The 72,089-nt window shown below is 49.0% G+C and overlaps 1 protein-coding gene across 3 annotated transcripts; it reads right to left on the reverse strand.

The window, feature by feature from the left end:
• Positions 1-2,200: 2,200 nt before the first annotated feature.
• CLNS1A (chloride nucleotide-sensitive channel 1A) lies at positions 2,201-40,988 on the reverse strand. Of its 3 annotated transcripts, none has more exons than XM_063951286.1 (7): positions 40,770-40,988; positions 37,547-37,683; positions 34,225-34,344; positions 33,723-33,833; positions 31,789-31,962; positions 31,030-31,113; positions 2,201-2,730 (listed from the first exon to the last, which is right to left on the reverse strand). In XM_063951286.1, the coding sequence occupies exons 1-6, from the start codon at positions 40,895-40,897 to the stop codon at positions 31,046-31,048; spliced, it is 738 nt and encodes a 245-aa protein (XP_063807356.1). In that variant the 5' UTR covers positions 40,898-40,988; the 3' UTR covers positions 2,201-2,730; positions 31,030-31,045. The 3 variants fall into 3 exon arrangements, with proteins under 3 accessions (XP_063807356.1, XP_063807355.1, XP_063807357.1); XM_063951285.1 differs by having other exon boundaries at positions 37,538-37,683; positions 40,770-40,987; XM_063951287.1 differs by lacking the exon at positions 31,030-31,113 and having other exon boundaries at positions 37,538-37,683.
• Between the last annotated feature and the right edge of the window lie 31,101 nt (positions 40,989-72,089).

Below are 72,089 nucleotides of genomic sequence, written 5' to 3' on the forward strand. Positions count from 1 at the left end.
GTTGTTCTATTTCGCCCTCCTCGTACTCCTGTTCAGTGAGGTCTAGTATCCCAGAGACAGGAAAATTAGTAGGAAAAGGAAACTTATCTTTTCCACTCAAGGTGGACTTATGACCAGTTTGAGACTCCCCAGGTAACTCAAATGGTCTCATCTTAAACTCAGATCTTGCCGCCTCTCTTTCTTCACGAGAGGCGGCCAGTTCTGATTGTAAACCAACTAATACATCTGCAAGTAAAGCCCATGGCGGGTCCTGAGATGCCTTTACTTCTGGAATGGAAATCGTATTTATGGCTGTATTAACAACACATGCTGTACATGTGGTGGATCCATCAGGCAACACACTCTTACAGACATGACATGACAAATGTTTCTTAGATTTTGCTGGTGTCTTACTCATTATGAAGACAGACAATACAAACTCCACACAGACAGACTGCACGACTCAGTAATAACACCAAAGTTCCTGGTATATATCTAGGCAAGTGCAGTGCCTGCCAGAAATACGAAAACTGACCCCAAAATTCCTCTAGTACCACTCTTAGCCGAGATGTAAAAATAGGAAACCTGGAACAGACAGGAGAACATTTAAACATATTAAGCATTTCTTGCACTGCCAAATACTGTTAAAGTCTCCCCCCCCCCACTCCCACGACCTCCGTGTACAGCACCGGGTCTGGGCCTGTGGAAGTTTTGCAAAGGGCCGTGTGAGCGGCCTGTCTATAGACCCCGGACAACGGAACTCCTCGGCTGCTGCGGGCGGATGGCGGAAGCAGAGAGCGTGCTGCATGGAGCCGTGGAGCGGCCCATGCACACGTGCTCCCGCCCGCCACACACAGCATAACGGCGTGTCTGTGTAGCCAAGCAGCGCTGCTGCTGCGCAGGGAGCAGCGGTCTTTTAGGATGCTGGGAGCCGGAGAGTGAGAGCGCGCCGCATGGACCGTGAAGCGGCCCATGTACACGCGCTCCGGGCAGCGGTGAGTACCCAACAATCCCCAACAGTGGAGCGGCAGCAAGCGCTGACCGCCCCAACCCAACATACCTGGACCGTGACAAAAGTCTATGACGGGGCCTTCATCCAAGCTCCGTCCAGCTTTCCTGCAGGCAGCCTGCAAGTGGAGTGAGGGAGCTCTTTACAGAGAGGTCCGACACTCACGGCTACTCAGCCGCTTCCACTGTCCCTGACCCACGCCTGTTAGAAGGGGGGAAAGGACGTGGAAATTGAAGAAAAAAAAAAACTTAGAAAAAAATCCAATACTTTGTGGATGAGCTCCACTATGCCTTCTAACTGTGTCGAGCACAGAAAAAACACTGAAGTGCTGCAGGATATGGAGGGGAGGAGTAGTCTCAAAAATTAATTTATTCAGTGCCTTCTTCCGGTGGAAGCCGTCCATATCCCAAGAGTACTCCAGTGACCCCTAGTGGATGAAAAAGAAATATTCTTATAAATGCAAATACACCCCAAGGCCAAAAATCTCAGGGGGCAAGTCGCAGGCTATGACATGCTGGGCTGGGGACACCATAAAAGGAGAGGTCACAAACAGGGTTACCTATGCATCAGTGCCACTCTGCCTTACCTTGTTTTGCCCAATGCTGACTTCACTTGAGGTACTGGGACCTCAAACTAAGCTTTCACTTCACAAAAAAGTTGGTTGATTTTTTTTTCTTCAAAATTGGCAGGCAATCTCTCTCCCTTATATGTAATTCTATAGGAAGCTGGCGCATAACACGACATTAACCCCTTTACAGCTGCAAGCGTCAGACTGGGTCATGAAGGGCCCTCCGGGGAATGCAGTGGTAGGGCCCCAAGCTTAAGAGGTTCTTGGCCAACCATTAGAGACTACATGCACAAAACAGGGCACCTTTATAAAAGAAGTGGACAGGGCTGCCAAACAAAATTGGAAGAAGGGCTAATCTTGGTGTAGTTTCCATAATAAACCAAGCATCTAAGTTACTCCATGATCCTGCTCCACCAACTTATTTAAACCCCAGAGGAGGTTTCTAGCAGGGATTTCCCCTGTGGACCTGTTGGCCAGTCTGACACAAATTTACGCTTAATAACCCTGACAGATACTTCTCGTCCACAAAAACAAGCCTACCATTTCCCAGTGTAGATCATGAAGAACTCCAGGAGAAACCGCACCGGTCATAAGTGCGATATGACACACATCCCGGTCATGAAGGACTTAATCACATAACACAGTAAGATACAAAAACCTAGATTTTATTAAACAAACAGGAGCTTATACAAATATTGTCCAGTTCTACTATGAAGTGCCGGAGGTTCCCAAATCCATATTATTACCCTATTAAACACACAACTAACAGTATTGTTGTTTACTGTAGATGCTCCAAGACAATAAGAGTTTGATGTTTGGCTAAATAAAACTAGATAACCTATTGCAACAAGTGAAGCAATGATACTGTAAACAGAACATTCTAGCATAATCTAGAACTTCTAATCGGATGAGTAGTCCCCACAGGGATGTATATCGCCAAAGAATTAATACCGCACCAGTATATGGTCGCCTATAAATGGCAGCCGTTAGAACAGTTCTTAGCCGGGCTTTAAAAAAGAAAGTTACTTTCTCCCAGGCCGTTTCCACGACGCACAATTCTCCTTGGAATGAGTAGCAGGAATGGTTTGGGTAAGCAAAACAAGTCTAAAGTAAATAGGATACCGGAAGAGTCACACTTGCTGGGACTAACACGCGTCAGTGTTAACGGCTGCACCTGAGGAGAGAGAGGAGGTGGTTATACAATATACTAGTGACAATATACAGGAACAGGTCTTGCACTTCTCCTACATGCCCTTTCCCATCTTTCCTGTCTTGTGTTGCCTCTATTATTCAAAAATGTTCTCATCTTAGAGCAGGGGTGGGCAATTATTTCAGCTGGGGGGCCGCTTAACACTTCCAACGAATATTCGAGGGCCACACACAAAATACTCAAAAAGAGTCCCCTTTTTACACATTACGGCAGACATCGTCCCCCTTTTTACACATTACAGCAGACAGCGCCCCCGTTTTTACACATTACGGCAGACATTGTTCCCCTTTTTACACATTACGGCAGACTGCGTCCACTTTTTACACATTACGGCAGACATCATCCCCCTTTTTACACATTACAGCAGACAGCGCCCCCGTTTTTACACATTACGGCACCCTTTTTACACATTACAGCAGACTGCGTCCACTTTTTACACATTACGGCAGACATCATCCCCCTTTTTACACATTACAGCGGCCCCGTTTTTACACATTACGGCAGACATTGTCCCCCTTTTTACACATTACGGCAGACTGCGTCCACTTTTTACACATTACGGCAGACATTGTCCCCCTTTTTACACATTACGGCAGACATTGTCCCCCTTTTTACACATTACGGCAGACTGCGTCCACTTTTTACACATTACGGCAGACTGCGTCCCCTTTTTACACATTACGGCAGACATTGTCCCCCTTTTTACACATTACGGCAGACATCGTCCCCCTTTTTACACATTACAGCAGACAGTGCCTCCGTTTTTACACATTATGGCAGACATCATCCCCCTTTTTACACATTACGGCAGACAGCATCACCCTTTTTTACACATTACGGCAGACAGTCCCTACCCCCCTATCCCCTCCCTCCCCTAAACCCATATTGTAGTTTTTAACTCAGCTGCCTCCCCACCCCTAAACCTATATGGCAGCTTAAGCAGTGATCCAGGGGCTGGCAGGACAGGGGGTTTACCTGTTCGTCACAGTGGCAGACGATCCCCGCTGTCCGATGATGCCGCCTGGAGTCACTGCTTATGTGGCCTCTTGCTCCCGCTCGCTGGCCGCTGCTTCTTCTCCTCACTCAGCTGCCAAGCGCAGTGCCCGCCCCCCGTGCCGCCCAGCGCGCTTGGTAACAGAGGAAATCCCGGTCAGCTGACCTTGTGACGTGACCGGGATTTCCTCAGCGGCGCCTCGTCGGGCCGCTTGTCATTGCACTCTAATGGGGCACAGCGGGCCAGGCACGATCGGTCCGCGGGCCGCATCCGGCCCGCGGCCCGCCTGTTGCCCACCCCTATCTTAGAGATTCCATGTTTGTTATGTTCTTAATGGTTCATAGAAAAATGGAGACTGCATTAGTACAAAATTAAAAGGGATCGCTGTAGCAGCTGGTTACTAACATACCAGTCTTCCAAGGGGTGTGGTATGGAAGGTAGATAGTAACTAGGTTGACAGTGTCTAGGTCGACCACTACTGGTCGATAAGTCAAAAGGTTGACATGAGTTTTTAATGGGGGGTTTTGTGTCGTTTTCTACGTAGAGTGACCGGGAAGCCCAATTAGTGCACCGTGTCCCCTCGCATGGCTCGCGGCTTCTGGCAAGGTGCCTCGCTCCACTACCGCTGCGCCCTGCACAGGTTACCGTTCCCAACTGCAGTCTACGTGGATCGTTAAGTATGAAAAGGTTCAAAAAAAGAAAAGAAGAAAAAAAATCATGAAAAACTCATGTCGACCTTTTGACCCGTCAACCTAGTTACTGTTGACCAATAGTGGTCGACCTAGATAGTGTTGACCTAGTTACTGTCAACCTAGAGACTGGATCCCCTTCCAAGACCAGTACAATAATACACAGCCTCGACAAATAAGTATATCCGACACAGATTACTCCATGCAGAGTCCATGTTACACATGTTACCCAAAAAGTAGGCTTTTAGCCAGCTGCAGCAGTCGGCAGCTGTGTACATGCGAGGGAACATGTGTTTTGTAGACATGTCAGCAAGCATGGTGTGGACCCTGGAACGCAACAAATGCTACTACACAGGAGATGGCAGTAGAACTGTAAACATTATGGGTCACTATGACTAACACCTGCGGCTCCTCCTAACCGCTTGGGGTACGATCCAGTTTTTATGAACATTTTAGAGTGCTACCTTTCATTTTTATATGTTTTACTATGCTTTTTATTGCCTATATATGCAAAATATATCTAAATTTCTCTGACGTCCTAGTGGATGCTGGGAACTCCGTAAGGACCATGGGGAATAGCGGCTCCGCAGGAGACTGGGCAAAAAAGTAAAGCTTTAGGACTACCTGGTGTGCACTGGCTCCTCCCCCTATGACCCTCCTCCAAGCCTCAGTTAGATTTTTGTGCCCGACCGAGCAGGGTGCAATCTAGGGGGCTCTCCTGAGCTTCTTAGAAAAAGTTAGTTTTAGGTTTCTTATTTTCAGTGAGACCTGCTGGCAACAGGCTCACTGCATCGAGGGACTAAGGGGAGAAGAAGCGAACCTGCCTGCTTGCAGCCAGCTTGGGCTTCTTAGGCTACTGGACACCATTAGCTCCAGAGGGACCGAACACAGGCCCAGCCTCGGAGTCCGGTCCCAGAGCCGCGCCGCCGGCCCCCTTACAGAGCCAGAAGCAAGAAGAGGTCCGGAAAATCGGCGGCAGAAGACATCAGTCTTCACCAAGGTAGCGCACAGCACTGTAGCTGTGCGCCATTGCTCCTCAGCACACTTCACACTCCGGTCACTGAGGGTGCAGGGCGCTAGGGGGGGGCGCCCTGAGCAGCAATAAAAACACCTTGGCTGGCGAAAATACATCACATATAACCCCCAGGGCTATATGGATGTATTTTAACCCCTGCCAGAATACAGCAAAACGCGGGAGAAAAGTCCGCCGAGAAGGGGGCGGAGCCTATCTCCTCAGCACACGGGCGCCATTTTCCCTTACAGCTCCGCTGGAAGGAAGTCTCCCTGACTCTCCCCTGCAGTCCTGCACTACAGAAAAGGGTAAAACAAGAGGGGGGGCACTAATTTGGCGCAGTAATAATATAAACAGCAGCTATAAGGGAAAAACACTCTTTATAGTGTTATCCCAGTATATATATATATATAGCGCTCTGGTGTGTGCTGGCATACTCTCCCTCTGTCTCCCCAAAGGGCTAGTGGGGTCCTGTCCTCTATCAGAGCATTCCCTGTGTGTGTGCTGTGTGTCGGTACGATTGTGTCGACATGTATGAGGAGGAAAATGATGTGGAGGCGGAGCAATTGCCTGTAGTAGAGATGTCACCCCCTAGGGAGTCGACACCTGAGTGGATGGGCTTATGGAAGGAATTACGTGACAGTGTCAGCTCTTTACAAAAGACGGTTGATGACATGAGACAGCCGGCTACTCAGCTTGTGCCTGTCCAGGCGTCTCAAAGGCCATCAGGGGCTCTAAAACGCCCGTTACCTCAGATGGCAGATACAGACGCCGACACGGATACTGACTCCAGTGTCGACGATGAAGAGACGAATGTGACTTCCAGTAGGGCCACACGTTACATGATTGAGGCAATGAAAAATGTTTTACATATTTCTGATAATACAAGTACCACTAAAAAGGGTATTATGTTTGGTGAGAAAAAACTGCCTGTAGTTTTTCCTGCATCTGAGGAATTAAATGAAGTGTGTGATGAAACGTGGGTTTCCCCCGATAAAAAACTGATAATCCCTAAAAGGTTATTGGCATCATACCCCTTCCCGCCAGAGGATAGGGCACGTTGGGAAACACCCCCTAGGGTGGATAAAGCGCTCACACGCTTGTCTAAACAGGTGGCACTACAGTCTCCTGATACGGCCGCCCTTAAGGAACCTGCTGACAGAAAGCAGGAGAATATCCTAAAATGTATATACACTCACACGGGAGTTATACTGCGACCAGCAATCGCCTCAGCCTGGATGTGCAGTGCTGGGGTGGCTTGGTCGGAATCCCTGACGGACAATATTGATACCCTAGATAGGGACAGTATATTACTGACTATAGAGCATTTAAAAGATGCATTTCTATATATGCGTGATGCAGAGGGATATCTGCCGACTGGCATCAAGAGTAAGTGCGCTGTCCATTTCTGCCAGAAGAGGGTTATGGACGCAGCAGTGGTCAGGTGATGCCGATTCCAAAAGGCATATGGAAGTATTGCCTTATAAAGGGGAGGAGATATTTGGGGTAGGTCTATCAGACCTGGTAGCCACGGCAACTTCTGGGAAATCCACATTTTTACCCCAGGTAGCCTCTCAACATAAGAAGACGCCGTATTATCAGGCGCAGTCCTTTCAGCCCCATAAGGGCAAGCGGGCAAAAGGCTCCTCATTTCTGCCCCGTGGCAGAGGGAGAGGGAAAAGGCTGCAGCAAACAGCCAGTTCCCAGGAACAGAAGCCCTCTCCCGCCTCTGCCAAGTCCTCAGCATGACGCTGGGGCTTTACAAGCGGACTCAGGCATGGTGGGGGCCCGTCTCAAGAATTTCAGCACGCAGTGGGCTCACTCACAAGTGGACCCCTGGATCCTTCAGGTGGTATCTCAGGGGTACAAATTGGAATTCAAGACGTCTCCCCCTCGCCGTTTCCTAAAGTCTGCTTTACCGACGTCTCCCTCCGACAGGGAGGACGGTATTGGAAGCCATTCACAAGCTGTATTCCCAGCAGGTGATAATCAAGGTACCCCTCCTACAACAGGGAAAGGGGTATTATTCCACGCTGTTTGTGGTACCGAAGCCGGACGGCTCGGTGAGACCTATTTTAAATCTAAAATCCTTGAACACTTACATACAGAGGTTCAAATTCAAGATGGAGTCACTCAGAGCGGTGATTGCGAACCTGGAAGAAGGGGATTATATGGTGTCTCTGGACATCAAGGATGCTTACCTCCATGTCCCAATTTACCCTTCTCACCAAGGGTACCTCAGGTTTGTGGTACAGAACTGTCACTATCAGTTTCAGACGCTGCCGTTTGGATTGTCCACGGCACCCCGGGTCTTTACCAAGGTAATGGCCGAAATGATGATACTCCTTCGAAGGAAGGGAGTTTTGATTATCCCTTACTTGGACGATCTCCTGATAAGGGCAAGTTCCAGGGAACAGTTGGTAGTCGGGGTAGCACTATCTCAAGTAGTGTTGCGGCAGCACGGTTGGATTCTCAATATTCCAAATCGCAGCTGATCCCGACGACACGTCTTCTATTCCTAGGGATGATCCTGGACACAGTCCAGAAAAAGGTGTTTCTCCCGGAGGAGAAAGCCAGGGAGTTATCCGAGCTAGTCAGAAACCTCCTAAAACCAGGCCAAGTGTCAGTGCATCAATGCACAAGGGTCCTGGGAAAAATGGTGGCTTCCTACGAAGCAATCCCATTCGGCAGATTCCACGCAAGAACTTTCCAGTGGGACCTGCTGGACAAATGGTCCGGATCGCATCTTCAGATGCATCAGCGGATAACCCTGTCACCAAAGACAAGGGTGTCTCTCCTGTGGTGGTTGCAGAGTGCTCATCTTCTAGAGGGCCGCAGATTCGGCATTCAGGACTGGGTCCTGGTGACCACGGATGCCAGCCTGCGAGGCTGGGGAGCAGTCACACAGGGAAGAAATTTCCAGGGCTTGTGGTCAAGCCTGGAGACATCACTTCACATAAATATCCTGGAGCTAAGGGCCATTTACAATGCTCTAAGCCTAGCAAGACCTCTGCTTCAAGGTCAGCCGGTGCTGATCCAGTCAGACAACATCACGGCAGTCGCCCAAGTAAACAGACAGGGCGGCACAAGAAGCAGGAGGGCAATGGCAGAAGCTGCAAGGATTCTTCGCTGGGCGGAAAATCATGTGATAGCACTGTCAGCAGTGTTCATTCCGGGAGTGGACAACTGGGAAGCAGACTTCCTCAGCAGGCACGACCTCCACCCGGGAGAGTGGGGACTTCACCCAGAAGTCTTCCACATGATTGTAATCCGTTGGGAAAAGCCAAAGGTGGACATGATGGCGTCCCGCCTCAACAAAAAATTGGACAGGTATTGCGCCAGGTCAAGGGACCCTCAGGCAATAGCTGTGGACGCTCTGGTAACACCGTGGGTGTACCAGTCAGTGTATGTGTTCCCTCCTCTGCCTCTCATACCCAAGGTACTGAGAATTATAAGACGGAGAGGAGTAAGAACTATACTCGTGGCTCCGGATTGGCCAAGAAGGACTTGGTACCCGGAACTTCTAGAGATGCTCACAGAGGACCCGTGGCCTCTACCTCTAAGAAGGGACCTGCTCCAGCAGGGACCCTGTCTGTTCCAAGACTTACCGCGGCTGCGTTTGACGGCATGGCGGTTGAACGCCGGATCCTGAAGGAAAAAGGCATTCCGGATGAAGTCATTCCTACCCTGATCAAGGCCAGGAAGGATGTAACCGCAAAGCATTATCACCGCATTTGGCGGAAATATGAGGCCAGGAAGGCCCCTACGGAGGAATTTCAACTGGGTCGATTCCTGCAAACAGGAGTGTCTATGGGCCTAAAATTGGGGTCCATTAAGGTTCAAATTTCGGCCCTGTCGATTTTCTTCCAGAAAGAACTGGCTTCAGTTCCTGAAGTTCAGACGTTTGTCAAGGGGGTGCTGCATATACAGCCTCCTTTTGTGCCTCCAGTGGCACCTTGGGATCTCAATGTAGTTTTGGGGTTCCTAAAATCACATTGGTTTGAACCACTCACCACTGTGGACTTAAAATATCTCACATGGAAAGTGGTAATGCTGTTGGCCCTGGCTTCGGCCAGGCGTGTGTCAGAATTGGCGGCTTTATCCTATAAAAGCCCTTACCTGATTTTTCATACGGACAGGGCAGAATTGAGGACTCGTCCTCAATTTCTCCCTAAGGTGGTTTCAGCGTTTCACCTGAACCAGCCTATTGTGGTACCTGCGGCTACTAGGGACTTGGAGGATTCCAAGTTGCTGGACGTAGTCAGGGCCCTGAAAATATATGTTTCCAGGACGGCTGGAGTCAGAAAATCTGACTCGCTGTTTATCCTGTATGCACCCAACAAGCTGGGTGCTCCTGCTTCTAAGCAGACTATTGCTCGTTGGATTTGTAGTACAATTCAGCTTGCACATTCTGTGGCAGGCCTGCCACAGCCAAAATCTGTAAAAGCCCATTCCACAAGGAAGGTGGGCTCATCTTGGGCGGCTGCCCGAGGGGTCTCGGCTTTGCAACTTTGCCGAGCAGCTACTTGGTCAGGGGCAAACACGTTTGCTAAATTCTACAAATTTGATACCCTGGCTGAGGAGGACCTGGAGTTCTCTCATTCGGTGCTGCAGAGTCATCCGCACTCTCCCGCCCGTTTGGGAGCTTTGGTATAATCCCCATGGTCCTTACGGGGTTCCCAGCATCCACTAGGACGTCAGAGAAAATAAGAATTTACTTACCGATAATTCTATTTCTCGTAGTCTGTAGTGGATGCTGGGCGCCCATCCCAAGTGCGGATTGTCTGCAATACTTGTACATAGTTATTGTTAACTAAATCGGGTTATTGTTGTTGTGAGCCATCTTTCCAGAGGCTCCTCTGTTGTCATGCTGTTAACTGGGTTCAGATCACAAGTTGTACAGTGTGATTGGTGTGGCTGGTATGAGTCTTACCCGGGATTCAAAATCCTTCCTTATTGTGTACGCTCGTCCGGGCACAGTATCCTAACTGAGGCTTGGAGGAGGGTCATAGGGGGAGGAGCCAGTGCACACCAGGTAGTCCTAAAGCTTTACTTTTGTGCCCAGTCTCCTGCGGAGCCGCTATTCCCCATGGTCCTTACGGAGTTCCCAGCATCCACTACGGACTACGAGAAATAGAATTATCAGTAAGTAAATTCTTATTTTCTGTGCTAATCCAGTATTCCCACCTTGTGGGTATTAAGACTATCCCGAGCACACCAGCTCTTCACTTGTACCTTTTGTTTTTGTACATAGACATCCTGTGGGCACTAAGTGAGCTTTTTCATCAATAAATGTATTGCATTACCTCCGTAATTGCGTATATGAACTGACTTTTTTCCTTGTTACCAATTACCTTACGACTACATGTCATATGCACACACCACTTACGTAGTGACCAACACTGAACAGCGCCATATGTATGACATACAAACTTTCATGATGGTTATGTTTAGAGTTGTACTGCTACAGCAGGTGCTTTTCTCCAACTGACGGTGTTTTGTGGTCTAACTATGAAGGTCCACGTGACCACTACATACCAATGTGTGAAACCGAATTTAAAAAAAAAAACAAAAAAAAAAAAAAAAACACACTGGGGGGAGGAGGACACGCTGACAAACAGTATTTCTTCAAAATAGTTAAACATAGGAATTTAAATTGTAAAAAAAATAAGAATTTACTCACCGGTAATTCTATTTCTCGTAGTCGGTAGTGGATGCTGGGAACTCCGTAAGGACCATGGGGAATAGCGGGCTCCGAAGGAGGCTGGGCACTCTAGAAAGATTTCAGACTACCTGGTGTGCACTGGCTCCTCCCACTATGACCCTCCTCCAAGCCTCAGTTAGGATACTGTGCCCGGACGAGCGTACACAATAAGGAAGGATTTTGAATCCTGGGTAAGACTCATACCAGCCACACCAATCACACCGTACAACTCGTGATATGAAACCCAGTTAACAGTATGAAACAACTGAGCCTCTCAACAGATGGCTCAACAATAACCCGATTTAGTTAACAATAACTATGTACAAGTATTGCAGATAAACCGCACTTGGGATGGGCGCCCAGCATCCACTACGGACTACGAGAAATAGAATTACCGGTGAGTAAATTCTTATTTTCTCTTGACGTCCTAGTGGATGCTGGGAACTCCGTAAGGACCATGGGGATTATACCAAAGCTCCCAAACGGGCGGGAGAGTGCGGATGACTCTGCAACACCGAATGAGAGAACTCCAGGTCCTCCTCAGCCAGGGTATCAAATTTATAGAATTTTGCAAACGTGTTTGCCCCTGACCAAGTAGCAGCTCGGCAAAGTTGTAAAGCCGAGACCCCTCGGGCAGCCGCCCAAGATGAGCCCGTCTTCCTTGTGGAATGGGCATTGACAGATTTTGGCTGTGGCAGGCCTGCCACAGAATGTGCAAGTTGAATTGTACTACAAATCCAACGAGCAATAGTCTGCTTAGAAGCAGGAGCACCCAGCTTGTTGGGTGCATATAGGATAAACAGCGAGTCAGATTTTCTGACTCCAGCCGTCCTGGAAACATATATTTTCAGGGCCCTGACCACGTCTAACAACTTGGAGTCCTCCAAGTCCCTAGTGGCCGCAGGCACCACAATAAGCTGGTTCAAATGAAACGCTGACACCACCTTAGGGAGAAACTGGGGACGAGTCCTCAATTCTGCCCTATCCATATGGAAAATCAGATAAGGGCTTTTATAAGACAAAGCCGCCAATTCTGATACTCGCCTGGCAGAAGCCAAGGCCAATAACATGACCACCTTCCACGTGAGATATTTCAGATCCACGGTTTTTAGTGGTTCAAACCAATGTGATTTTAAGAAACTCAACACCACGTTGAGATCCCAAGGTGCCACAGGAGGCACATATGGGGGCTGAATATGCAGCACTCCCTTTACAAATGTCTGAACTTCAGGTACTGAAGCTAGTTCTTTCTGAAAGAAAATCGATAGAGCCGAGATCTGTACCTTAATGGAACCCAGTTTTAGGCCCATATTCACTCCTGCTTGCAGGAAATGCAGAAATCGACCTAGTTGAAATTCCTCAGTTGGGGCCTTTTCGGCCTCACACCATGCAACATATTTCCGCCATATGCGGTGATAATGATTTGCTGTAACCTCTTTCCTGGCTTTAATAAGCGTAGGAATGACTTCCTCCGGAATGCCCTTTTCTTTCAGGATCCGGCGTTCAACCGCCATGCCGTCAAACGCAGCCGCGGTAAGTCTTGGAACAGACAGGGCCCCTGCTGTAGCAGGTCTTGTCTTAGCGGCAGAGGCCACGGGTCCTCAGAGATCATCTCTTGAAGTTCCGGGTACCATGTTCTTCTTGGCCAATCCGGAACCACGAGAATTGTGTTTACTCCTCGCTTTTTTATTATTCTCAATACCTTTGGTATGAGAGGCAGCGGAGGGAACACATAAACTGACTGGTACACCCACGGTGTCACCAGAGTGTCCACAGCTATCGCTTGAGGGTCTCTTGACCTGGCGCAATACCTCTCTAGTTTTTTTGTTTAGGCGGGACGCCATCATGTCCACCTGTGGACGACCCCACTGATGTACAATCATTTGGAAGACTTCTGGATGAAGTCCCCACTCTCCCGGGTGGAGGTCGTGTCTGCTGAGGAAGTCTGCTTCCCAGTTGTCCACTCCCGGAATGAACACTGCTGACAGTGCTAGTACATGATTTTCCGCCCATCGGAGAATTCTTGTGGCTTCTGTCATTGCCATCCTGCTTCTTGTGCCGCCCTGTCGATTCACATGGGCGACTGCCGTGATGTTGTCTGACTGGATCAGCACCGGCTGGTGTAGGAGCAGGGATTTTGCTTGACTTAGGGCATTGTAGATGGCCCTTAGTTCCAGAATATTTATGTGAAGGGAAGTCTCCTGACTTGTCCATAGTCCTTGGAAGTTTCTTCCCTTTGTGACTGCCCCCCAGCCTCGCAGGCTGGCATCCGTGGTCACCAGGACCCAGTCCTGAATGCCGAATCTGCGACCCTCCAGAAGATGAGCACTCTGCAGCCACCACAGAAGAGACACCCTGGTTCTTGCAGACAGGGTTATCAAGCGATGCATCTGAAGATGCGATCCGGACCACTTGTCCAACAGGTCCCACTGAAAGATTCTGGCATGGAACCTGCCGAATGGAATTGCTTCGTAAGAAGCTACCATCTTTCCCAAGACCCGCGTGCAGTGATGCACCGATACCTGTTTTGGTTTCAGGAGGTCTCTGACTAGAGAAGACAACTCCCTGGCTTTCTCCTCCGGGAGAAACACTTTTTTCTGGACTGTGTCCAGAATCATCCCCAGGAACAGTAGACGTGTCGTCGGGACCAGCTGTGACTTTGGGATATTCAGAATCCAGCCGTGCTGGTTCAGCACTTCCTGAGATAGTGCTACTCCCACCAACAACTGTTCTTTGGACCTCGCCTTTATTAGGAGATCGTCCAAGTACGGGATAATTAAAACTCCCTTTCTTCGAAGGAGTATCATCATTTCCGCCATAACCTTGGTAAATACCCTTGGTGCCGTGAAGAGATCAAACGGCAGCGTCTGGAATTGGTAATGGCAATCCTGTACCACAAATCTGAGGTACTCCTGGTGAGGATGGTAAATGGGGACATGCAGGTAAGCATCCTTGATGTCCAGGGAAACCATGTAATCCCCCTCGTCCAGGCTTGCAATAACCGCCCTGAGCGATTCCATCTTGAACTTGAATTTTTTTATGTACATGTTCAAGGATTTCAAATTTAAAATGGGTCTCACCGAACCGTCAGGCTTCGGTACCACAAATAGTGTGGAATAGTAACCCCCGGCCTTGTTGAAGTAGGGGTACCTTGATTATCACCTGCTGGGAATACAGCTTGTGAATTGCCGCTAGCACCGCCTCCCTGTCTGAGGGAGCAATCGGCAAGGCAGATTTTAGGAACCGGTGGGGTGGAGCCGCCTCGAATTCCAGCATGTATCCCTGAGATACTACTTGAAGGATCCAGGGATCCACCTGTGAGCGAGCCCACTGATCGCTGAAATTTCTGAGGCGGGCCCCCACCGTACCTGGCTCCACCTGTGGAGCCCCACCGTCATGCGGCGGACTTGGAAGAGGAAGCGGGGGAGGACTTTTGTTCCTGGGAACCTGCTGTCTGTTGCAGCCTTTTTCCCCTACCTCTGCCTCTAGACAGAAAAGACCCTCCTTTTCCACGCCCGAAAGGACTGAACCTGATAAAATGGCGCCTTCTTAGGCTGTGAGGGAACATGGGGTAAAAATGCTGACTTCCCAGACGTTGCTGTGGAAACTAGGTCGGAGAGACCATCCCCAAATAATTCCTCCCCTTTATAAGGCAAAACTTCCATGTGCCTCTTGGAATCTGCATCTCCCGTCCACTGACGAGTCCATAAGCATCTCCTAGCAGAGATAGACAATGCACTTACTTTAGATGCCAGCCGACAAATTTCCCTCTGTGCATCTCTCATATATAAGACTGAATCTTTTATATGGTCAATCGTTAGCAGAATAGAATATTTTCTGACAGTTTTTCTGACCATGCAGCGGCAGCGCTGCACATCCAAGCTGACGCAATAGCTGGTCTAAGTATAATGCCTGAGTGTGTGTATACAGACTTCAGGATTGCCTCCCTCTTTCTATCAGCAGGCTCCTTAAGGGTGGCCGTATCCTGAGAGGGTAGTGCCACATTTTTTGACAAACGTGTGAGCGCTTTATCCACCCTAGGTGGTGTTTCCCAACGTGACCTATCCTCTGGCGGGAAAGGGAACGCCATTAGTACCTTCTTAGGAATTACAAATTTTTTATCAGGGAAAAGCCACGCTTCTTCACACACTTCATTTAGTTCATCTGATGGGGGAAAAAATAAGAATTTACTTACCGATAATTCTATTTCTCATAGTCCGTAGTGGATGCTGGGGACTCCGTAAGGACCATGGGGAATAGCGGCTCCGCAGGAGACTGGGCACATCTAAAGAAAGCTTTAGGACTATCTGGTGTGCACTGGCTCCTCCCCCTATGACCCTCCTCCAAGCCTCAGGATACTGTGCCCGGACGAGCGTACACAATAAGGAAGGATTTTGAATCCCGGGTAAGACTCATACCAACCACACCAATCACACCGTATAACCTGTGATCTGAACCCAGTTAACAGCATGATAACAGAGGAGCCTCTGAAAGATGGCTCACAACAATAATAACCCGATTTTTGTAACAATAACTATGTACAAGTATTGCAGACAATCCGCACTTGGGATGGGCGCCCAGCATCCACTACGGACTATGAGAAATAGAATTATCGGTAAGTAAATTCTTATTTTCTCTAACGTCCTAAGTGGATGCTGGGGACTCCGTAAGGACCATGGGGATTATACCAAAGCTCCCAAACGGGCGGGAGAGTGCGGATGACTCTGCAGCACCAAATGAGAGAACTCCAGGTCCTCCTCAGCCAGGATATCAATTTTGTAGAATTTTACAAACGTATTTGCTCCTGACCAAGTAGCTGCTCGGCAAAGTTGTAAAGCCGAGACCCCTCGGGCAGCCGCCCAAGATGAGCCCACCTTCCTTGTGGAGTGGGCATTTACAGATTTTTGGCTGTGGCAGGCCTGCCACAGAATGTGCAAGCTGAATTGTACTACAAGTCCAATGAGCAATAGTCTGCTTAGAAGCAGGAGCACCCAGCTTGTTGGGTGCACACAGGATAAACAGCGAGTCAGATTTCCTGACTCCAGCCGTCCTGGAAACATATTTTCAAGGCACTGACAACGTCTAGCAACTTGGAGGCCTCCAAGTCCCTAGTAGCCGCAGGCACCACCAATAGGTTGGTTCAGGGGAGACGCTGAAACCACCTTGGGGAGAAACTGAGGACGAGTCCTCAATTCCGCCCTGTCCGAATGGAAAATCAGATAAGGGCTTTTTCAGGATAAAGCCGCCAATTCTGACACGCGCCTGGCCCAGGCCAGGGCCAACAGCATGACCACTTTCCATGTGAGATATTTTAACTCCACAGATTTAAGTGGTTCAAACCAATGTGACTTTTGGAACCCAAAACTACATTGAGATCCCAAAGTGCCACTGGAGGCACAAAAGGAGGCTGTATATGCAGTACCCCTTTTACAACGTCTGAACTTCAGGGACTGAAGCTAGTTCTTTTTGGAAGAAAATTGACAGGGCCGAAATTTGAACCTTAATGGACCCCAATTTCAGGCCCATAGACACTCCTGTTTGCAGGAAATGTAGGAATCGACCCAGTTGAATTTCCTCCGTTGGGCCTTACTGGCCTCGCACCACGCAACATATTTACGCCAATTGCGGTGATAATGTTTTTGCGGTTACATCCTTCCTGGCTTTGATCAGGATAGGGATGACTTCATCCGGAATGCCTTTTTTCCTTCAGGATCCGGCGTTCAACCGCCATGCCGTCAAACGCAGCCGCGGTAAGTCTTGGAACAGACAGGGTCCTTGCTGGAGCAGGTCCCTTCTTAGAGGTAGAGGCCACGGATCCTCCGTGAGCATCTCTTGAAGTTCCGGTTACCAAGTCCTTCTTGGCCAATCCGGAGCCACGAATATAGTGCTTACTCCTCTCCATCTTATCAATCTCAGTACCTTGGGTATGAGAGGCAGAGGAGGGAACACATACACTGACTGGTACACCCACGGTGTTACCAGAGCGTCTACAGCTTATTGCCTGAGGGTCCCTGGACCTGGCGCAATACCTGTCGAGTTTTTAATCATGTGGAAGACTTCTGGGTGAAGTCCCCACTCTCCCGGGTGGAGGTCGTGCTGAGGAAGTCTGCTTCCCAGTTGTCCACTCCCGGAATGAATACTGCTGACAGTGCTATCACATGATTTTCCGCCCAGCGAAGAATCCTTGCAGCTTCTGCCATTGCCCTCCTGCTTCTTGTGCCACCCTGTCTGTGTACGTGGGTGACTGCCGTGATGTTGTCCGACTGGATCAACACCGGCTGACCTTGAAGCAGAGGTCTTGCTAAGCTTAGAGCATTGTAAATGTCCCTTAGCTTCAGGATATTTATGTGAAGTGATGTCTCCAGGCTTGACCATAAGCCCTGGATATTCCTTCCCTGTGTGACTGCTCCCCAGCCTCGCAGGCTGGCATCCGTGGTCACCAGGACCCAGTCCTGAATGCCTAATCTGCGGCCCTCTAGAAGATGAGCACTCTGCAACCACCACAGGAGGGACACCCTTGTCCTTGGTGACAGGGTTATCCACTGATGCATCTGAAGATGCGATCCGGACCATTTGTCCAGCAGGTCCCACTGGAAAGTTCTTGCGTGGAATCTGCCGAATGGGATTGCTTCGTAGGAAGCCACCATTTTACCCAGAACCCTTGTGCATTGATGCACTGAGACTTGGCTCGGTTTTAGGAGGTTCCTGACTAGCTCGGATAACTCCCTGGCTTTCTCCTCCGGGAGAAACACCTTTTTCTGGACTGTGTCCAGGATCATCCCTAGGAACAGAAGACACGTCGTCGGAACCACGTGCGATTTTGGAATATTGAGAATCCAATCGTGCTGCCGCAACACTACCTGAGATAGTGCTACACCGACCTCCAACTGTTCCCTGGATCTTACCCTTATCAGGGAATTGTCCAAGGAAGGGATAACTAAAATTCACTTCCTTCGAAGGAGTATCATCATTTCGGCCATTACCTTGGTAAAGACCCGGGGTGCCGTGTACCATCCATACGGCAGCGTCTGAACTGATAGTGACAGTTCTGTACCATAAACCTGAGGTACCCTTGGTGAGAAGGGTAAATTTTGACATGAAGGTAAGCATCCTTGATGTCCCGAGACATCATGTAGTCCCCTTCTTCCAGGTTCGCAATCACTGCTCTGAGTGACTCAATCTTGAATTTGAACCTCTGTATGTAAGTGTTCAAAGATTTTAGATTTAGAATCGGTCTCACCGAGCCGTCCGGCTTCGGTACCACAACAGTGTGGAATAATACCCCGTTCCCTGTTGCAGGAGGGGTATCTTGATTATCACCTGCTGGGAATACAGCTTGTGAATGGCTTCCAAAACTGTCTCCCTGTCAGAAGGAGACATCGGTAAAGCCGACTTTAGGAAACGGCGAGGGGGAGACGTCTCGAATTCTAATTTGTACCCCTGAGATATCACCTGAAGGATCCAGGGGTCTACTTGCGAGTGAGCCCACTGCGCGCTGAAATTCATTGAGACGGGCCCCCCACCGTGCCTGATTCTGCTTGTAAAGCCCCAGCGTATACTGAGGGCTTGGCAGAGGCGGGAGAGGGTTTCTGTTCCTGGGAACTGGCTGATTTCTGCAGCCTTTTTCCTCTCCCTCTGTCACGGGGCAGAAATGAGGAACCTTTTGCCCGCTTGTCCACGAAAAGACTGCGCCTGATAATACGGCGTCTTCTCATGTTGAGAGGCGACCTGGGGTACAAACGTGGAATTCCCAGCTGTTGCCGTGGCCACCAGGTCTGAAAGACCGACCCCAAATAACTCCTCCCTTAATAAAGCAATACTTCCAAATGCCGTTTGGAATACGCATCACCTGACCACTGACGTGTCCATAACCCTCTACTGGTAGAAATGGACAACGCGCTTAGACTTGATGCCAGTCGGCAAATATTCCGCTGTGCATCACGCATATATAAAAATGCATCTTTTATATGCTCTATAGGCAAAAATATACTGTCCCTATCTAGGGTATCAATATTTTCAGTCAGGGAATCCGACCACGCCAACCCAGCACTGCACATCCAGGCTGAGGCGATTGCTGGTCGCAGTATAACACCAGTATGTGTGTTAATACCTTTTAGGATACCCTCCTGCTTTCTATCAGCAGGATCCTTAAGGGCGGCCATCTCAGGCGAAGGTAGAGCCCTTACAAGCGTGTGAGCGCTTTATCCCCCCTAGGGGGTGTTTCCCAACGCACCCTAACCTCTGGCGGGAAAGGATATAATGCCAATAACATTTTAGAAATTATCCGTTGTTATCGGGGGAAACCCACGCATCATCACACACCTCATTTAATTTCTCAGATTCAGGAAAACTACAGGTAGTTTTTCCTCACCGAACATAATACCCTTTTTTGGTGGTACTCGTATTATCAGAAATGTGTAAAACATTTTTCATTGCCTCAATCATGTAACGTGTGGCCCTACTGGAAGTCACATTCGTCTCTTCACCGTCGACACTGGAGTCAGTATCCGTGTCGGCGTCTATATCTGCCATCTGAGGTAACGGGCGCTTTAGAGCCCCTGACGGCCTATGAGACGTCTGGACAGGCACAAGCTGAGTAGCCGGCTGTCTCATGTCAACCACTGTCTTTTATACAGAGCTGACACTGTCACGTAATTCCTTCCAACAGTTCATCCACTCAGGTGTCGACCCCCTAGGGGGTGACATCACTATTACAGGCAATCTGCTCCGTCTCCACATCATTTTTCTCATACATGTCGACACAAAAGTACCGACATACAGCACACACACAGGGAATGCTCTGATAGAGGACAGGACCCCACTAGCCCTTTGGGGAGACAGAGGGAGAGTTTGCCAGCACACACCAGAGCGCTATATATATATATATATATATATATATATATATATATATATACACACACACACACACACACACACACACACACACACACACACACACACACAGGGATAACCTTATATAAGTGTTTTTCCCCTTATAGCTGCTGTATAGTTAATACTGCGCCTAATTAGTGCCCCCCTCTCTTTTTTTAACCCTTTCTGTAGTGTAGTGACTGCAGGGGAGAGACAGGGAGCTTCCCTCCAACGGAGCTGTGAGGGAAAATGGCGCCAGTGTGCGGAGATAGGCTCCGCCCCTTTTTCGCGGACTTTTCTCCTGCTTTTTTATGGATTCTGGCAGGGGTTAAATGCATCCATATAGCCCAGGAGCTATATGTGATGCATTTTTTTGCTATCCAAGATGTTTTTATTGCGTCTCAGGGCGCCCCCCCCAGCGCCCTGCACCCTCAGTGACCGAAGTGTGAAGTGTGCCGAGAGCAATGGCGCACAGCTGCAGTGCTGTGCGCTACCTTGTTGAAGACAGGACGTCTTCTGCCGCCGATTTTCCGGACCTCTTCTGCCTTCTGGCTCTGTAAGGGGGCCGGCGGCGCGGCTCTGGGACCCATCCAAGCTGGGCCTGTGATCGTCCCTCTGGAGCTAATGTCCAGTAGCCTAAGAAGCCCAATCCACTCTGCACGCAGGTGAGTTCGCTTCTTCTCCCCTTAGTCCCTCGATGCAGTGAGCCTGTTGCCAGCAGGTCTCACTGAAAATAAAAAACCTAATCCTAAAACTTTCACTAAGAAGCTCAGGAGAGCCCCTAGTGTGCACCCTTCTCGTTCGGGCACAGAATCTAACTGAGGCTTGGAGGAGGGTCATAGGGGGAGGAGCCAGTGCACACCAGATAGTCCTAAAGCTTTCTTTAGATGTGCCCAGTCTCCTGCGGAGCCGCTATTCCCCATGGTCCTTACGGAGTCCCCAGCATCCACTTAGGACGTTAGAGAAACTACGGGTAGTTTTTTCTCCCCAAACATAATACCCTTTTTTGTGGTACCTGGATGTAAATCAGAAATGTTTAACACCTCTTTCATTGCCTCAATCATGCAGTGAATGGCCCTGACAGGCATTAGGTTTGACTCATCGTCGTCGACACTTATCAGTATCCGTGTCGACATCCGGGTCTGCAAACTGAGGTAGCGGGCGTTTTAGAGCCCCTGACGACCCCTGAGGCACCTGGACAGGCACGAGCTGAGATCCCGGCTGTCCCACATTTGGCATGTCGTCAAATTTCTTATGTAAAGAATCTATACGTGCACTCATTTCTTTCCATAAGTTCATCCACTCGGGTGTCTGCCCCGCAGGGGGTGACGTCCCTTCAAAATGCATCTGCTCCGCCTCCACCTCATTATCCTCATCAAACATGTCGACACAGACGTACCGACACACCCCACACACACAGGGAATGCTCAACAGAGGACAGGACCCACAAAAAGCCCATTGGGGGGACAGAGTGAGAGTATGCCAGCACACACCAGAGCGCTATAAATATATATACAGGGACTAACTGAGTTATGTCCCTAATAGCTGCTTTTCATATAATATATGTATATATACTGCCAAATTTAATGCCCCCCCTCTCTTTTCCCTCTTACTGTTACTGTATATTGCAGGGAAGAGCCAGGGAGCTTCCTTCCAGCCGAGCTGTGAGGGAAAAATGGCGCTAGTGTGCTGAGGAGATAGGCTCCGCCCCTTTTTCGTGGCCTATTCTCCCGCTTTTTATGGAATTCTGGCAGGGGTATTTACCTCATATATAGCCTCTGGGGCTATATATTGAGGTATTTTAGCCAGCCAAGGTGTTATTATTGCTGCCTCAGGGCGCCCCCCCCCCAGCGCCCTGCACCCTCAGTGACCGGAGTGTGAAGTGTGAGAGGAGCAATGGCGCACAGCTGCAGTGCTGTGCGCTACCTTGGTGAAGACAGAGTCTTCATGCCGCCGATTTTCCGGACCATCTTCTTGCTTCTGGCTCTGTAAGGGGGACGGCGGCGCGGCTCCGGGACCGAACACCAAGGACTGGGCCTGCGGTCGATCCCTCTGGAGCTAATGGTGTCCAGTAGCCTAAGAAGCCCAATCCGGCTGCAAGCAGGCGAGTTCGCTTCTTCTCCCCTTAGTCCCTCGCTGCAGTGAGCCTGTTGCCAGCAGGTCTCACTGAAAATAAAAAACCTAAGTCTATTCTTTCTAAGAGCTCAGGAGAGCCCCTAGTGTGCATCCAACCTCGGCCGGGCACGAATTCTAACTGAGGCTTGGAGGAGGGTCATAGTGGGAGGAGCCAGTGCACACCAGGTAGTCTGAAATCTTTCTAGAGTGCCCAGCCTCCTTCGGAGCCCGCTATTCCCCATGGTCCTTACGGAGTTCCCAGCATCCACTAGGACGTCAGAGAAATAAAAATAAGAATTTACTTACCGATAATTCTATTTCTCGTAGTCCGTAGTGGATGCTGGGACTCCGTAAGGACCATGGGGAATAGCGGCTCCGCAGGAGACAGGGCACAAAAGTAAAGCTTTAGGATCAGGTGGTGTGCACTGGCTCCTCCCCCTATGACCCTCCTCCAAGCCTCAGTTAGGATACTGTGCCCGGACGAGCGTACATAATAAGGAAGGATTTTGAATCCCGGGTAAGACTCATACCAGCCACACCAATCACACCATACAACTTGTGATCTGAACGGAGTTAACAGTATGATAAAAACGTAGGAGCCTCTGAAAGATGGCTCACAACAATAAACAACCCGATGTTATTGTAACAATAACTATATACAAGTATTGCAGACAATCCGCACTTGGGATGGGCGCCCAGCATCCACTACGGACTACGAGAAATAGAATTATGGGTAAGTAAATTCTTATTTTCTCTGACGTCCTAAGTGGATGCTGGGACTCCGTAAGGACCATGGGGATTATACCAAAGCTCCCAAACGGGCGGGAGAGTGCGGATGACTCTGCAGCACCGAATGAGAGAACTCCAGGTCCTCCTCAGCCAGGGTATCAAATTTGTAGAATTTAGCAAACGTGTTTGCCCCTGACCAAGTAGCTGCTCGGCAAAGTTGTAAAGCCGAGACCCCTCGGGCAGCCGCCCAAGATGAGCCCACTTTCCTTGTGGAATGGGCTTTAACAGATTTTGGCTGTGGCAGGCCTGCCACAGAGTGTGCAAGCTGAATTGTACTACAAATCCAACGAGCAATCGTCTGCTTAGAAGCAGGAGCACCCAGCTTGTTGGGTGCATACAGGATGAACAGCGAGTCAGATTTTCTGACTCCAGCCGTCCTGGAAACATATTTTCCGGCCTTGACAACGTCTAGCAACTTGGAGTCCTCCAAGTCCCTAGTAGCCGCAGGCACCACAATAGGTTTGCTCAGGTGGACGCTGAAACCACCTTAGGGAGAAACTGAGGACGAGTCCTCAATTCCGCCCTGTCCGAATGGAAAATCAGATAAGGGCTTTTACAGGATAAAGCCGCCAATTCTGACACGCGCCTGGCCCAGGCCAGAGCCAACAGCATGACCACTTTTCCTGTGAGATATTTTAACTCCATAGATTTAAGTGGGTCAAACCAATGTGACTTTTGGGACCCAAAAACTACATTGAGATCCCAAGGTGCCACTGAAGGCACCAAAGGAGACTGTATATGCAGTACCCCTTTTACAAACGTCTGAACTTCAGGGACTGAAGCTAGTTCTTTTTGGAAGAAAATTGACAGAGCCGAAATTTGAACCTTAATGGACCCCAATTTCAGGCCCATAGACACTCCTGTTTGCAGGAAATGTAGGAATCGTCGAATTTCCTCCGTCGGGCCTTACTGGCCTCGCACCACGCAACATATTTTCGCCAAATGCGGTGATAATGTTTTGCGGTTACATCCTTCCTGGCTTTGATCAGGATAGGGATGACTTCATCCGGAATGCCTTTTTCCTTCAGGATCCGGCGTTCAACCGCCATGCCGTCAAACGCAGCCGCGGTAAGTCTTGGAACAGACAGGGTCCTTGCTGGAGCAGGTCCCTTCTTAGAGGTAGAGGCTACGGATCCTCCGTGAGCATCTCTTGAAGTTCCGGTTACCAAGTCCTTATTGGCCAATCCGGAGCCACGAATATAGTGCTTACTCCTCTCCATCTTATCAATCTCAGTACCTTGGGTATGAGAGGCAGAGGAGGGAACCCATACACTGATTGGTACACCCACGGTGTTACCAGAGCCTTTACAGCCATTGACTGAGGGTCCCTTGACCTGGCGCAATACCTGTCGAGTTTTTCCCAACGGTTTATAATCATGTGGAGGACTTCTGGGTGAAGTTCCCACTCTCCCGGGTGGAGGTCGTGCTGAGGAAATCTGCTTCCCAGTTGTCCACTCCCGGAATGAATACTGCTGACAGTGCTATCACATGGTTTTCCGCCCAGCGAAGAATCCTTGCAGCTTCTGTCATTGCCCTCCTGCTTCTTGTGGCACCCTGTCTGTTTACGTGGGTGACTGCCGTAATGTTGTCCGACTGGATCAACTCCGGGTGACCTTGAAGCAGAGGTCTTGCTAGGCTTAGAGCATTGTAAATGGCCCTTAGCTTCAGGATATTTATGTGAAGTGATGTCTCCAGGCTTGACCATAAGCTCTGGAAATTCCTTCCCTGTGTGACTGCTCCCCAGCCTCGCAGGCTGGCATCCGTGGTCACCAGGACCCAGTCCTGAATGCCGAATCTGCGGCCCTCTAGAACAGGCTTTTTCAACCAGTGTGCCGTGGCACACTAGTGTGCCACGACCAGTTGCAAGGTGTGCCACGGAGCCAGAGCAGCTTCCTGCGCCTTCAGAGTGAACGGTTTTCCCAGGCTCTTCTTAGAGGATCATTCGTGCTCTGGCTGTGACCTATGCCTTGAAGACGTGGCGGTGTGATATCATGCCACCATGTCTCACCACCCAGCCAGCTCACACACCTGCACACACATCTTCCAGTTCCCGCATGCATACACAGCTTTCCTTGCCCACCCACATCCACACCTGCCCGACTGCCCGCTGCTCAGTATTCGCAGCACTCCACTATGAACAAGCCTCGCCACTGAGGGACAGGGAGGAGGACAGCTGACCGGTAGGGGCTAATACAGTATGTGTTATTTTATTTCTCCTGTGGGGAACAATAGGATTTATGTGAGGAGAATAAGGACTTACATGGATTTATGGGGGGAACAATGTGAATAATTAATGTGGGGAGCAGTGTGATTGATTTATGTGGGGAGCAATAGGATTTATGTAGGGAGCAACATGATTTATGTGGGGAGCAACATGATTTATGTGGGGAGCAATGTGATTGTTTTTTCTATGTAGACCAATGTATGTGTAAATTTTTTTTTACTGTGAGGGCCAATGTGTGTTTTTTGTTTTTTTTCTGTGGGGAACTGATGGTGTGCCTTGGGAATTTTAAAATATTGTTCGGTGTGCCGCGAGTAAAAAAAGGTTGAAAATCACTGCTCTAGAAGATGAGCACTCTGCAACCACCACAGGAGGGATACCCCTATCCTTGGTGACAGGGTTATCCGCTGATGCATCTGAAGATGCGACCCGGACCATTTTTCCAGTAGGTCCCACTGGAAAGTCCTTGCGTGGAATCTGCCAAATGGGATTGCTTCGTAGGAAGCCACCATTTTTACACAGAACCCTTGTGCATTGATGCACTGAGACTTGGCTCGGTTTTAGGAGGTTCCTGACTAGCTCGGATAACTCCCTGGCTTTCTCCTCCGGGAGAAACACCTTCTTTCTGGACTGTGTCCAGGATCATCCCTAGGAACAGAAGACAAGTCGTCGGAACCAGCTGCGATTTTGGAATATTGAGAATCCAATCGTGCTGCCGCAACACTACCTGAGATAGTGCTACACTGACCCCAACTGTTCCCTGGATCTTACCCTTATCAGGGAATCGTCCAAGTAAAGAATAACTAAAATTCCCTTCCTTCGAAGGAATATCATCATTTCGGTCCTTACTTTAGTAAAGACCCGGGGTGCCGTGGACCATCCCTACGGCAGCGTCTGAACTGATAGTGACAGTTCTGTACCATAACCTGAGGTACCCTTGGTGAGAAGGGTAAATTTTTTGACATGAAGGTAAGCATCCTTGATGTCCCGAGACATCATGTAGTCCCCTTCTTCCAGGTTCGCAATCACTGCTCTGAGTGACTCAATCTTGAATTTGAACCTCTGTATTCAAAGATTTTAGATTTAGAATCGGTCTCACCGAGCCGTCTGGCTTCGGTACCACAATAGTGTGGAATAATACCCCGTTTCCTTTTGCAGGAGGGGTACCTTGATTATCACCTGCTGGGAATACAGCTTGTGAATGGCTTCCAAAACTGCCTCCCTGTCAGAGGGAGACGTCGGTAAAACCGACTTTTGGAAACGGCGAGGGGGAGACGTCTCGAATTCCAATTTGTACCCCTGAAATATTACCTGAAGGATCCAGGGGTCTACTTGCGAGTGAGCCCACTGCGCACTGAAATTCATTGAGAACGGGCCCCCACCGTGCCTGAGCTTGTAAAGCCCTAGCATCATACTGAGGACTTGGCAGAGGCGGAAAAGGGTTTCTGTTCCTGGGAACTGGCTCATCTCTGTAGCCTTTTTCCTCTCCCTCTGTCACGAGCAGAAAAGAGGAACCTTTTGTCCGCTTGCCAACAAAGGACTGCGCCTGATAATACTGCGTCTTATTCTGAGAGGCGACCTGGGGTACAAACGTGAATATCCCAGCTGTTGCCGTGGCCACCAGGTCTGAAAGACCGACCCCAAATTCCTTTTTTAAGGCAATACTTCCAAACAGTGGCGGATCCAGGGGGGGGGCACTCGGGCCCGTGCCCCCCCTGTCATTTGTGGCCCCATCCGTCCCCTCCCCGCTTGTGTCACTGAGACACGCTGCCGCTCAGTCCGGCGGCAGCGTGTCTCAGCTGTCAGGAGGAGAGCGCGGCTATCTGGCGGCGTGTTGCGGACTTCAAACCAGCCGCCGGTTCGTGAGCCAATCAGAGCTCACGGACCGGCAGCCAATCAGGAGCCGCCGGTCCGCGAGCTCTGATTGGCTCACGAACTGGCGGCTAGTTTGAAGTCCTACACGCCGCCAGACATAGCCGCACTCTCCTCCTGACACCCTCAGAGCCAGCCGGGCAGAGAAGCAGCAGCAGCGGTAAGCAGCTGCAGAACTGCTGTGGGGGCATTTGTATACCTGCTGTGGGGGCATTTGTATACCTGGCACTGTGAGGGTAATTGTTTACCTGGCACTGTGAGGGCAATTGTTTACCAGGCACTGTGGGGGCATTTGTATACCTGACACTGTGGGGGCATTTTTGGATGTGGCACTGTAGGGGCAATTTTGGATCTGGCACTGTAGGGGCATTTTTGTACCTGGCGCTGTGGGGGCATTTGTGGATCTGGCACTGTGGGGGCATTTGTGGATCTGGCACTGTGGGGGCATTTGTGGATCTGGCACTGTGGGGGCATTTGTGGATCTGGCACTGTGGGGGCAATTGTGGATTTGGCACTGCACTATTGGGGGCATATGTCTGTGTATCACGTCGCATTTTAATTGGCAACACTCACTATATGACTGCGGGCATTACTACAGGCAACATTACTACTGGGGGCAATACGGGCATTGCATAAGGGGCGCCACTACTATGGGGTCTATATAAGGGGCACTACCAGTACAGTGGACATTGCATAATGAGCGCTACAACTGTGGGCATTGTATAAGAAGCGCCACCTCACATGCACCGAAGACGCACGCAAATGTACGTCCCCTTCCATGGTGCCCCCCCTATCATTTTCTTCTGGATCCGCCCCTGCTTCCAAATGCCGTTTGGAATCCGCCTCACCTGACCACTTTACTGGTAGAATTGGACAACGCACTTATACTTGATGCCAGTCGGCAATATTCCGCTGTGCATCTCGCATATATTTTAAATGCTCTATAGGCAATAATATACTGTCCTTATCTAGGATATCAATATTTCCAGTCAGGGAATCCGACCACGCCAACCCAGCACTGCACATCCAGGCTGAGGCGATTGCTGGTCGCAGTATAACACCAGTATGTGTGTAAATACATTTTAGGATACCCTCCTGCTTTCTATCAGCAGGATCCTTAAGGGCGGCCATCTCAGGAGAGGGTAGAGCCCTTGTTCTTACAAGCGTGTGAGCGCCTTATCCCCCCTAGGGGGTGTTTCCCAACGCACCCTAACCTCTGGCGGGAAAAGGTATACTGCCAATAACTTTTTAGAAATTATCAATTGTTATCGGGGGGAAACCCACGCATCATCACACACCTCATTTTATTTCTCAGATTCAGGAAAACTACAGGTAGTTTTTCCTCACCAAACATAATACCCCTTTTTGGTGGTACTCATATTATCAGAAATGTGTAAACATTTTTCCTTGCCTCAATCATGTAACGTGTGGCCCTATTGGAAATCACGGTTGTCTCTTCACCGTCGACACAGGAGTCAGTATCCGTATCGGCGTCTGTATCTGCCATCTGAGGTAACGGGCGCTTTAGAGCCCCTGACGGCCTATGAGACGTTTGGACAGGCACAAGCTGAGTAGCCGGCTGTCTCATGTCAACCACTGTCTTTATACAGAGCTGACACTGTCACGTAATTTTCAACAGTACATCCACTCAGGTGTCGACCCCCTAAGGGGTGACATCACTATTACAGACAATCTGATCCGTCTCCACATCATTTTTCTCCTCATACATGTCGACACAAACGTACCGACACACAGCACACACACACAGGGAATGCTCCGATAGAGGACAGGACCCCACTAGCCCTTTGGGGAGACAGAGGGAGAGTTTGCCAGCACACACCAAAGCGCTATAAACTGTATAGGGACAACCTTATAATAAGTGTCTATCCCTTATAGCTGCTTATATATATTTTTAGCCAAATAAGTGCCCCCCCTCTCTGTTGTACCCTGTTTCTGTAGTGCAGTGCAGGGGAGAGTCTGGGAGCCTTCCTACCAGCGGAGCTGTGTGGGAAAATGGCGCCGTGTGCTGAGGAGATAGGCCCCGCCTCCTTCTCGGCGGGCTCTTCTCCCGCTTTTATCTTGAAAACTGGCAGGGGTTAAATACATCCATATAGCCCAGGAGCTATATGTGATGTATTTTTTGCCATAGGAGGTATTTACATTGCTGCCCAGGGCGCCCCCCCCCAGCGCCCTGCACCCTCAGTGACCGCAGTGTGAAGTGTGCTGAGAGCAATGGTGCACAGCTGCAGTGCTGTGCGCTACCTTAATGAAGACAGGAACGTCTTCTGCCGCCGATTTCTGGACCTCTTCACTCTTCAGCATCTGTAAGGGGGCCGGCGGCGCGGCTCCGGGACCCATCCAGGCTGTACCTGTGATCGTCCCTCTGGAGCTAATGTCCAGTAGCCAAGAAGCCCAATCCACTCTGCACGCAGGTGAGTTCGCTTCTTCTCCCCTTAGTCCCTCGATGCAGTGAGCCTGTTGCCAGCAGGTCTCACTGAAAATAAAAAACCTATTTAAACTTTACTTCTAAGCAGCTCAGGAGAACCACCTAGCCTGCACCCTTCTCGTTCGGGCACAAAAATCTAACTGAGGCTTGGAGGAGGGTCATAGGGGGAGGAGCCAGTGCACACCACCTGATCCTAAAGCTTTACTTTTGTGCCCTGTCTCCTGCGGAGCCGCTATTCCCCATGGTCCTTACGGAGTCCCAGCATCCACTTAGGACGTCAGAGAAAATAAATTAGAGATAGACAGATATATACACACATACATATACACACAGAGCCTATAAACATGCGCCTCTTGGAGTTTTCATACAAAGCATTGAATATAGTCTGTCCCTACTTAGGTAGTAAATACTATTATATAGCACCTAAATTGATGCCCCGTTTGAAATCCTTTAGCAACAACCAGATCCCAGTTATATAATAATTTGTAACAACTGCTTTATATAGCTGCTTCATGATGAAGCTTTTTGCTTTATCTGCTCTACACACCAGTAATATATAAAACAACCTTTCTAGGAAGCAGATAACAATTATAAGCAGTTTGTTTATTTCTCTGCTCAGCAATTAACACATAGAATCAAAATGTAGCTTTAGATGTTAACCTTTATTCCTGCTCTGCTTTTTATGGATGTTTTAAATGCAAATCTTAATGCAGTGTTAGTAGAGCAATGTTTGTTAGAATTCCAGTAGCATTCAATGTGTGAAACACTGGAGAATAAAGGCTACAAAACGCAGTGCCAAGTGTCAGCGGGTGGCAGGGAACATGGATCATAAGCGCTAATGAGACAGGGACTGATGTGAAAGACTAAGGGGGTCATTCAGACCTGATCGCACGCTAGGTTTTTTCGCTGCTTTCAGGTCAGAACTGCACATGCACCGTAATACTTAGGCGCGCCATACGGGTACAAAGCGGATCGGTGCTGGGCGATGGATTGTACAAAGAATCCATTCACACAGCCGATTGCAAGGAGATTGACAGGAAGAAGGCGTTTGTGGGTGTCAACTGACCGTTTTCTGGGAGTGTTTGGAAAAACATAGGCGTGTCCAGGAGTTTGCAGGGCGGCTGTCTGACGTCAATTCCGGCCCCGGACAGGCTAAAGTGATCGCAGCGGCTGAGTCAATCCTGGGCTACTCAGAAACTGCACAAAACTTTTTTGTACCGCTCGGCTACACATGCGATCGCACACTTGCAAAGCAAAAATACCCTCCCCTATGGGCAGCGACTATCTGATCGCAGCAGTGCAACCCCTAGCGAGCGATCATGTCTGAATTAGGCCCCAAACATTGTTTGTAATGTGCAGCATATTATGTAGGTACTATACGAAGATTAATAATTAGGTTATGCAGTACACCTCAAACACCCATCTTTACAATATTATGCAGGATTTTATTTATAAAATTTGAAATTGTATTGGATGCCACTTATATATGTAGAGCCATATAAAGACATCTACCCTTTAACCGAGAAGAAAGAATCCTCAGCCACACTTACTGGTTTCGATCAGACATCAGTGATCAACATCTGCATCCTCAAACTGCCCGGACACAGCGGGTACAGCTTCCACATCCATGCCATCTAAAACACACATTGGACAGAGTTACTGTACAACTGTGTCTGTAGGTGGCAGATTACAACAGGACTTTGTAACCTCCAAGCCATCCACTTTGACAGTATAGAGTTTGTTCATAGGCTGCCGTGTCATGAAGACCAAATACAGAACATTGTCACATCCATTGTATTTAGGTGATGGGTGCCAGTTTACAGGGAAGATATATTCTACTTGCAACTGTAGATGAATTACTAATATAGCAGACATCTCTTCCCCTGCTCAGCACAGCGCGGTGCGCTGAGCGAGGGGGGGCACGAACAGGGGGCCGCTCATTTCACCCAGCGGTGAATTGGCAAATCTGCTGAACAGGCCAATCTAGCGACAGCGACGCGCGGGACCGCGCATCGGGGTGCCGGCATCCCTACACACAGAGCGATGTTCTAAGCAATCTAGTCAGACTGCTTAGAAAATGAGCTGAACATCGCTCCATGTATACCATCCCTAAGGATAGAGGGTCTCCCATCTAGGCCCTGGGGGATGTCTGTAAAAGGACTAATGTCAAATGCTAGAATACCCATTTATTGCCAGCAGGGGGCAGCAGAGAATTTATGACCTTTATTTTAAAAAAAATAAAAAATTAATTATCTTTATTGTAATAACAGTCCCATGTTGTTTTGTCACATCAGAAGATGGATAATTACCTTCATATTCCAGAGCGGAGTCTTCAGTCCGCACTCCGGCCATAGTGTGCTGGTTAGTAATAGAGTTGGCTAACATGCCCTCTAACCTCTCCAGAGTCGCCTGCCCTTCGGAGGTGAGCCGTGATAAGCCCTCCTCATACGTGTAGAAGCTGGGGACGTCTCCTTGCCCTCGTTCTGGAAGAAGTGGTGTAAATGCTTCTATTAGTTACAGTGTCTGACAAGTACAAACCACATCCATCCATGTGCAACGGCACAGAGAAGTGTAACAGATCCACATACGAGAAACCCCTTTCTGGGAGAATTTACGTTTGTTTCTGTTTTTTGTGTTTTTTTTGTGTTTTTTTTAAATACATATTTACTGCAGGAAAACAATTCCAAGCCTTACTGATGAAAACGCACTGCTGGGGGATTAGTGTTACCAGTATGTAGCGTCGTTAGCCGAGCCTCGTTTACGGTGTGCAAGATATAGAACACTAAAAGAGATTAACCAGAGCTGCTCACAAGTATTCATCCTAATAGCAGCCCAGAACAGAACATGAACCTAGAAACAGACAGCAGTTGTGAGGATATCGGAGAATAATGTGGCACAAATCCGCCGGGATCATCCCACGGTGTCAGTAAGCCAATTCTGCAAACAGGATAAGGTGCACGACATCTGGAGGCTACGTGTCCTGGGAGACACAATACTGCAGCCAGGGGAGCATGTATCACAAAGGACAATCATTACATAGCAGAGAAACCCTAGTCACTACAAAGGACTGCACATGGGAAACGTCCAGAGCAATATAAAACGAAAACAAGAAGTGTGTAAAAGTGGTGCAACAATGCAATAACTGGTTCGATCGGGATACGGTCTGAAGATAGACAGTGTCTAGGTCGACAATGTTTAGGTCGACCACTATAGGTCGACATGGATGGAAGGTCGACAGGGTTTCTAGGTCGACAGGTCTAAAGGTTGACATGAGTTTTTCACATTTTTCTTCTTTTTTTGAATTTTTTCATACTTAACGATACACGTGGACTACGATTGGAACGGTAAAGTGTGCCGAGCGAAGCGAAGGCACCATGCCCGAAGCATGACGAGCGAAGCGAGCCATGCGAGGGGACGCGGTGCACTAATTTGGGATCCCGGTCACTCTACGGAGATAACAACACCAAAAAAAATAAAAAAATCCTCATGTCGACCTTTAGACCTAGCACATGTCGACCTAGAAACCCTGTCGACCTAGTGACTGTCGACCTATAGTGGTCGACCTAAACACTGTCGATTTGATGAACCACACCCGGTACGATCAGCCCCAATGTAAAATAAAATGTACAAAAACACACACACACAAAAAGAAAAGGTTTGCGACATAACTCACGCTAGTCATTGAGGAAGATCTCCCAACAGAGTAAAAACGTTGGTAGCCATTCTACAAGATAAATGCTTGGTTTTTGGTGACAGAAGACTAAAACCACATTTACAGAGAAACTACAGCTGAGGGGGCAAACGTGAGCTTTAAAGGGGCAAGTGACAGCAGTTTTACTACCATTTATCGGACAGGTATGATGTTACAGCAAGCAAAAACACTGCAAGTAGATTACGCCATTACCAACCATCTGAATTTGCGGAATAAACAGATTTCAGCCATAAACGCGCATTTGGCTATTTACTTTTCATTCTTTGTTTTCTAGCATGCTTTCCTAGTGCTATTGGCTCCAGTATGCAAGTTACAGGGAGGACTTGGCGACATTGGTTTACGTTAGAACTAAACATGGCGGCTGCTTCTGGGAGAGACGTACAGTATTTACAACAGTTCCTCTGTTTCTTATTCAGCCATCCGGATAGATTTTGTGCAGTTTGATGTAGGGAAGGACCCCGACACAAATCCGTACATGATAGGAAAGAGTAGGGCAGAGACGACAGACCGCGAGGCGGAAACGTAACCCACCGTGTGCCTCCACGTCATACTCCTCTCCTTCAAAGTCGTCGTCTGAGTCCTCGTCCTCAATGTCGGGGTGCAGGGCCTGACACTCGCACATCGCAGTGAACATCTCTCCTACTGAAATGAAACACATTTATACTTCCATATAATCCTGTATTGTCACATCAATATGTCTCGCCACAAAACACACGGCAGCCTAAGAACAGCCCTAACCATTAAGATGATCAAGGGCGATGAATTAAAATAATACAAACTGTGTACACTCATTTTAATGATTTCATAAACAGAATATTTCTATACACTGATATCCAAGATATAGAAAAAGGGGATTAACAGAATATCCCATTTCCCACCCTCACTGGGGTTTAAGATTGTAATTTCCTAAATTCTGTAAATACTCAGAGTCTAAGAAAGTCTTAGATGCGAGGGCAGCGGCCGCGGGCCGGCGGTAAAATGGCCAGTGTCCGCGTAAACTAGAACATCCCATCTGGTTACCATTTGCACGTACAATCTGATTTATCTTCAGGAACAAAGCGAATTTCTGTGATTGGCTCCTCGTCATCATCATCATCATCGCTACTCTCCTCTTCTCCCTCTGCTTTCATCTTTGCTTCTTTTCCATTATTTTCTAGAAGATCAGCAGTAAAGAAATAAGTGCATCACTTTCTTGAACAAGCAGCATCATATACTGGTAACACACGTTTCACCAGGTAAGCCTCAAACCAATGGCCAAAAGCATAATTACAGCTATCACCATAATGAATAGCATCATGTTGTATGACAAAGATGTACATTTGGGATTAATACTTTAATGTTTGAGAGTGGAAGCGTTTTTTAAAGAACAGCCGTGGATATAGCGGCCTTGGGGGCAGATTCGGATTTAGAAATTACAGAGCAAGTGACCGTGTACCTGGACAAACCATGCTGCAATGCAAGGGGCGCAAATACATAACATTTTTGCATGCAGAGTTAATACTGGCTGATTTTGAATGTAGCCCACAAATGCTGGGAAGCTATATATATTCTTAAACAGCAATTTAGATCTCATCTTACGCCTGTCCCCTCCCACGGCCAACGCTCTTCCTGCCCCCTCCAACGGCAAACCCTCTTCCTGCCCATCCCACGGCCAGCCCTCTTCCTGCCCGTCCCACGGCCAACCCTCTTCCTGCCCGTCCCACGCCTGCCCCCACCCACGGCCAACCCTCTTCATGCCAGTCCCACGCCTGCCCCCTCCCACGGCCAACCCTCTTCCTGCCCGTCCCACGCCTGCCCCCACCCACGGCCACCCTCTTCATGCCCGTCCCAGGCCTGCCCCCTCCCACGGCCAACCCTCTTCCTGCCCGTCCCACGGCCAACCCTCTTCCTGCCCCTCCCACGGCCAACCCTCTTCCTGCCCCTCCCACGGCCAACCCTCTTCCTGCCCGTCCCAGGCATGCCCCCTCCCACGGCCAACCCTCTTCCTGCCCGTCCCAGGCCTGCCCCCTCCCACGGCCAACCCTCTTCCTGCCCTTCCTAGGCCTGCCCCCTCCCACGGCCAACCCTCTTCCTGCCTGTCCTAGGCCTGCCCCCTCCCACGGCCAACCCTCTTCCTGCCTGTCCTAGGCCTGCCCCCTCCCACGGCCAACCCTCTTCCTGCCTGTCCTAGGCCTGCCCCCTCCCACGGCCAACCCTCTTCATGCCCGTCCTATGCCTGCCCCCTCCCACGGCCAACCGTCTTCCTGCCCGTCCTAGGCCTGCCCCCTCCCAAGGCCAACACTCTTCCTGCCCGTCCTGCGCCTGCCCCCTCCGATGGCCAACCCTCTTCCTGCGCCTGCCCCCTCCCACGGCCAACCCTCTTCCTGCCCGTCCTGCGCCTGCCCCCTCCCGTGGCCAACCCTCTTCCTGCCCTTCCTAGGCCTGCCCCCTCTCAACCCTCTTCCTGCCCGTCCTAGGCCTGCCGCCTCCCAACCCTCTTCCTGCCCGTCCCGCGCCTGCCCCCTCCCACGGCCAACCCTCTTCCTGCCCGTCCCGCGCCTGCCCCCTCCCACGGCCAACCCTCTTCCTGCCCGTCCCGCGCCTGCCCCCTCCCACGGCCAACCCTCTTCCTGCCCGTCCCGCGCCTGCCCCCTCCCACGGCCAACCCTCTTCCTGCCCGTCCCGCGCCTGCCCCCACCCACGGCCAACCCTCTTCCTGCCCGTCCCGCGCCTGCCCCCTCCCACAACCAACCCTCTTCCTGCCCGTCCTACGCCTGCCCCCTCCCACGGCCAACCCTCTTCCTGCCCGTCCTACGCCTGCCCCCTCCCACGGCCAACCCTCTTCCTGCCCGTCCTACGCCTGCCCCCTCCCACGGCCAACCCTCTTCCTGCCCGTCCTACGCCTGCCCCCTCCCACGGCCAACCCTCTTCCTGCCCGTCCTACACCTGCCCCCTCCCACGGCCAACCCTCTTCCTGCCCATCCTACGCCTGCCCCCTCCCACGGCCAACCTTCTTCCTGCCCATCCTACGCCTGCCCCCTCCCACGGCCAACCCTCTTCCTGCCCATCCTACGCCTGCCCCCTCCCACGGGCAACCCTCTTCCTGCCCATCCTACGCCTGCCCCCTCCCACGGGCAACCCTCTTCCTGCCCATCCTACGCCTGCCCCCTCCCACAGCCAACCCTCTTCCTGCCCGTCCTAGGCCTGCCTCCTCCCACAGCCAACCCTCTTCCTGCCCGTCCTAGGCCTGCCCCCACCCACGGCCAACCGTCTTCCTGCCCGTCCTAGGCCTGCCCCCTCCCAACCCTCTTCCTGCCCGTCCTAGGCCTGCCCCCTCCCACGGCCAACCCTCTTCCTGCCTGTCCTAGGCCTGCCCCCTCCCACGGCCAACCCTCTTCCTGCCCGTCCTATGCCTGCCCCCTCCCACGGCCAACCGTCTTCCTGCCCGTCCTAGGCCTGCCCCCTCCCAACCCTCTTCCTGCCCGCCCTAGGCCTGCCCCCTCCCACGGCCAACCCTCTTCCAACCTGTCCTAGGCCTGCCCCCTCCCACGGGCAACCCTCTTCCTGCCCATCCTACGCCTGCCCCCTCCCACAGCCAACCCTCTTCCTGCCCATCTTATGTCTGCCCCCCACAGTGCAGCATGGTTTTACCAAGGTACAGTTGCGTGTCCTTTCTTACTTTAGTCTCACAGCAGAATCAGGCCTTTGGCCTCCTAATACATTCCAGTATAAGACAAGTGATAAGACAGACACTACGCATAGGGGAGAAAGGATTTTATCATAATTAACATTCGAAAAGCCAATTCTTTACCCCGAGTTATAGTTAAACAGATCAACTGCTCTCCAACATTTACAGAACAGTAAATAACTTCAAAGTGGGTGGTAAGTTATTTGATGTTCCTTAATGCGATTAAACAGAAATAAATACTGAAATAGCCTATAATGGATTTAATGTTTGAATATCAGGTATACAGTAATTTTATTCGATTTTAACCATAAAAGATAAAAGCGTTCTATTAGTGTTCCACCACTTCTGACAGTATGTCCTACATGTAAAGACTTGGAATGCAACGCAGATTTCCCAAGTAAAGTTTAGTTTGTGGTGCATGGGATCAGAGTTTAGACTGTAAGCTCTACTGACCAGTTGAATTAGGCATGACAAATTCTGCTCATGGCTCTGTGCAAACTAATGCTATAACAAGGTTACACTAGTACAAATGCCAACGCTGAGCAAGATTCCGCGATCTGCTAGACAGCTTGACCCACAAGCGAGTGTGGGCATATATGGCACTGACGGTACCAGCCCCATTGGGGACCTTTAACGCGCATTATAGCAGCAGTGATATTAAATAGGGTGTGGCACTAACCTATCATACCTCCCAGCCTGGAGTTCACCATGACATAGAGATGCTCCTCAGGAAAGGCTGTGGTGTCTCTGGAAATGGCATGCAGACTGATCGAGGGGTATTCCAAGGAAAAGCCGAGGCCAGAACTATTGATCCAGGACAACTGGCTGAAAGACAAGGAACGATGCAGGAGCGGAGGTGATTAGTAGGATACTATATATAAGGGTAATAAAAGCAGCAAATGCTGGGTCACCCCTCTCGTCCCCCCCAGTCTCCTACTACAAAGTCATAATAGTTATTATTGCAATCTGGGCCGTCACACAGCCTCTTAGCAGCCAGTTCCTGCTCTGTCCACTACTACAACAGCAGCAGCGCAGTAACATAACAAGCAGTGCAGGAAAATGATAAGTGGCCCAGGCTCACACCCATGACACGAGCCCCACTTTCTCCATGAACATTATTATGTATCCTATATTATAGTCACTAGCAACCCAGGCTTACACCAGCTGCACACTCTCCATATGTCAGGTCTTCCAGTATAGTGCAGTAAGTCACTAGGCAGCCCAGGCTCACACCCCTGACACCAGCTGCTCCCCCATGTGTCAGGTATCCAGGTACAGTGCAATAAGTCACTACGCAGCCCAGGCTCACACCAGCTGCACACTCTCCATCTGTCAGGTCTCCCAGTATAGTGCAGCAAGTCACTAGGCAGCCCAGGCTCACACCCCTGACACCAGCTGTGCTCCCCATGTGTCAGGTCTCCCAGTATAGTGCAGCAAGTCACTAGGCAGCCCAGGCTCACACCCTTGACACCAGCTGCTCCCCCCATGTGTCAGGTCTCCCGCTACAGTGCAGTAAGTCACTAGGCAGCCCAGACTCACACCCCTGACCCCAGCTGCTCCCCCCATGTGTCAGGTCTCCCAGTATAGTGCAGTAAGTCACTAGGCAGGCCAGACTCACACCCCTGACACCAGCTGCTCCCCCCATGTATCAGGTCTCCAGGTACAGTGCAGTAAGTCACTAGCAGCCCAGACTCACACCCCTGACACCAGCTGCTCCCCCCATGTGTCAGGTCTCCAGGTACAGTGCAGTAAGTCACTAGCAGCCCAGGCTCACACCCCTGACACCAGCTGCTCCCCCCATGTGTCAGGTCTCCAGGTACAGTGCAGTAAGTCACTAGCAGCCCAGGATCACACCCGACACCAGCTGCGCTCCCCCATGTGTCAGGTCTCCAGGTACAGTGCAGTAAGTCACTAGGCAGCCCAGACTCACACCAGCTGCTCCCCCATGTGTCAGGTCTCCAGGTACAGTGCAGTAAGTCACTAGGCAGCCCAGACTCACACCCCTGACACCAGCTGCTCTCCCCCATGTGTCAGGTCTCCCGGTATAGTGCAGTAAGTCACTAGGCAGCCCAAGCTCACACCGCTGATACCAGCTGCTCCCCCCATGTGTCAGCTCTCCAGGTACAGTGCAGTAAGTCACTAGGCAGCCCAGACTCACACCCCTGACACAAGCTGCTCCCCCCATGTGTCAGGTCTTCAGGTACAGTGCAGTAAGTCACTAGGCAGCCCAGACTCACACCCCTGACACAAGCTGCTCCCCCCATGTGTCAGGTCTCCAGGTACAGTGCAGTAAGTCACTAGCAGCCCAGGATCACACCCCTGACACCAGCTGCTCCCCCCATGTGTCAGGTCTCCAGGTACAGTGCAGTAAGTCACTAGCAGCCCAGGATCACACCCGACACCAGCTGCGCTCCCCCATGTGTCAGGTCTCCAGGTACAGTGCAGTAAGTCACTAGGCAGCCCAGACTCACACCAGCTGCTCCCCCATGTGTCAGGTCTCCAGGTACAGTGCAGTAAGTCACTAGGCAGCCCAGACTCACACCCCTGACACCAGCTGCTCTCCCCCATGTGTCAGGTCTCCCGGTATAGTGCAGTAAGTCACTAGGCAGCCCAAGCTCACACCGCTGATACCAGCTGCTCCCCCCATGTGTCAGCTCTCCAGGTACAGTGCAGTAAGTCACTAGGCAGCCCAGACTCACACCCCTGACACAAGCTGCTCCCCCCATGTGTCAGGTCTTCAGGTACAGTGCAGTAAGTCACTAGGCAGCCCAGGCTCACACCCCTGACACCAGCTGCTCCCCCCATGTGTCAGGTCTCCAGGTACAGTGCAGTAAGTCACTAGGCAGCCCAGACTCACACCCCTGACACAAGCTGCTCCCCCCATGTGTCAGGTCTCCAGGTACAGTGCAGTAAGTCACTAGCAGCCCAGGATCACACCCGACACCAGCTGCGCTCCCCCATGTGTCAGGTCTCCAGGTACAGTGCAGTAAGTCACTAGGCAGCCCAGACTCACACCCCTGACACCAGCTGCTCCCCCATGTGTCAGGTCTCCAGGTACAGTGCAGTAAGTCACTAGGCAGCCCAGACTCACACCCCTGACACCAGCTGCTCTCCCCCATGTGTCAGGTCTCCCGGTATATAGTGCAGTAAGTCATTAGGCAGCCCAAGCTCACACCGCTGATACCAGCTGCTCCCCCCATGTGTCAGCTCTCCAGGTACAGTGCAGTAAGTCACTAGGCAGCCCAGGCTCACACCAGCTGCTCCCCCCATGTGTCAGGTCTTCAGGTACAGTGCAGTAAGTCACTAGGCAGCCCAGGCTCACACCCCCGCCACCAGCTGCTCCCCCCATGTGTCAGGTCTCCAGGTACAGTGCAGTAAGTCACTAGGCAGCCCAGACTCACACCCCTGACACAAGCTGCTCCCCCCATGTGTCAGGTCTCCAGGTACAGTGCAGTAAGTCACTAGCAGCCCAGGATCACACCCGACACCAGCTGCTCCCCCATGTGTCAGGTCTCCAGGTACAGTGCAGAAAGTCACTAGGCAGCCCAGACTCACACCCCTGACACCAGCTGCTCCCCCATGTGTCAGGTCTCCAGGTATAGTGCAGTAAGTCACTAGGCAGCCCAAGCTCACACCGCTGATACCAGCTGCTCCCCCCATGTGTCAGCTCTCCAGGTACAGTGCAGTAAGTCACTAGGCAGCCCAGACTCACACCAGGTCCTCCCCCCATGTGGCAGGTCTTCAGGTACAGTGCAGTAAGTCACTAGCAGCCCAGACTCACACCCCTGACACAAGCTGCTCCCCCCATGTGTCAGGTCTTCAGGTACAGTGCAGTAAGTCACTAGGCAGGCCAGACTCACACCCCTGACACCAGCTGCGCTCCCCCATGTCCCATGTACACTGGCCGATACCTGTCGCTGATGTAGAGGGTGCCTGTCCCCAGCCGCTGGCCGCTCAGCAACGCCTCAGTCCCAGGCTGCAGCCGCCGCACCCCGTGCCCGGGGGGAGAGATAGAGGAAAGCAGCCGGTCAGACATCATGGCGGGAGACGTAGGAGGAGACTGTCAGTGCTGCGCCACCACGTGACCCACACAACACGCGCCGGATATCCCTCCCACACGGTCGCCGGAAGTGACGATGTGAGGGCGGAAGACGTCCGCGGTGCCCGACGCTATTTCCCGCCCAGCCATGGAAACCATGGCAACCATCTTCTCCGCGGGACCGCGGTCTAACAGCTCTGAGTCTGACGGGCATCTGGGTAAACACGTTCTCAGACTCGTCCTCAGGACCCCCAACAGGTCATGTTTTCCAGGCCACCTAGCAGGTGCACAGGTGCAGTCATTACTGGCTGACACATGCTAAAGAGCCACAGGTGTGGCTAAATATGTCACCTGTGATTTTGTAAGGAGACCTGGAAAACATGCTCTGTGTGGCTTCCTGAGGACCTATGAGCAAGAGAAAGAGATGGCCATCCGTGTGTTAACCATCAATGAACATTATTGATTCCTCTTCCAGATCTGGGTAATGGCGGGTAACATCGATGATGATATGTATTAAAATTTCTCTTACGTCCTAGAGGATGCTGGGGACTCCAAAAGGACCATGGGGTATAGACGGGATCCGCAGGAGCTTGGGCACACTAAAAGACTTTGACTGGGTGTGAACTGGCTCCTCCCTCTATGCCCCTCCTCCAGACCTCAGTTAGACTTTGTGCCCAGGAGTGACTGGACACACACTAGGGGAGCTCTACAGAGTTTCTCTAGAAAGTATTTTGTTAGGTTTTTTATTTTCAGGGAGACCTGCTGGCTACAGGCTCCCTGCATCGTGGGACTGAGGGGAGAGAAGTCAGACCTACTTCTTCTTAGTTAAAGGCTCTGCTTCTTAGGCTACTGGACACCGTTAGCTCCAGAGGGTTCGATCACTTGGTGCGCCTAGCTGCTTGTTCCCGGAGCCACATCGTCACCCCCCTCACAGAAGACAGAAACCGGGTGAGTATTAGAAGAACCGAAGACTTCAGATGGCAGAAGACTTCAGTAATGGAGGTACAGCGCAGTGGTACTCCCACACACATCACTTGCTGGGCGGGAGCGCCCTGGGCAGCAGTTACTGAGGTATTTGGGACTGGCTAAAGGCATATTTGGTGCCCGGGCACCGTATATAATACCCCCGCCAGTATAAATAATTCAAATTTGAGCGGGACTGAAGCGTGCCGGGAAGGGACGGGGCTTAGCCGCACAGCTCACCAGCGCCATTTTCTTCTCTCCACAGCCGCTGCAGAGAACGCTGGCCCGGGACCTCCATGCTCCTCACAAGTAAAAGGGAGCAAAACGGGGGGGCACAGATAATTTGGTGCTTTCCTTGTTATTTCAGCGCTACTGATATATATATTATACTTGTGTAGTATATAGGCGCTGGGGTGTGAGCTGGCATACTCCCTCTGTGTTTCTCTCTCCAGGCTTCCCTTTATTTGGCCAGTGTGAGTGTGGGGGTGTCGGTACTTCGTGTCGGCATGTCTGAGGCTGAGTGTTCCTCCCCGGAGGAATTACTGGGGGTGCAGAAAAGGAGCTGGAAATGTCTCTGTCGGCACAGCCGACTGCTGATTGGGTTGCTATGTTAAGTACACTTAATGCTAATGTGGCTTTGTTGTCTAAGAGGCTTGATAAATCTGATTCTCAGACACAAACTTGGAGAAAGTCCATGGAGGATGCTTTGGCTCAGGTGCAGACCCCCTCAGGGTCCCAAAAACGTTCATTTAGCCAGATGCCGACACGGACTCTGATTCCGATGTCTATTTTAATGAGGCTATTTTACACCCAAGGGTAGTTAAGAGTATTCAGTACATGATTGTGGCTATTAAAGATGTTTTCTCTTACGTCCTAGAGGATGCTGGGGACTCCGTAAGGACCATGGGGTATAGACGGGCTCCGCAGGAGATAGGGCACCTAAAAAGAACTTTGACTATGGGTGTGCACTGGCTCCTCCCTCTATGCCCCTCCTCCAGACCTCAGTTAGATCTTGTGCCCAGAGGAGAAAGGGTACAATGCAGAGAGCTCTCCATAGTTTTCTGTATTAAAGAATTTTGTTAGGTTTTTTATTTTCAGGGAGTCCTGTTGGCAACAGGCTCCCTGCATCGTGGGACTGAGGAGAGAGAAACAGAGCTGGCTTGTCAAGTTGGGCACTGCTTCTAAGGCTACTGGACACCATTAGCTTCAGAGGGAGTCGGAACACAGGTCTCACCTGGGGTTCGTCCTGGAGCCGCGCCGCCGTCCTCCTCACAGATGCCGAAGATAGAAGCCAGGTGAGTATGAGAAGGCAAGAAGACATCAGGCGGCAGAAGACATCGGATCTTAATGAGGTAAGCGCGCAGCAGTAAGCAGCGCGCCATTGCTCCCAGTACTCACACACAAGCAGGCACTGAAGGGTGCAGGGCGCAGGGGGGGGGGGGGCGCCCTGGGCAGCAATATTCCTCATTTTGTGGCAATATAAGCAGGATTAGGCTGAGGCACAGTAAATCCACAAATCCCCCGCCATTTTTTATATAAGTTTACTGGGACCGAAGCCCACCGTCGGGTGGGCGGGGCTTGATCCTCAGCACTAACCAGCGCCATTTTTTCCACAGAAACTGCATGAGGAAAAGCTGGCTCCCTTATCTCTCCCCTGCTGAACCTTCACAGGCTGGAAAAAAGAGGAGGGGGGCACTTTGGAACGCAGTGAGTGGGAGTTAAGGCTATATATATAAAAAGCGCTATCTGGTATATATATTCCAGTGTTTTTAAGCGCTGGTGTGTGCTGGCATACTCTCTCTCTGTCTCTCCTAAGGGCCTGGTTGGGGTTTTGTCCCCTTATAGGTTAATCCCTGTGTGTGTGGGGTGTCGGTACGTGTGTGTCGACATGTCTGAGGCGGAAGGCTTCTCCAAGGAGGCGGTGGAGCAAATGAGTGGTGTGTCCCTGTCGGCTGTGCCGACTCCGGATTGGATGGACATGTGGCATATGTTGAATGCAAGTGTGGCATCTTTACATAAAAGGCTTGATAAGGCTGAATTAGGGGGGACATCAGGGGGTCAATCCTCGGATTGGACCGACTCACAGGGCCCGTCGAGGTCTCAAAAGCGTCCCTTAACACAAGACACTACTACCGACACGGATTCTGATTCCAGTGTCTACTATGACGAAGTAAAATTGCACCCTAGGGTGACTAAAACCATTCAGTGTATGATTGTGGCAATAAGGGATGTGTTGCATATTGAGGATGAACCCTCGGTCCCCGACACAAGGGTACACATGTTTAAGGAAAAGAAACAGATTATTAATTTTCCCACATCTCATGAATTAAATGATTTCTTTGGAAAAGCTTGGGAGACTCCGGAAAATAGACCGCAGATCCCCAAAATAATTTATATGGCATACCCCTTCCCTAAGCAGGACAGGGAGATTTGGGAATCATCCCCGACTGTGGACAAGGCCCTGACGCGCTTGTCCAAGAAAGTGGCGCTACCGTCTCCTGACACAGCGGCCCTTAAGGACCCTGCAGATCGCAGGCAAGAAACTACCTTAAAGTGTATTTATTCTCATACGGGGGCTGTGCTAAGACCGACAATTGCGTCGGCATGGGTGTGTAGCGCAATTGCAGCTTGGACAGATGAGCTGACAGATCAATTTGATAATATGGATAAGGATACTATATTCTTAACTCTAGCCCATATAAAAGAAGCAGTCTTATTTATGAGGGATGCTCAAAGGGACATTGGATTGCTGGCTTCTAGGGCCAATGCCATGTCTATCTCAGCGAGAAGATCCTTATGGACTCGCCAATGGACGGGTGATGCGGATTCCAAAAAACATATGGAAGTACTACCCTATAAGGGTGATGTATTGTTTGGGGATGGGCTGACGGACCTGGTTTCCACAGCTACAGCAGGTAAATCACATTTTTTACCATATATTCCCCAACAGCAAAAGAAAGTAACACCCTGTCAGATGCAGTCCTTTCGGTCGCACAAGTCCAAAAGAGGTCGGGGATCCTCTTTCCTCGTCAGAGGTAAGGGCAGAGGCAAAAGAGCACCTGCTTCGGCAGGTGCCCAGGAACAAAAGTCCTCCCCGGCTGCTCCAAAACCCACAGCATGACGCTGGGGCTCCCCTGAGGGAGTCCGCACCGGTGGGGGCACGTCTTCGACTTTTCAGTCAGGCCTGGGTCAGATCAGACCTGAATCCCTGGGTGTTGGAAATAGTTTCCCAGGGGTACAAACTGGAATTCGACGAGGTGACCCCGCGCCGATTTTTCAAATCGGCCCTACCAGCTTCCACATCGGAAAGTGATGTAGTGTTAGCTGCAATTCAAACGCTGTGTATACAGCAAGTGATAATCAAGGTTCCCCTGCACCAGCAGGGAAGAGGTTACTACTCAACCCTATTTGTGGTCCCGAAACCGGACGGTTCGGTCAGACCTATTTTGTCTGAAATCCCGAAACCTGTACATAAAAAGATTCAAATTCAAAATGGAATCACTCAGAGCGATAATAGCCAACATGGAGGAAGGGGAGTTTATGGTGTCTCTGGACATAAAGGATGCGTACCTTCATGTCCCCATATATGCCCCCCATCAGGAATACCTGAGATTCGCTGTACAGGATTGTCATTACCAATTTCAGACGTTGCCGTTTGGACTTTCCACTGCCCCGAGGATTTTCACCAAGATAATGGCGGAAATGATGGTGGTCCTGCGCAAGCATGGAGTCACAATTATCCCATACTTGGACGATCTCCTGATAAAAGCCAGATCAAGGGAGAAATTGCTGAGCAGTGTGGCACTCTCTCTGAGAGTGCTCCAGCAACATGGTTGGATTCTAAATCTACCGAAGTCACAGTTGATTCCGACAACTCGACTACCGTTCCTAGGTATGATACTGGATACGGAACAAATGAAGGTCTTCCTCCCAATAGAGAAAGCCCAGGACATCCAGAACATGGTCAGAGACCTGCTAAAACCGAAAAGGGTGTCAGTTCACCAATGCACTCGAGTTCTGGGAAAAATGGTGGCGGCCTACGAGGCCATTCCCTTCGGAAGGTTCCATGCAAGGACTTTTCAATGGGACCTCTGGACAAGTGGTCCGGGTCCCATCTGCACTTACATCGGAAAATACCTCTGTCCCCAGGGGCCAGAGTGTCTCTCCTGTGGTGGTTGCAAAGTACTCACCTGCTGGAGGGTCGCCGGTTCGGGATTCTGGACTGGATCCTGGTTACCACGGACGCGAGCCTCCGAGGATGGGGAGCGGTCACACAGGGAAAAAACTTTCAGGGACTTTGGTCAGACCAGGAGTCCTGTCTACACATCAATGTGTTGGAACTCAGGGCCATTTACAACGGCCTTCGACAAGCGGAGAGTCTTCTTCGAAACCTACCGGTTCTGATACAATCAGACAATGTCACAGCAGTGGCTCATGTGAACCGCCAAGGCGGGACAAGAAGCAGAGTCGCGATGGCGGAAACCACCAGGATTCTTCGCTGGGCGGAAAATCATGTAAGCGCTCTGTCGGCTGTCTTCATTCCGGGAGTGGACAACTGGGAAGCAGACTTCCTCAGCAGACACGATCTCCATCCAGGAGAGTGGGGACTTCATCAAGAAGTCTTTGCAGACATAACACGTCTTTGGGTAACTCCTCAAATAGACATGATGGCATCACGCCTCAACAAAAAGCTTCGGAGGTATTGTGCCAGGTCTCGGGACCCTCAGGCAGTGGCAGTAGACGCTCTGATAACACCGTGGGTGTTCAAATCGGTCTACGTGTTTCCTCCTCTTCCTCTCATCACAAAAGTGTTGAGGATCATAAGGCAAAGAAGAGTACAGACGATACTCGTTGTCCCAGACTGGCCTCGAAGGGCTTGGTACTCAGATCTACAAGAGATGCTCACAGGAGATCCCTGGCCTCTTCCTCAGAGGGAAGACCTGTTGCAACAGGGGCCCTGTGTATTTCAGGACTTACCGCGGTTACGTTTGACGGCATGGCGGTTGAACGCCGAATCCTAGCGAAAAAGGGGATTCCGGAAGAGGTCATCCCTACTTTAATAAAGGCTAGGAAGGAGGTGACGGTTAAGCATTATCACCGTATCTGGCGAAAGTATGTGTCTTGGTGTGAGACCAAGAATGCACCTACGGAAGATTTTCATCTGGGTCGTTTTCTCCACTTCCTACAGACAGGAGTGGATATGGGCCTGAAATTAGGCTCTGTTAAGGTTCAGATTTCGTCCCTCTCGATTTTCTTTCAGAAGGAATTGGCTTCTCTTCCAGAAGTCCAGACGTTTGTAAAGGGAGTGCTACACATCCAGCCTCCTTTTGTGCCTCCAGTGGCACCGTGGGATCTCAACGTGGTGTTGCAGTTTCTAAAATCACACTGGTTTGAACCGCTTAACAAGGTTGAGTTGAAATTTCTTACTTGGAAGGTGGTCATGTTGTTGGCCTTGGCATCGGCAAGGCAAGTATCAGAATTGGCGGCTTTGTCACACAAAAGCCCTTACTTGATTTTTCATGTGGATCGAGCTGAATTGAGGACACGTCCGCAATTTTTGCCTAAGGTGGTTTCTTCATTCCATGTGAATCAACCTATTGTGGTGCCTGTGGCTACAAGTGACCTGGAGGATTCCAGATCCCTGGACGTAGTCAGGGCCTTAAAGATTTATGTAGCCAGGACGGCTAGAATTAGGAAAACAGAGGCCCTGTTTGTCCTGTATGCGGCCAATAAGATTGGCGCACCTGCTTCGAAGCAGACTATTGCTCGCTGGATCTGTAATACGATTCAGCAGGCTCACTCTACGGCTGGATTGCCGGTACCAAATTCGGTTAAGGCCCATTCCACTAGGAAGGTGGGCTCTTCTTGGGCGGCTGCCCGAGGCGTCTCGGCATTACAACTTTGCCGAGCGGCGACTTGGTCGGGGTCAAACACTTTTGCTAAATTCTACAAGTTTGATACCCTGGCTGATGAGGACCTAGCGTTTGCTCAGTCGGTGCTGCAAAGTCATACGCACTCTCCCACCCGATTGGATGCTTTGGTATAAACCCCATGGTCCTTACGGAGTCCCCAGCATCCTCTAGGACGTAAGAGAAAATAAGATTTTAAACCTACCGGTAAATCTATTTCTCCTAGTCCGTAGAGGATGCTGGGCGCCCGTCCCAGTGCGGAAACTCTGCAAGACTTGTATATAGTTGTTGCTTACATAAGGGTTCTGTTACAGTTGAAATCGGTTTTGGACCGTTACTGTTGTTGTTCATATTGTTAACTGGTTATGTTTGATCCAGGTTACATGGTATGATTGGTGTGGGCTTGTAACAGTATTGATTTCTGACCTACAGCTAACTATTTGTCTTCTATGTATAAAATGTGTACACATAGCCATATACTGTATTTGTGTTGTAAGACTTTAGTTTTCCATCTTTGTAGGAACAAGCTGTTTGTTATTTATAGTATATTAACAAGAAATTGTTCTCCTTTTTAGCTTACATAATAGGCCAGACAATAGGTCTATTCATGATCAACAAATAGATGTTTACCTTTGATTAAGTGGCCTAGACATCTAAAATACGCAAAGGTAAAGGGCTATTTGTCCTACATTAGAATTCAATACAACAATAGATTTCCTAATATTGTACAAGTGACCAGGGACTCCAATGACATGTGGATGGAGATATGATCCCTTGACCACCTCTCAGAATTCTGGGTTAAATAGAGGGTCACGTCAGACTGATGGCAGCCTCCATTGAGACCTGAGATTGGCAATAGGGTTCCTTTGACTGACGAGACCTAGGCGCTACGCAGCGACAGGAGGCTCCCTGGGACTACACCTTATGCTAGGACTCTGATTATCCTGTATAACTGCCTTAAGGAACGTGGATAAGTATATTTCAATTATTGTGTCAATGATATTGTAAATAAATGATTTGTTAAACTGTATTAGTGTTCCTGACTCTCACTATACTTCCGATATAATAGTCCATCTGGGAACAAAATTTGGTGTCAGAAGCGGGATCGGAAGAATTAATAGTGATCAGTGGACCTAATACAGTTGTGTTTATGTGTGCCTCTGTCTCATTGCCGTATGAGGGAGGTATCACATTGTATGTTTCTCTCTGATTCTTTGCTAGATGAGAGAGGTATTTTGTGATTTAGTGGAAAATCATAGTGTATGTTTATCTGTCCTGTATGTTTCCCTCTGTCTCATCCATATGAGAGAGGTTTTGTGATTTAGTGGAAAATCACAGTGTATGTTTGTCTGTTTCCCTCTGTCTCATCCATATGAGAGAGGTTTTGTGATTTAGAAGTAGGAAATCACAGTGTATGTTTGTCTGTCCTGTATGTTTCCCTCTGTCTCATCCATATGAGAGAGGTTTGTGATTTATGGAGAGAGAATTGACTGCATAGGAAAGGAAAGAGTTAAACATCTGGTGAGGGGTGGACCTAGCTGTGAGGAAAGTACAGCCTTTTGAAGGGGAGGGTTTAATATATATAGGGAAGGTGAGGCCATTTTAGCTCTCTCTTGTGGTGATTTGCCTTGAGTGGGTGAGTGCTGCAGTGCAGGATTTTTCCCACTTTATTTGCGAGTGTGTGTTTGCCAATTACACTTAGTCCCTTCTACCTGCTTCTAGCTCCCCTGCATTCAATCATGGCTTCCCGCCCTCAACGTTCCGCCGGGCTTCCAGCTCGGTACCGCGTTTCTGGCGGTGGAGCTGGGCCGGGGGAAGGGGTGGTAGGCCTGGGGGACGGGGCTCCGTCCCCCGGGGCCTCCACGAGCGCGGGCGGGAGCGCAGTGCGGTGGACCAGGTCGGCCTCGCCGCTGGGGGCCGGGCCGGCGTTGCCGGCCAGGCGCGGGCGGCGGGGGGGGGGGGCGGAGGTCCGTTCAGGCCGCCCGGAGGTTGACCGGCATCGGCCCTCGCCTACTGGAGCGGCGGATTCAGTGGCGGCGTCGGGCGCCCGCGGGCGCTGCATGCGTGCCGCGGAGGGCGCCAGGCGGTGCGTCCTAACCCGGCCTCTATCGCTTCCCCCTTGCCGCGGCCGGGTGGAAGTGCCGGGCGGGGGGGGAGGGCCGGACGGGGTTCGTGTGTTCGCCGCGCGGGGCCTGTCACGGAGCCTCGCGCGGCGGCTGTGACTGGTGCGGCGGCCGGGAACTCTGTGGCGGGAAGCAGTGGGACGCGCGCATGAGGTGCGCGCGCACCCACGCTCGCCACAGGCGGCGCCAGCCGCACACGGGTGCACGCAGCGGCGCCGCCAGCACCTCTGTCCCCACTGATAACTCCCCGGCAGCCGGAGTCCGGCAGGGGCCGGGGGGGGGGGAGAAGCAGGGGGATGCAGCAGGGTCTCTTAAGGGACAGCCCTGGGCAAGAGAGGGCAGGGCATGCAAATAGGGGCACGGCAGTGAGCGGTGATGGGGCGAGCGCACGGGATGCGCGCGTGCCCATCGCGGGTGGCGCAGTGCGCGCGCGTCCGCGGTTTTCCCTGTCTCCCCAAAACACTCCGCCGGAGCCGGGATACAGCGGTTTTCGGGGGAGGAGGGGGGACAGGGAATGGATTAGTGGCCGCAGGGCTGCTGCACGCGCTGCTTGGCATGGCGGCGGGTCCTCCCCAGGAGCGGGGGATAGTTCCGATCCGCTAGGGGAGGAGGCGTATTCGGAGGGGGAAAGTGAGGGCTACGACAGGGGTGCCCGGGTCCCGACTGTCGGGCGCGGGGTCGCGCCCAAGCACTGGCGGGGGGTCCCTCGGGGTCCGTTGCCGCGTTTCGTGGCGGTCGGGACCCCTCCAGTGCGCTGGCTTCGGCCCTGGCCACAGTGGTGGAGGCGTTGGGGCCGCTAGCCGCGGTGGCCTCCCCGAGGGCGGCTGCAAGTTCCGGCGCGCCTGCGGGGGCAGGCGGGTCCGGCAGGCGGAGGGCCTCAGCGGCGCAGCGAGTGGCACGCGCCTGCCGGGAGCTCGGGGCGGCCGCCGCGGAATTGGAACTAGGGCCGGGGCAGGGGAGCACGGCCGCAGCGCCCCCCCCACGTAGGGCTCGGCATGCGCCGCGAGTGCGGGCCGGGTCACCCTCTTCTTTATCTTATACAGGGGACCCCGAGGAATTAGAGATGGCAGAATCCATGGAGGAAGACGTCGAGGGGGACACGCCAGAGGATTCCATGTCGGGGCGGTCGACGGCATCAGGTGAGGTGGTGCAGTCGGTATCGGGTTCCCCCACGAGCACTAGTTCTCGTAGTTCTTCTTCTTCCTCCTCTTCATCTTCTCTGTCGTCGCAGGCGTCCGAAGTAAGTAGCACTACTAGGGCGAAGAAGAGGGCGGCGAAATTCGCCAAGCGGGCAGCAGGCCAGCAGAAGAGGCGGAAGAGGCGCAAGCGGCTTAGCGAGGAAGCTCGTAGGGCCAAGAAGCGCCGCGATTTGCCTGGGGTCGTTCGCTGCGACTACACTGCCGTAATGCGAGGGCTGCGGGATAGCTGCCGCAAGAAGATTCGCAGGGGTGACTTCGTGGATGTGTTTGTATTGACGAAGGCCATGAAGAAGGATTATAAGGCGGCGGCCGCAAAGAAGGGCATCGGGGCTGAGGCATTCCGGACCTTCGATAATTGGCTGGCCGGGTTCTGGGTATTTGCGGCGTGCTACCTGGAGGACAGGCCGGAAGAGCACATGAATGTAATCCGGTACCTGCATCTCGTACACGACATGCAGCGCACATCCTCGGGCTCTGAGTGGCGTCGGTATGACCAGGAATTTAGGGAAAAGCAGGACGGTTTGCGGGTCATGGACTTTGGGTTCAAGGATGTTGAGGTCTGGCTCAAGGTAACTCGGACCTCGCAGCAGGCTGAGGAACCCCGGAAACCGGGGGCGGACGGGCGCCGCGCAGGATCGTCCGCCCAGGGGTCCGGCGCGGACGGTGGACTGGCCAAAGCAGGTGGGTCGGCCGTTCGTGCAAGGGGGCGAGCCGCCACAAGAGGAAAATGTTTCACGTTTAACAGCGCGACATGTTCCTTCGGCAAGCAGTGTCGTTTTCGACACTCCTGCCTGCAATGTGGCGGATCCCACCCAGCCTCCTCCTGCTTTAAAGGCAGTCGGCAGGGTGCGCGGGGTAAGCAATCTTACCCCAGACAGGCCGCGAGCGGGAACGCTTTGCAGAGCTCCAACACCAATTAAATTGGAGACTATGGGCCGGTGGTTGGACTTGTATCCGAATAGGGAGGATGCAAAATTTTTGTTTTCCGGTTTTCAGTTTGGGTTTCGCTTGCCTGTTGCGAGCGAGGTGTCCGTGCGGGCACAGCGGAACCTCCAATCGGCCTGAGCCTTGCCGTTAGTGCTACGGAAGAAAGTGGATAAAGAGGTCAGATTGGGCAGGATGGAGGGACCGTTTATATCACCCCCGGTGGATGACTTGGTCATCTCTCCGGTCGGGGTGGTTCCTAAGAAGACTCCAGGCAGTCAATGACGCAATACCGCCGGCACATTGCTCGGTGGTGTATCAGTCGTTTGACGAAGCGTTAGAGATGGTCCGCAGCTACGGGACTGGGGCCCTCATGGCTAAGATTGATGTTGAGTCCGCTTTTCGGTTGTTGCCGTTGCATCCGGACTCATTCCGTTTTATGGGTTTCCGGATTGGGGCGGAGTATTTCATCGACAAATGTTTGCCGATGGGATGTTCCGTTTCATGCTCATTTTTCGAGCGTTTTAGCACGTTTCTGCATTGGTGCGTGGAGTCTTCGTCAGGGGGTCACGGGGTCGCCCATTACCTCGATGACTTCCTGTGTGCGGGTCCGGCAAATTCTCCACGCTGCGGCGACTTGCTTTTTAGCATCCGAGCTCTGTTTTACCACTTCGGCGTTCCCGTGGCCGTGGATAAAACAGAGGGTCCGGCCTCCTGTTTGTCATTTTTGGGGATTGAAATTGACACTGTGGCGGGAGAGTGTCGACTGCCTCGGGACAAGGTTTGGAAGCTCCGCGACGCTATTTGCCGGTTCGAGGGGTCGCGTAAAGTCACGCTGCGGCAGGCGCAGTCCTTGCTGGGCATGTTGAACTTTGCTTGTCGGGTAATACCGATGGGCAGGGTTTTCTGCCGGAAGCTAGAAAGGGCGACGGCGGGGTGTGCCAGACCACACCATTTCGTGCGTTTGTCCTCCGAAATAAAAAGGGATTTGGCCGTATGGGCCTCGTTCTTGGAGGATTTCAACGGGGTGTGTATATGGCAGGCGCCAGCGGTGGACAGCGCTGGGCTGCAGCTGTTTACTGACGCGGCGGGTTCCTCTGGGTTCGGTTGCTATCTGGAGGGATCTTGGTGCGCGGCATCCTGGCCGGCGGAATGGCATAGCGAAGGTTTAACTAAGGACCTGGTGCTTCTGGAGCTTTTCCCCATTATGGTGGCGTTGGAGGTCTGGGGCGATCGGCTGGCTCATCGCAGCATTTTGTTTAGATGCGATTATCTGGGCGTGGTGCATGCGATTAATAACCAGAGGGCAAAGTCGCTGGTGGTTCTGCGGGTGCTGGGACAGTTGCTATTGACATGCTTACGTAGGAACCTGTGGTTCCGCGCGCAGCATGTGCCCGGTCTGGAGAATGGAATTGCCGACGCTTTGTCGCGAGGGCAGTGGGAAAGGTTTTGGTTGTTGGCACCCGAGGCCGACGAGCATGGTTTTGTTTGGCAGGTGATCGGGCCGGACTGGAGGGTCTAGCGTTGCGGTCAGTCGCACCAGCCACGCTCAAGGCTTACGGTCAAGCTTGGAGCGAGTGGGAGGAGTTTGTTCAAGGACGTGAGCAACAAGGTAAGAGCAGGCATCGGATGATGCTTTCTTTTATTTGGCAGCTGTATGTTTCGGGTAGGTCCAGAGCGGTGGTATCCCGGTACTTGGCTGGTGTCTCGTTTTTCAGCAAACTGCGGGGCGTCCCTGACGTGACAAAAAGCGATGTTCTGCAGAAGGCGATGAAAGGATGGGCGCGAGTCGCGCCGACGCCACCTGACAGGAGGCGGCCCATCGATGCGGCTTTGTTGCCGGCGGTCATCGCGGCGGTTGGGCGAGTCGCGTCGTCCAGGTTTGAGTCGCTATTGTTCAGTTTGGCGTTCTCAATGGCTTACCACGGGGCCTTTAGGGTTTCGGAATTGGTAGCGCCTTCTAAAAGAACAGATTCGCGCATGCTGGTCGGGGACGTGGTGGTGGGTGAGAGGTCCTTGCTATGCAGATTGCGGCGCTCTAAAACGGACCAAGTGGGGAGAGGTCGATGGGTCACTTTGGTTCCGGCACTTGAGGAGAGCGTTTGCCCAGTAGGGTTGGCGGTGCAATATGTGGCGGTGCGACCCGTTAGGAGGGGGTCATGGATGCTGCATTATGACGGGCTGCCGGTGACGAAATACCAATTTCGTTGGATGCTGGGTCGCTGTTTGGCGAGCTTGGGCCTTCCACCCGCTGCGTTCGGGACGCATTCCTTTCGCATAGGCGCTGCGACGTCTGCTGCGGCGGTGGGTTTGTCCAGGACTGAAATCCAGGCGGTGGGGCGATGGAAGTAGTCAAGTTACAGACGGTATATTCGCCCCGTTGCATGAGAGGTCGGATTGCGCGTGGTGTTTTGTTAGTTACATTTGTATAATCATGTTGTTACAGTTCAGTGCGTTATGGTATTGTACGTTTGTTTTGTTCCCCTTTTTTTATCCTACTCAGGGATTAGCTACTCGCCGTTGCGGGCATGAGCCGGCAGCGGGGGTCTGGAGTTCTTTTGCAAATTTTTGCCTGACTTGACGGACTGAATTCTAATCTACAATTCGGCTGATCAGTTCTAATCAAAGTCCCTCAGCAGGTCTTTATGCTTTCACCTCCAGCTGAGTTATTACATGTGTTTCCCATTTTATATCCCCCCCCCCCTGTTTAATTTTTTTTTATTTGAATTTAATTTGAATTTCCCCATTGTGTGTTCATTGTGCAGATCGGCTAGGCCGTGACTTCTGCAATAGCGAGATCTAAAAGTTTTTCTTTTTGGCAGATCCTTCAGGTGAATTAAGTTAATGAAACTTATTAGTAATCAATTTCCCCCCCCTTTTTTCCCCCTCTTCAGGTTGGTTTGAAGACGATTTGGCTATTTGGGTGGTCGGCCACTCTTATGTATACTGGGCCGCCAAGTTTGTGGCCTCGGAGGGGGCTCAGACGTTGCCTAGAGCTCAGGGTGTTAGATGGCTTGGTTGCCGTGGGATGATGTGGAGCGAGCTGAGGAGTAGGCTAGTCAGTCAGGCCAGCAAGCATGGAGTCCCTAGGGTCTTGGTTGTCCATCTAGGTGGCAACGACCTGGGGAAGAGGACATCCTTGGATCTGCGGTGGGCCATAATACAGGATCTGGCAAGTGTGGCCGCAGCATGGACCAATTGTGTATTGGTTTTCTCCTTGATGGTGCCAAGGTTGAGTTGGAGGGGTGTGGCGGATGGTCGCCAGATTGATGAGGCCAGAAAAAAGGTGAATGGGGCGGTGGCGAAGTGGGTACTGTCCCACGGAGGCAAGGTTGTTCGCCACCCTAGGATTCGGTTCAGAGACAGTCACCTTTTTCGGCCTGATGATGTGCATCTATCCAATGAGGGGATGATGTTTTTCCTGGAGGATCTGGGTTTCATTTTGCAGGAGTTAGGGTAGGTTATGGTGGCGGTGCGAAGACTTTGGGGATGAGTCTTTCGCTGTTGGCGGAAAAGAACGGCAGTTTGTAGTTGTATGGTAAGCTGTAGTGTTTTACAGTTTGGTGTGGTTTAGGTGCACTCACCTCCATCGACTTATTGGCCGCTTGACCACCCGTCCGGGAAGGCAGCGGCAGGGCACCCATCAGGGTGGTTAGTCACTGTTGGGGTTGAGTTGTCACCTATTACCGGTTTTTTGATAGTTGTAGTAAAATTAGGATGGTTTCAAATTTTTAGTATTTTAAGGTTAGTTTAGGTTAATAGAGCCGTTCTTTTTTCTGCCACCATATGCCGGCTGGATCGGCATCTTAATAAATTTTCTATTACAGGTGTGCTATTGGTTAGGGTCAAATAAATAGCTAGCAATTTTTCTGCCAAAATTCAAGTCTCCGTGTCTTTATTTCTGGGTTTGAAGGTAACGAATGCTTTACTTTGAAGGAAGGGGGTCCACCAAATATCACTAGGATGTTTATGGAAAATCACAGTGTATGTTTGTCTGTTTCCCTCTGTCTCATCCACATGAGAGAGGTTTTGTGATTTAGAAGCAGGAAATCACAGTGTATGTTTGTCTGTACTGTATGTTTCTCTCTGTCTCATCCATATGAGAGAGGTTTTGTGATTTAGCTAAAGAAATCAGTGTATGTGTGATCAGATACAGGATCACGATATATCAGAGTGCTTATATATAAAAAAAAAACCTGTTCTGTATAAATCAACAAAATGATGGCATGGTTTAAGGCTAAAACTGATAAAGTTAAGGGTGTAACTTTACCATCATGGGTGTCAAAATATGGACACTGAACCCCATGTATGTGTGAAGCATGCAAATATGTTACCTTGGTCCGTTTAGCGGACCCCAGAAATGCTGTGGTAAATATTGATTTAAGTAAAATGACAAAAGGTGAACGAGTACAATGTGCTCATGTATTATCTATGTGTGCTCAGGCTTTGTTTGCAACAGAGGAAAAAATGGTTAAGTTAACTGATGAAGACACTGTATTGAAAGAACAACTAGCTGTCTTACGTACATGTATTAGAGATCAGGGAAAAGAGATTGAAACTGTAAAAGATAATGCCACCCAATATGTTGTAAATGTATTGAACCAGAAACAATTGAACAGGGGAAGGCAGACAGTTGACCCTTTACTGGTTAGAACTGTTGTAGAAGTGTTGCCATATGGGTAATTGTCTGCACTTAGTATAATATTAGGCCAATAGATGTCTGAATCAAAATATAATTCATTATAAATAGGCGATGTTACCATAGTGGACAGTATACTGGATATATATAGTAAGGAATAGATATGAAATAAGTTTGAATGTATGAGGTAATGTGTAGCTGATTTAAGAAATTAGGTTTGTATATGTGTTTATATATTTAACTGTATATTTGTGTTTTACTGCAAGATGGTAAAACATAGTGTAGGGAACAGGTTTATTCTGCTCTAGCCATAAATAAGGCTAGAGAGGTCACAGTAAGATCAAGAGTCATTGTAGAGAAAAGGTATTAGGCCATAAATGATAATAGGTGTGTGACAGAGCTCTGTTGGTCATTGGAATTCACAGATGTGCTTACAGTAGATCAGAATCAAGGTTTGCAATACCTATCGCAATTATAAAACTGGTTTGTCTATTGTCCAGTAAAGGTTAAAGCTAGGGAGCATAAATTAACTACTATGAAAAGAGATCACATCCATTGATAAAACATGGTGTAACCCACCCCAGGAAAACTTGTCAATACAACAGAACTTTGGATGAAAAGACATTCCAGATTTTACAATACTATACTTGCTTAAGGCAGTGTGGACACCACACTTTTATGACACCATGCCTCTGTGAACAGGACACGACAGCCCAGTTCAATGTTTGTTTTATTACACCTTGGAATCTGACAAACCTATAATTATCTATTCCATTGGAAACTATGAGAATATGATAGTTTGAATTGGTAAAATATGGGATAAAAGCAGCAGACTTTTTAGTTAGGAGTTAGAAGAAGGAGAAGGAGAGAAGGAAGGAAGTCAGTCAGGAGGAGGAGAAGTCATGGAGAAGATGCAGAAGGAATGATTCTTGGGATGGCAATCTTTAACTTGCAAGTATACACTTTATGTTAAGAATTGAAACTGTTTGTGAAACTTATGTCATGTTGTTTTGTTATATAACGAAGGAAGCATTAGATAAATAATTAGTATATATATCACTACTGTGTATATCTTATATTGTACGATTTGATCTGCCTGTAAATAAATAATCATATAAAAAGAGCGGTAATAGTCAAGCTTGAACTCTCTTTAAGGAATCTTAACTTCATAATTTCATAAGTCATATATATAAGGACTGCATATATTTTTCAGCCACTTAGTAAGCCTGATATAATATATTTGCGGATATATATGATAAGCGCATATTAATTAAACAAATTGGACTTGTTATTACTGTATCTGAGTATCTGATTATAATATTTATGAGGAGTAGCAAATGCTATAAGCTGGCTACCAAATCTGCAGAATCACGGTGGGAATGTATCTATGAAAATTTATTACCATTGTGTAATGTCATTTTGTATTCTGTATAACCTAGGATAAATGTGTTAGTGCAATATACGTTATTTGAACTAACATAATATCTATTAGGAAGCAGCACCAATGGCTGTAAGCCTGCTGGCAGTTTACAAGATCACAGTGGAATAGGTTACAAGTAAAGAATTTAAAGGCCTAGAATAAAAATAAAAGGTGCACAGTGGAAATGAGTATTTCCAAATAAATGTATATGTACCAGGTATTAGAGTTTAACCTTAAGACACCGGTCAATCTTAAGGAGAGGATACCGTCAGTACAAAAACAAGGAATATAAAAATTTTGCATTGTAAATGATTGCAATGTTAAAAATGCAAAAGTTTTCTGTAGCATTAAGAAAAATGCGCAGAACTGCGGCTTTAAAAGCCAAACAGAAATGTAAAGGAGAATCAGGTTCCCGTCTTCGTAAGGCGTGCCTGACCATTAATGCAAAAATGCATTCATTATTTAAGTCCCTTAAACAGGAAAATAAACAGAAAAAGTGTGGGGCAAAAGAAAAAAGTCTGGCAGTTTGTAATCAAATTGTCAAGATCTCTCATGAAGAGATAACATCCAGCAAGCAAGCTGAGGTTATGGAAACACCTAACAGAAATAGTGTAGTATGTGAGACACTGTCTACAGGATTCAGAAATGACTTAATCAGTCAAGATCCTAAAATGAATAAAAGTTACATGTTGCAGGACTGCATCAATGTGCAGCGCATGGAGTCTGTTATGGTCACACAGACCACAAGCAGAACAGCCTCTGTGGTAAATGAAGAAAGTAGCAATGTGCCGGATGTGTCTATCATCAGACAGCACATTAATGTAAAGGAGGTAGCAGCAATAGGAGATGTCCCCTATACTGTTTCTAGTAAGGGGGAAGATCATTGTAACTCAGATTATGAGTATTCTGCTGAATACACTCTCAGAGTTCCCAATGTAAATGAAGAATTTGTTAAGCCCTTAGGCAAAGGTGAATTGTCAGCAGACTTAAACACTGATAGCTGCAGTACAGTGCACACAGGGGTGGAGAAGTTCTCCATGGTGAAAAACCCAATGGTAACCAGAGTTGAAAACCCTGAAATGTATTCACCTGGGAACATGTTTAAAGGGAAAATCCATGAAATTAATTCAGAGGAATGCATGTTTACAAACAAAGTTCCCAAACTTTTGTAACCCCCACACAACACTCAGAGAAATCTAGTGATGGTGCAAATGTTTGCAGGCTCTCAGAGAGACCACATGCAGAGTGTCATTCTGCAAACCACACACCAATTAACAATGACAAAAAGGATCACCAGGATGAAAATGTTTTTATGCACTGGTGCCATAACCATTTTATCAAAAGTATGGACAAACAGAAGGCCCTGGAACCTACAAAACATATTTGGCAAAGTCTAACAAGTTTCTCCCCCCACAAGAATATTTTTCAGAAGCTCCAAGATTCTTCCAGACTAAGGAGCCACACCAAGCAGCAAACACTATGGTTGGAGACAGTCTGGGCCCAGGCTGCGTCACAAGGGAGTATGGTCACAAGTGAATACGGTAGTATCATTCCTTTACTTGTTAGATCCAATGTAGCCATTGTTTGCTTTGATGTTCAAACAGCCACAGTTTCCAACTTGAACCTGCATCATATCTGCAGCGACAATTGTGTTGTCATTGACACACAATGTGACAGGAAAGATTGGCACAGGCCAGAAACAATTGTTGGTTATTCAATCTTTAAAGACACATTTGTAAATTCTGTACCTGATAACATGCAGCAGATAGGACAGAATGCATAGCAAGCTATGTTAAATCACTGTATAAATATCTGTGATATTCATTGTATGTATTTTTGTTTGATTCATAGTAATCCTGGCAACCTGTATACAGAATGGTGCAAGACTCCAAAAAGACTCCAATTTACAAGGGAAAAGGTCTTCATTAACCCTTTCATCGCTGCTATCCAGCAAAATCTACATAGCATCCCTAAAGACTGATATATGGACAAATCCTCAAGGAGTTTTCCAGTTTCACAAGAAAGGGGAAGGGTTTCATTAACCCTTTCATCACAAGTAATCATTACTTGTCTTTCAAACTACATGTACATCCCCACAACAGTGTACAGCACATCTCATCACTATGATTATGCAGAACTGTCTCATCCCTTCATATACCTTAATCAAATATATGTAAACATTTGTCTGATAGATATATATATATATATATATATATATATATCTATTTTATATCATTGTATTATATACCTTGTAAATATTTTATGTTTTTTTTATATTACACAGTAGATACTACCTATGCTTCCTTCGTAAAAGCTTCAAAAGTAATTAAATATCTAATACAGGATGGTATACCGCGTTTTAAACAAATTGGCCGAGATTATTAAGTGGGATGAATAATTATCTTAATAAAGACTGTAACAAGTCAAAGAGAATTATTTGTAGCATAACAGGGTCACTGTATATATGCACATGGCTGCATATAAAATAATACTGGATGGAATTAGATATATTCAAAGCCATTCCTAAATGATATTTAATATCTGTTTGAAGCAAAATTATATTCATTTATTGTATTGATAGGATGTTGCTATAGACATGTCAAATCATTTTATATAGCATTATTAGTTCAAATATAGGTAGGATAGGAAACGCCTTTATATGGGTTAAACTGGTATAAGGTTATTTAAGATTGAGATGTATAAATAGGTACAAGGTAGAATAAGGAGACTTAAGACTGCATTGTGGTTTATTCAGTGAGGAAATACAGTAAACAGAGTAGGTGTACTACTCGCAGCCATTTGTGGTACTATTGCCCGAAGACAATTAAGACCTACTATTAACAAGCAAGGAAAGAAAGGAAAAAAAGAGACTGGTTCATATATGCCTGTTCTATTCAAAATCACAACCTGTTTTGTGCAAAGCAATATGGACACTGGTCACAACTGCGGCATTGGATAAACGCAAAGGAAACGGAACTGCTAAGGACTGTATAAAGACCATTACCGAGGGTCATCACAAGTACTGAGTTGCAAACTCAAGATCACAGTACGCAAAATACACAGCACTCGACGTACAAAGCCCTCTGCCTCAAACAGCGAAATGGCAAGCAAAGGAGCAGCTGCTATGAAGAATTCTACTTCAACTGCCTCCATAATGCAAACGCAAGGCGTCTCCAATGACAAGCAAACCACGCAGATGACAGTCTTATCCCAGTAAATTGCTACAGCCAAGAACAACAAAAATGTCCAAACGTACTGATCCAGATACAGAAAAAAGGTCTACAATTGGGCTATGGTATTCCAAATGTCTGTAGAAATTAGTTTTCCTCATGAATACTGAATAAAAACCTCAGTCTTGTCTGCTTTAGTTAAAAAGTAAAATAAGGTTAGGTAAGCTAAGAATTTTAAGAGATTTTTAAAATCACAACGGTTATTATTACACTTATGGTTTATATTATGGTTACAACAAAAGTTATGTTTTGAAGAAATATTTTGAAATGTATTTGGAAGCAATTACGCTAGTTTAATGTGTGACCAATCAAAATAATTTCTCATGGCCACAAGGGGGCGACTGTTGCCATATGGGTAATTGTCTGCACTTAGTATAATATTAGGCCAATAGATGTTGTCTGAATCAAAATATAATTCATTATAAATAGGCGATGTTACCATAGTGGACGGTATACTGGATATATATAGTAAGGAATAGATATGAAATAAGTTTGAATGTATGAGGTAATGTGTAGCTGATTTAAGAAATTAGGTTTGTATATGTGTTTATATATTTAACTGTATATTTGTGTTTTACTGCAAGATGGTAAAACATAGTGTAGGGAACAGGTTTATTCTGCTCTAGCCATAAATAAGGCTAGAGAGGTCACAGTAAGATCAAGAGTCATTGTAGAGAAAAGGTATTAGGCCATAAATGATAATAGGTGTGTGACAGAGCTCTGTTGGTCATTGGAATTCACAGATGTGCTTACAGTAGATCAGAATCAAGGTTTGCAATACCTATCGCAATTATAAAACTGGTTTGTCTATTGTCCAGTAAAGGTTAAAGCTAGGGAGCATAAATTAACTACTATGAAAAGAGATCACATCCATTGATAAAACATGGTGTAACCCACCCCAGGAAAACTTGTCAATACAACAGAACTTTGGATGAAAAGACATTCCAGATTTTACAATACTATACTTGCTTAAGGCAGTGTGGACACCACACTTTTATGACACCATGCCTCTGTGAACAGGACACGACAGCCCAGTTCAATGTTTGTTTTATTACACCTTGGAATCTGACAAACCTATAATTATCTATTCCATTGGAAACTATGAGAATATGATAGTTTGAATTGGTAAAATATGGGATAAAAGCAGCAGACTTTTTAGTTAGGAGTTAGAAGAAGGAGAAGGAGAGAAGGAAGGAAGTCAGTCAGGAGGAGGAGAAGTCATGGAGAAGATGCAGAAGGAATGATTCTTGGGATGGCAATCTTTAACTTGCAAGTATACACTTTATGTTAACAATTGAAACTGTTTGTGAAACTTATGTCATGTTGTTTTATGTTATATAACGAAGGAAGCATTAGATAAATAATTAGTATATATATCACTACTGTGTATATCTTATTCTGTACGATTTGATCTGCCTGTAAATAAATAATCATATAAAAAGAGCTGTAATAGTCAAGCTTGAACTCTCTTTAAGGAATCTTAACTTCATAATTTCATAAGTCATATATATAAGGACTGCATATATTTTTCAGCCACTTAGTAAGCCTGATATAATATATTTGCGGATATATATGATAAACGCATATTAATTAAACTATATCCATATATTAAATACCATATATGATATATTAAATATTAATATTCATAAATATGATTCCATAAATCAATAGAAGGAAACAATTGGGATGGACTGTGTAGAATAGACCCAGAGGAATTCACAGATGATGGTATTGAGTGTGAGGTGAATGGCGGAGAATTACGCCCGGTAACCACCTCCAAAGTAATATCACATAAGAAACAGAAAAAAGATAGAATAAATGTGTCAGGTAACACTGCATCAAACAGTGCAGAGAGTGAGGATGAGGAGTCAGAAAAAGAGGGTGATGGCACCACCACAGAGACCCGTAATTATACCCCTAGTGAAATTACTGAGTTGGTTGCAAAATACAGGCAGCACAAGGGACAGGGACTTTTGCAATGGGTCCTACAGATATGGGATAATGGAGGAGACTCTATTATGCTGAACACCACTAAAGCATTGGGGTTGGGTTCCATATGTGCAGATCCACGAGTTAGACGGCAGTTACAAAATCACAAAGTTGGATTACGTGTCCGTTCTTTATTGCATAGGGTGAGAGAGGCAATAGCTACTGTGTATGACCATCCCTCTGATCTCATTCCCCTTGACCCTTGGCCAGATTTGTGTGCAGGGATTGAACGATTGAGAGTGCTGGCATGTATGACTGCTTTTCAGAAAAATGTGGGGGGGAGACAGGTTGAAGTTGATTGGGAAGGTCCTGATATGACCCATGTCACACAGCGTATGATGTCTTTCTTTCTACAATCAGCCCCACTGCATTTGAGAATGTCTTTGTTCACTCTTTTACCTGGCACAGCTAAGCAGGTTACTGTGTTTGAAATGATTACTGTGTTAGAACAGATGAGTTTACTGCAACCAAAGGGAGTAGCTCCAGACAAAGTAGTCCAAGCTAGGGCGCTGGCCACCCCTGCTACCCAGTACAAAAGCAAGATGTGGCATGATAGACCCCCCAATAGATACAGACGTACACGTAATCAAATGTTTTTTGATCTGTTGAATGCCGGGGTCCCAAAAGATAAGATTGATGGCATTGGAAATGATGCTATGTTTGAAATGTGGAAAAAGATTCAGTCTAAGCTCAAAAGTGAACCAGTTAGTAGACAAAACAATGAAATGGGGGAGGGAAAGCTGGTACAGATTACACAACCCTTTACCCCCACAGCCAAAAGCCCTTATGCAACGGCACAGGAAATGCTAAGGGAGGTGACCCAAGGGGGTGGGAACACTGGGATTTCCCCCTGGCCAATGTCACAGCCCCTATGAAGGGGAGGTGGGTCCCGGGAAGCAAAGATACCCTACAGTATTTGTTTAAAGAAACACCGGGACCGACGCCCTTTTGCTAATGTTAGCATACAGTGGAATCCAAACACAGTGCGTAGCCCTGCTCGATACTGGTGCTGAGGTTTCCCTATTTCATCGGGCAGGCATCCTACATGACACCCCATCGGGCAAACATACATGGGTTGCTGTAGAGGGACTAGGAGGTATGCAGACATGGGCTGCCCGAATACAGTGCAGACTCCAAATAGGGGACGGTCCCTACTTTGATGCTTCAGTGTTGGTTTCTGAGCTCCCCGACAACATAATTGGAATGGATATCTTGAGAGGACAGTCCATAGACACATCCTCTGGTAATTATGTTTTTGGGGGTTCTGTAAGAGCCTTCACGGTTTCTGCACTAAAGCCGGTAGTTAGAGGGAGTACAAAATGGTCACCCATACACATACCTTCTCCTGCACGGCCAGCTAACCTGAAGCAATACCACATACAAGGTGGTCTGAAGGAAATTGGGGACACTGTTCAGGCTCTGCTACAAGATGGAGTATTCCGTGAAGCACAAAGCTATAATGATCAAGTGTATCCCGTGAAAAAGCCAAATGGCTCATACAGACTGTCAATTGACTTTTGGGGACTAAACAAAGCGACACCACCCCTAGCTGCAGCAGTACCTTACATGATAACTTTGGTGGAACAAATCTCAAACACTAATGGACAAATAGCCTTACATGCTAGGGTGGTTTTAGGAAATACTTTCGTTTCTGTACCCTTTGCAGCAAACAGTCAAGAATTTATGTGGTCTGCTGAACAAGAAAAGGTTTTTCAAATTGCAAAGCAAGCTATCACGGTGCATAATGTTCTGAGTCCACTACAGTCAGATCAGCCATTCTTTCTGGATGTAACTACCACAGAGCATGGAACGTCTCGGGGCTTATGGCAGGAAAATGCAATCAAGGGACAAAAGAAGAAGCCCATTGGATTCCGGGAAAAGCAGTTTTCCTCAGCACAAAGACAATACTCTCCCTTAGAAAAGACTTTTCTAGCTGCATATAATGCTCTCCAACATGTAGAGAGCACAACCAAACAACAGCCAATCGCAATACGTACAGACCTCCCAATTGCAGTATGGCTGAGGCAAGAAGGATTTGAATCACGTTCTGCTGTTGCACGGAAACCCATGGTACAGAACTGGAAGTGGTACTTATCAGAGAGAGGAGGAGTAGCTTCTCAAGAGCCATCTCAAGTCACCTGCCACCTTACAGGAATTGTTACTTTCCAATCCGATAGCACTGAACAGCTACCCCCACCGTTGAAAGAAGAATCTCCAGTTTCAACTGCTGAACATTACTGCAGTTTAACAGATGAAGAGCAGAAGATTGCTTGGTTTAAAGACGGCTCCTCTACCCTGACACAAAGGGGCCGAACTTGGACTGCCGCAGCATTCCAATCTGTACTGGAGGAAGTTATATATGTGAATGGTGAAGGGGGACCCATCCAAAATGCAGAACTGCAAGCTGTACAGATGCTTCTACAAGAGACAGATGGTCTTTGGATAATCTACACTTACAGTTGGGCCCCGTATAAAGGTCTCACTATTTGGATGCCCTCGTGGAAAGCAGAAGATTGGAGAACCCATTCCAAGACTTTATGGGGTGGGCCTGAAATATGGAATCAAATTTGGAACTACAACTCATGCAGGTCTATCTCAATTGTTCATGTAAATGCACACACAGGTTTCTCACCTAATGACACAGCTGATGCCCTTGTACAAATCAAATCAGCCACTCAATCACCAGTGGAGGAAGATGAAAATATTGACATATACAACCTGGGATGGTGGGCGCATGAACAATGTGGACATAATGGAGCAGAAAGAACCTATGATTGGGCAAAGGAGAACCATGTGTATTGGGTGTACCATATTCCATTTTATCCAAATGCAGCAGGATTAATAGGAAGAATGAATGGCCTCCTTAAGGAACAAATAAGCAGTAGAATGCCCATGCACACTTTAAAGGGTTGGGACAGTGTCCTACAGGAGGCAGTATGCTGTTTGAATGAAAGGGTCCTTACAGGAACCACCCCCTTTCAGAGATTGTTAGAGCCCACGCCACCCAGGCCACCTCACTGTGTCATATTCAGAGCTAAGTATAAGCTCCTAATTGATAAGAACAATAGTGACAACCAGGTTAGGAAAAAGAAGGGGGAGATAGCAGCATTAAGGCAAGGAAAAACATACTATGTTCTGGTTAAAGGTGATGCTAACCCTGCCTATCATTTGTATCCCAGGGCATGCTGATAAGAAAGTTAACACTTGTTTATTTTTCCCAACAGGTTGAACCAAGATGTATGCCGGCCTGAGGGAATCTCGCCCTGACCAAGGAGTATGGTGCTATGAATCAGGCACACCCTTGATTATAGTTGGATTCATCTTTTTGTTTTCTTTGGATCGTGTTTGAACAGCATACAGCAGACCAGACATTAACTTTGAAAGCGAACGTAAAAAGATCCAGTAGATCACTCTATGAACTGGATTCAGTTTGGGAGGAAAAGAATATTGGATCCGCACTCACCAAATTCATCAAAAAACTTTTGCATATGTAGCTACTCCTGTTAGCTTGAGAGAGATGAGCCAATGGGAGGAAGGATGGAAATTTGACTGATCAAAAGTTTGGAACTATTATACACACCGTAGTTTATGTAATTTTTTTCTAATTTGTATTTATTTTCTATAATTATTATGTATACTGTGATTAAAATAGTGTTTCTATTATTGTTTAAATGTTGTAAGGTTATATAGAATGCAAAGAGGTTTTGACACTCAGGTTGATGGGTCAGTATAATAATATTGGACATAACACTTAATAATACATAGAAGCCAAGGGTGGATTGTAACAGTATTGATTTCTGACCTACAGCTAACTATTTGTCTTCTATGTATAAAATGTGTACACATAGCCATATACTGTATTTGTGTTGTAAGACTTTAGTTTTCCATCTTTGTAGGAACAAGCTGTTTGTTATTTATAGTATATTAACAAGAAATTGTTCTCCTTTTTAGCTTACATAACAGGCCAGACAATAGGTCTATTCATGATCAACAAACAGCTGTTTACCTTTGATTAAGTGGCCTAGACATCTAAAATACGCAAAGGTAAAGGGCTATTTCTCTGACGTCCTAGTGGATGCTGGGAACTCCGTAAGGACCATGGGGAATAGACGGCTCCGCAGGAGACTGGGCACATCTAAAGAAAGATTTAGGACTATCTGGTGTGCACTGGCTCCTCCCCCTATGACCCTCCTCCAAGCCTCAGTTAGATTTCTGTGCCCGGCCGAGCTGGATGCACACTAGGGGCTCTCCTGAGCTCCTAGAAAGAAAGTATAGTTTAGGTTTTTTATTTTACAGTGAGACCTGCTGGCAACAGGCTCACTGCACCGAGGACTAAGGGGAGAAGAAGCGAACCTACTAAGTGGTGGTAGCTTGGGCTTCTTAGGCTACTGGACACCATTAGCTCCAGAGGGATCGAACACAGGACCCGACCTCGTCGTCCGTTCCCGGAGCCGCGCCGCCGTCCCCCTTACAGAGCCAGAAGCAAGAAGGTCCGGAAAATCGGCGGCTGAAGACTTCTGTCTTCTCCAAGGTAGCGCACAGCACTGCAGCTGTGCGCCATTGCTCCTCATGCACACCACACACTGCGGTCACTGATGGGTGCAAGGCGCTGGGGGGGGGGGCGCCCTGAGCAGCAATAAATAGCACCTTGGCTGGCAAACTGACACCATATATAACCCCAGGGGCTATATAGGTGTATATTAACCCCTGCCAGAATTATTAAAATAGCGGGAGAAAGCCCGCTGAAAAAGGGGCGGAGCCATCTCCCTCAGCACACTGGCGCCATTTTCCCTCACAGCTCAGCTGGAAGGATCGCTCCCTGGCTCTCCCCTGCAGTCCTGCACTACAGAAAGGGTTAAAAAGAGAGGGGGGCACAAAAATTAGGCGCAGTATATTATAATAATGCAGCTATAAGGGAAAACACTCTCTATAGGTGATATCCCTGTGATATAGAGCGCTCTGGTGTGTGCTGGCATACTCCCTCTGTCTCCCCAAAGGGCTTTGTGGGGTCCTGTCCTCTGTCAGAGCATTCCCTGTGTGTGTGCTGTGTGTCGGTACTGCTGTGTCGACATGTATGATGAGGAAAATGATGTGGAGGCGGAGCAAATGCCTGTGAATGTGATGTCACCCCCTGCGGGGTCGACACCTGTGTGGATGGACTTATGGAAGGTGTCAACTCCTTACACAAAAGGTTTGACGACATAGGACAGCCGGCTACTCAGCTTGTGCCTGTTCCAGCATCTCAAATGTCATCAGGGGCTTTAAAACGCCCGCTACAGGTGACAGACACAGATGTCGACACGGATACCGACTCCAGTGTCGACGACGATGAGACTAGTGTACCCTCCAATAGGTCCACCCGTTACATGATTGAGGCAATGAAAAATGTATTACACATTTCTGATAATACCCCAGGTACCACAAAAAAGGGTATTATGTTTGGTGAGAAAAAACTACCTGTAGTTTTTCCTGCATCTGAGAAATTAATATGAGGTGTGTGAGGAAGCGTGGACTTCCCCCGATAAGAAATTGATAATTTCTAAGCAGCGTACCCTTTTCCGCCAGAGGATAGGTCACGTTGGGAAATACCCCCTAGGGTAGATAAAGCGCTGACACGCTTATTAAAAAAGGTGGCACTACCGTCTCCGGATACGGCCGCCCTAAAGGAACCTGCTGATAGAAAGCAGGAAACTACCCTTAAAGCTATATACACACACACGGGCATTATATTGAGACCAGCTATTGCCTCGGCATGGAGGTGCAGTGCGGTAGCTGCGTGGTCAGATTCCCTGTCGGATAACAATATTTTGCTGACAATACAGCATATAAAAGACGCTGTCTTATACATGCGTGATGCACAGAGGGATATTTGCCGGCTGGCATCACAAATAAGCGCTATGTAAAAGCGATGCCGATTCAAAACGGCACATGGAAGTTTTGCCCTATAAGGGGGTGGAACTGTTTGGGGATGGTCTTTCAGACCTCGTTTCCACAGCTACTGCTGGGAAATCAAACTGGTTGCCACAAGCTACCCCACAGCAAAAGAAAGCACTGTATTATCAGGGAAAAGGTAGAGGGAAAAAGCTGCAGCACACAGCTAGTTCCCAAGAGCAGAAGTCCTCCCCTGCGTCCGGTAAGTCCACAGCATGACGCTGGGACTGCTCAGGCGGACCCGGGTACGGTGGGGGCCCATCTCAAAAATTTCAGCGCACAGTGGGCTCTCTCACAGGCGGATCCCGGGGTTCTTCAAACAGTATCTCAGGGGTACAGGCTGGAATTCGAGACGTCTCCCCCCCGCCGTTTCCTAAAATCTGCCTTACCGGCAACTCCCTCTGCCAGGGAGGCAGTGTTGGTGGCTATCTAAAAACTGTATTCACTGCAAGTGATTGTCAAGGTACCCCTCCTTCAACAAGGAAAGGGTTACTATTCCACAATGTTTGTGGTACCGAAACCGGAAGGTTCGGTGAGACCCATATTAAATTTAAAATCCTTGAACACATATATCAAAAGATTCAAGTTCAAGATGGAATCGCTCAGGGCAGTTATTGCGAACCTGGACGAGGGGGATTACAGGGTCTCTCTGGACATCAAGGATGCTTACCTGCATGTCCCCATTTACCCTCCTCACCAGGAGTACCTCAGGTTTGTGGTACAGGACTGTCACTATCAGTTCCAGACGCTGCCGTTTGGGTTATCCACGGCACCGAGGGTCTTTACCAAGGTAATGGCCGACATGATGATACTCCTTCGCAAGAAGGGAGTTTTTAATTATCCCGTACTTGGACGATCTCCTGATAAAGGCGAGGTCCAAGGAACAGTTGGTAGTGGGGGTAGCACTTTCTCGGGAAGTGCTGCAACAGCACGGCTGGATTCTCAATATTCCAAAGTCACAGCTGGTCCCGACGACACGTCTTCTGTTCCTGGGAATGATTCTGGACACAGACCAGAAAAAAGTGTTTCTTCCAGTGGAAAAAGCCGAGGAGTTGTCATCTCTAGTCAGAGACTTCCTAAAACCGGGACAGGTGTCGGTACATCAATGCACACGAGTCCTGGGAAAAATGGTAGCTTCGTACGAAGCAATTCCATTCGGAAGGTTCCACGCAAGGACTTTCCAGTGGGACCTGTTGGACAAATGGTCCGGGTCCCATCTCCAGATGCAACAGCGGATAACCCTGTCGGCAGGGACCAGGGTGTCGCTGCTGTGGTGGCTGCAGAGGGCTCATCTACTAGAGGGCCGCAGATTCGGAATACAGGACGTGGTCCTGGTGACCACGGATGCCAGCCTTCGGGGCTGGGGTGCAGTCACACAGGGAAGAAATTTCCAAGGACTGTGGTCAAATCAGGAGATTTCGCTTCACATAAATATTCTGGAGCTAAGGGCCATTTACAATGCCCTAAGCCAAGCAAGGCCCCTGCTTCAGAACCAGCCGGTACTGATCCAATCAGACAACATCACGGCGGTCGCCCATGTAAACAGACAGGGCGGCACAAGAAGCAGGAGGGCATTGGCAGAAGCCACAAGGATTCTCCGATGGGCGGAAAATCATGTGTTAGCACTGACAGCAGTGTTCATTCTGGGAGTGGACAACTGGGAAGCAGACTTCCTCAGCAGGCACGACCTCCACCCGGGAGAATGGGGACTTCATCCAGAAGTCTTCCAAATGCTGGTAAACCGTTGGGAAAGACCACAGGTGGACATGATGGCGTCCCGCCTCAACAAAAAGCTAAAAAGATATTGCGCCAGGTCAAGGGACCCTCAGGCGATCGCTGTGGACGCTCTAGTAACACCGTGGGTGTACCAGTCGGTTTATGTGTTTCCTCCTCTGCCTCTCATTCCCAAGGTACTGAGAATAATACGAAGGCGAGGAGTGAAAACTATACTCGTGGTTCCGGATTGGCCAAGAAGAGCTTGGTACCCGGAACTTCAAGAGATGCTTTCAGAGGACCCTTGGCCTCTGCCGCTCAGACAGGACCTGCTGCAGCAGGGGCCCTGTCTGTTCCAAGACTTACCGCGGCTACGTTTGACGGCATGGCGGTTGAACACCGGATCCTGAAGGAAAAGGGCATTCCGGAGGAAGTCATCCCTACCCTGATCAAAGCCAGGAAGGATGTCACCGCAAAACATTATCACCGCATTTGGCGGAAATATGTTGCTTGGTGTGAGGCCAGGAAGGCCCCAACGGAGGAATTTCAACTGGGTCGATTCCTGCATTTCCTGCAAGCAGGGGTGACGTTGGGCCTCAAATTGGGGTCCATTAAGGTCCAGATTTCGGCCCTGTCGATTTTCTTCCAGAAAGAACTGGCTTCACTGCCTGAAGTTCAGACTTTTGTCAAAGGAGTTCTGCATATTCAGCCTCCTTTTGTGCCCCCAGTGGCACCTTGGGATCTCAATGTGGTTTTGGAGTTCCTGAAATCACATTGGTTTGAACCACTTAAGACTGTGGATTTGAAGTATCTCACGTGGAAAGTGGTCATGCTGTTGGCCCTGGCTTCGGCCAGGCGTGTGTCAGAATTGGCGGCTTTGTCCTATAAAAGCCCTTATCTGATTTTCCATATGGATAGGGCAGAGTTGAGGACTCGTCCTCAGTTTCTCCCGGAGGTGGTATCAGCGTTTCACTTGAACCAGCCTATTGTGGTGCCTGCGGCTACTAGGGACTTGGAGGATTCCAAGTTACTGGACGTAGTCAGGGCCCTGAAAATTTATGTTTCCAGGACGGCTGGAGTCAGGAAAACTGACTCGCTGTGTATCCTGTATGCACCCAACAAACTGGGTGCTCCTGCTTCTAAGCAGACTAT

This window comes from Pseudophryne corroboree, chromosome 2, assembly GCF_028390025.1.
Source record: "Pseudophryne corroboree isolate aPseCor3 chromosome 2, aPseCor3.hap2, whole genome shotgun sequence".
In the NCBI taxonomy this organism is placed as follows: Eukaryota; Metazoa; Chordata; class Amphibia; order Anura; family Myobatrachidae; genus Pseudophryne; species Pseudophryne corroboree.

Coding starts and splice junctions, on each gene's coding strand:
- CLNS1A (XM_063951285.1), bottom strand. CDS start 40,897: ATGATGTCTGACCGGCTGCTTTCCTCTATCTCTCCCCCCGGGCACGGG. Junction 31,963..33,722: donor GTATGACGTGGAGGCACACG/GTGGGTTACGTT, acceptor CACTTCTTCCAG/AACGAGGGCAAGGAGACGTC. Junction 31,114..31,788: donor CTCCGCTCTGGAATATGAAG/GTAATTATCCAT, acceptor TGTGTGTTTTAG/ATGGCATGGATGTGGAAGCT.